The 69,312-nt window shown below is 43.4% G+C and overlaps 3 protein-coding genes across 3 annotated transcripts; 2 read left to right on the forward strand and 1 right to left on the reverse strand.

The window, feature by feature from the left end:
* The first annotated feature begins 31,426 nt into the window (after nt 1-31,426).
* On the forward strand, nt 31,427-35,135 carry LOC119335471 (UBP1-associated proteins 1C-like). Its single transcript, XM_037607595.1, has 3 exons — nt 31,427-31,597; nt 31,980-32,287; nt 33,995-35,135. The coding sequence occupies exons 1-3, from the start codon at nt 31,522-31,524 to the stop codon at nt 34,829-34,831; spliced, it is 1,221 nt and encodes a 406-aa protein (XP_037463492.1). The 5' UTR covers nt 31,427-31,521; the 3' UTR covers nt 34,832-35,135.
* Nucleotides 35,136-35,380: 245 nt separating this feature from the next.
* On the reverse strand, nt 35,381-38,262 carry LOC119335472 (chorismate mutase 2, cytosolic-like). The gene is made up of 5 exons (XM_037607596.1): nt 37,710-38,262; nt 36,344-36,430; nt 36,099-36,245; nt 35,907-35,999; nt 35,381-35,748 (listed from the first exon to the last, which is right to left on the reverse strand). Exons 1-5 carry the CDS (start codon nt 38,025-38,027, stop codon nt 35,497-35,499), a joined length of 897 nt encoding a protein of 298 aa, XP_037463493.1. The 5' UTR covers nt 38,028-38,262; the 3' UTR covers nt 35,381-35,496.
* A 1,370-nt stretch (nt 38,263-39,632) lies between these two features.
* On the forward strand, nt 39,633-46,431 carry LOC119335473. Its single transcript, XM_037607597.1, has 13 exons — nt 39,633-39,837; nt 41,048-41,140; nt 41,583-42,263; nt 42,343-42,504; nt 42,593-42,691; nt 42,791-42,940; nt 43,030-43,080; nt 43,182-43,286; nt 43,366-43,616; nt 43,735-43,914; nt 44,623-44,695; nt 44,783-45,121; nt 46,052-46,431. Exons 3-9 carry the CDS (start codon nt 42,159-42,161, stop codon nt 43,450-43,452), a joined length of 759 nt encoding a protein of 252 aa, XP_037463494.1. The 5' UTR covers nt 39,633-39,837; nt 41,048-41,140; nt 41,583-42,158; the 3' UTR covers nt 43,453-43,616; nt 43,735-43,914; nt 44,623-44,695; nt 44,783-45,121; nt 46,052-46,431.
* The last annotated feature ends 22,881 nt before the right edge of the window (nt 46,432-69,312 follow it).

Raw genomic sequence — 69,312 nt, forward strand, 5'->3', positions numbered from 1 at the left:
GAATAGGATTACCGTACCACTCTGGTGCGATCTTACTCTAGTTGACCTACGAGGTTTGGTAGTAACTTGATCTGAAGTTTCATGATCAATATCATTAGCTTCCTCACTAATTGGTGTAGGCGTCACAGGAACCGGTTTCTATGATGAACTACTTTCCAATAAGGGAGCATGTATAGTTACCTCATCAAGTTCTACTTTCCTCCCACTCACTTCTTTCGAGAGAAACTCCTTCTCCAGAAAGGATCCAAATTTAGCAACACAAGTCTTGCCTTCGGATCTGTGATAGAAGGTGTACCCAATAGTCTCCTTTGGGTATCCTATGAAGACACATTCCAATAAGGGAGCATGTATAGTTATCAGGTTGAAGTTTTTTCACATAAGCATGGCAGCCCCAAACTTTAAGGAATGACAACTTTGGTTTCTTGCCAAACCACAGTTCATAAGGTGTCGTTTCAACGGATTTTGATGGTGCCCTATTTAACGTGAATGCAGCCGTCTCTAAAGCATAACCCCAAAAAGATAGCGGTAAATCAGCAAGAGACATCATTGATCGCACCATATCTAGTAAAGTACGATTACGACATTCGGACACACCATTACGTTGTGGTGTTCCGGGTGGCGTGAGTTGCGAAACTATTCCGCATTGTTTCAAATGTAGACCAAACTCATAACTCAAATATTCTCCTCCACAATCAGATCGTAGAAACTTTATTTTCTTGTTATGATGATTTTCCACTTCATGCTGAAATTCTTTGAACTTTTCAAATGTTTCAGGCTTATGTTTCCTTAAGTAGATAAACCCATATCTGCTCAAATCATCTGTGAAGGTGAGAAAATAACGATACCCGCCGCGAGACTCAATATTCATCAGACCACATACATCAGTATGTATGATTTCCAATAAATCTGTTGCTCGCTCCATAGTTCCGGAGAATGACGTTTTAGTCATCTTGCCCATGAGACATGGTTCGCAAGTACCAAGTGATTCATAATCAAGTGATTCCAAAAGTCCATCAGTATGGAGTTTCGTCATGCGCTTTACACCAATATGACCTAAACGGTAGTGCCACAAATAAGTTGCACTATCATTATCAACTCTGCATCTTTTGGCTTCAACATTATGAATATGTGTATCACTACTATCGAGATTCAATAAAAATAGACCACTCTTCAAGGGTGCATGACCATAAAAGATATTACTCATATAAATAGAACAACCATTATTCTCTGATTTAAATGAATAACCGTCTCGCATCAAACAAGATCCAGATATAATGTTCATGCTTAACGCTGGCACCAAATACCAATCATTCAGGTCTAAAACTAATCCCGAAGGTAGATGTAGAGGTAGCGTGCCGACGCGATCACATCGACTTTGGAACCATTTCCCACGTGCATCATCACCTCGTCCTTAGCCAATCTTCGCTTAATCCGTAGTCCCTGTTTCGAGTTGCAAATATTAGCAACAGAACCAGTATCAAATACCCAGGTGCTACTGCGAGCATTAGTAAGGTACACATCAATAACATGTATATCACATATACCTTTGTTCACCTTGCCATCCTTCTTATCCGCCAAATACTTGGGGCAGTTCCGCTTCCAGTGACCAGTCCCTTTGCAGTAGAAGCACTCAGTCTCAGGCTTAGGTCCAGACTTGGATTTCTTCTCCTGAGCAACAACTTGCTTGCCGTTCTTCTTGAAGTTCCCCTTCTTCTTTCCTTTACCTTTTTTCTTGAAACCGATGGTCTTTTTGACCATCAACACTTGATGCTCCTTCTTGATTTCTACCTCTGCAGCTTTTAGCATTGCGAAGAGCCCGGGAATAGTCTTGTTCATCCCTTGCATATTATAGTTCATCATGAAGCTCTTGTAGCTTGGTGGCAGTGATTGAAGAATTTTGTCAGTGACACTATCATCAGGAAGATTAACTCCCAGTTGAATCAAGTGATTGCAATACCAAGACATTTTGAGTATATGTTCATTGACAGAACTATTCTCCACCATCTTGCAGCTATAGAACTTATTGGAGACTTCATATCTCTCAATCCGGGCATTTGCTTTAAATATTAACTTCAACTCCTGGAACATCTCATATGCTCCCTGACATTCAAAACATTGTTGAAGTCCCAGTTCTAAGCCGTAAAGCATGGCACACTGAACTATCAAGTAGTCATCAACACACGACTGCCAGGCATTCACAATGTATGCAGTTGCCGGCGCGGGTGGTACACCTAGCGGTGCTTCCAGGACATAATTCTTCTGTGCAGAAATGAGGATAATCCTCAAGTTACGGACCCAATCCGTGTAATTGCTACCATCATCTTTCAACTTAGCTTTCTCAAGGAACGCATTAAAATTCAATGGAACAACAGCACGGGCCATCTATCTACAATAACATAGACAAGCAAAAATACTATCAGGTACTAAGTTCATGATAAATTAAAGTTCAGTTAATCATATTACTTAAGAACCCCCACTTACATAGACATCCCTCTAATCATCTAAGTGATCACGTGATCCAAATCAATTAAACCATGTCCGATCATCATGTGAGATGGAGTAGTTTTCAATGGCGAACATCACTATGTTGATCATATCTACTATATGATTCATGCTCGACCTTTCGGTCTCAGTGTTCCGAGGCCATATCTGCATATGCTAGGCTCGTCAAGTTTAACCTAAGTATTCTGCATGTGTAAAGCTGTCTTACACCCATTGTATTTGAACGTAGAGCTTATCACACCCGATCATCATGTGGTGTCTCAGCATGAAGAACTTTCGCAACAGTGCATACTCAGGGAGAACACTTATACCTTGAAAGTTAGTGAGAGATCATCTTATAATGCTATCGTCAATCAAGCAAAATAAGATGCATAAAGGATAAACATCACATGCAATCAATATAAGTGATATGATATGGCCATCATCATCTTGTGCTTGTGATCTCCATCTTCGAAGCACCGTCATGACCACCATCGTCACCGGCGCGAAACCTTGATCTCCATCATAGCATCGTTGTCATCTCACCAACTATTGCTTCTACGACTATCGCTACCGCTTAGTGATAAAGTAAAGCAATTATAGGGCGATTGCATTGCATACAATAAAGCGACAACCATATGGCTCCTGCCAGTTGCCGATAACTTTGTTACAAAACATGATCATCTCATACAATAAAATTTTGCATCATGTCTTGACCATATCACATCACAACATGCCCAGCAAAAACAAGTTAGACGTCCTCTACTTTGTTGTTGCAAGTTTTACGTGGCTGCTACGGGCCGAGCAAGAACCGTTCTTACCTACGCATCAAAACCACAACGATAGTTCGTCAAGTTAGTTCTATTTTAACCTTCTCAAGGACCGGGCGTAGTCACACTCGTTTCAACTAAAGTTGGAGAAACTGACACTCGCCAGCAACCTATGTGCAAAGCACGTCGGTAGGACCAGTCTTGCATAAGCGTACGCATAATGTCGGTCTGGGCTGCTTCATCCAACAATACCGCCGAACCAAAGTATGACATGCTGGTAAGCAGTATGACTTGTATCTCCCACAACTCACTTGTGTTCTAGTCGTGCATATAACATCTACGCATAAAACCAGGATTTGATACCACTGTTGGGGAATGTAGTAATTTCAAAAAAATTCCTACGCACACGCAAGATCATGGTGATGCATAGCAACGAGAGGGGAGAGTGTTGTCCACGTACCCTCGTAGACCGAAAGCGGAAGCGTTAGCACAACGCGGTTGATGTAGTCGTACGTCTTCACGATCCGACCGATCAAGTACCGAACGTACGGCACCTCCGAGTTCAGCACACGTTCAGCTTGATGACGTCCAAAGAACTCCGATACAGCAGAGCTTTGCGGGAGAGTTCTGTCAGCACGACAGTGTGATGACGGTGTTGATGATGCTACCGATGCAGGGCTTCGCCTAAGCACCGCTACGATATTACCGAGGTGGAATATGGTGGAGGGGGGAACCGCACACGGCTAAGAGATCAATGATCAATTGTGTGTCTAGAGGTGCCCCCTACCCCCGTATATAAAGGAGGGAGAGGAGGAGGGGGCAACCAAGGAGGAGGAGGCGCACCCAAGGGGGGCAAACCTACTCCAAGTAGGATTCCCCCCTCTTTCCTAGTCCAAGTAGGAGAGGGGAAGGAAGGGAAGGAGAAGAAGAAGGAAAGGGGGGCCCGGCCCCCCAGTCCAATTTGGTTTGGGCTAGGGGGGCCGCGTGCCCCTCGCTGACCACCTCTCCTCTTCCTCCACATGGGCTCATGAGGCCCAATAACCCCCCGGGAGGTTCCGGTAACCTCCCGGTTCTCCGATATTTATCCGATAACCCCCGAAACTCATCCGGAGTCCGAATATAACCTTACAGTATATCAATCTTAACATCTCGACTATTTCGAGACTCCTCGTCATGTCCGTGACCACATCCGGGACTCCAAACTACCTTCGGTGCATCAAAACACAAAAACTCATAATACCGATCGTCACTGAACTTTAAGCGTGCGGACCCTACGGGTTCGAGAACTATGTAGACATGACCGAGACACATCTCCGGTCAATAACCAATAGCGGAAGCTGGATGCTCATATTGGCTCCTACATATTCTACGAAGATCTTTATCGGTCAAACTGCACAACAACATAGGTTGTTCCCTTTGTCATCGGTATGTTACTTGCCCGAGTTTCGATCGTTGGTATCTCAATACCTAGTCCAATCTCGTTACCGGCAAGTCTCTTTACTCGTTATGTAATGCATCGTCCCGCAACTAACTCAGTAATCACATTGCTTGCAAGGCTTATAGTGATGTGCATTATCGAGAGGGCCCAGAGATACCTCTTTGACAATCGGAGTGATAGATCTAAATCTCAAAATACGCCAACTCAACATGTACCTTTGGAGACACCTGTAGAGCTCCTTTATAATCACCCAGATATGTTGTGACGTTTGGTAGCACACAAAGTGTTCCTCTGGTAAACGGGAGTTGCATAATCTCATAGTCATAGGAACATGTATAAGTCATGAAGAAAGCAATAGAAACATACTAATGATCAAGTGCTAAGCTAACGGAATGGGTCAAGTCAATCACATCATTCTCCTAATGATGTGATCCCACTAATCAAATGACAACTCATGTCTATGGCTAGGAAACACAACCATCTTTGATCAACGAGCTAGTCAAGTAGAGGCATACTAGTGACACTATGTTTGTCTATGTATTCACACATGTATTATGTTTCCGGTTAATACAATTCTAGCATGAATAATAAAAATTTATCATGATATGAGGAAATAAATACTTGCCCGAGATTCGATCGTCGATATCTCAATACCTAGTTCAATCTCGTTACCGGCAAGTCTCTTTACTCGTTATGTAATGCATCATCCCGCAACTAACTCAGTAATCACATTGCTTGCAAGGCTCATAGTGATGTGCATTATCGAGAGGGCCTAGAGATACCTCTCTGACAATCGGAGTGACAAATCCTAATCTCGAAATACGCCAACTCAACATGTACCTTTGGAGACACCTGTAGAGCTCCTTTATACTCACCCAGTTACATTGTGATGTTTGGTAGCACACAAAGTGTTCCTCCGGTAAACTGGAGTTGCATAATCGCATAGTCATAGGAACATGTTAAGTCATGAAGAAAGCAATAGAAACATACTAACGATCAAGTGCTAAGCTAACGGAATGGGTCAAGTCAATCACATCATTCTCCTAATGATGTGATCCCGTTAATCAAATGACAACTCATCTTTGATCAACGAGCTAGTCAAGTAGAGGCATACTAGTGACACTATGTTTGTCTATGTATTCACACATGTATTATGTTTCCGGTTAATACAATTCTAGCATGAATAATAAACATTTATCATGATATCAGGAAATAAATAATAACTTTATTATCTCCTCTAGGGCATATTTCCTTCACCTCCTCCGGTCACAACTCCTCCAGCGGTGGTCGCGATTAGCCACCACGCCGCCGCGCCCGCTTCGAGGGAGGTAGCGGGTCGTCCCGCCGCCGCGCCCTGGTGAAGTGCGAGGCGGAGTCTTATTGAGCTCAGGAGGACGATGCAGATCCCTCCTCGCGAGCTGTCGCAAGGCGTGCGCCGTTTTTATTTTTTTCTCCTTTTCCTGCATTGAGAGAGAGAGAGAGAGAAGTATGGAGCCCCATGGGGGCGTGCAACAGAATATGATCCCTAATTATCGTGCTACATTTATCGTCCATGTGCTGGGTTATGGTGCCATGGTTATGTGCCTACGCGTAGGAACAACTTAGATGGATGTTTGCAGTAGTTTCCGCCGTGCGAGGTGCCTGCTTGAGGCCTCGCCGGGCGCCTTAAGAGCTACAAAAATCAGTTGGGAGAATCATTTCCGAACCTTAGTCGTGAGGGTTGCCTGCTATGGCCCGGTTCTCTGTGTCACGATGCCCGAGGAGCATGGACTGGGAGGGGTGCTCCCGCCGTGAAGTTGAACGAGGGAGCCTTGCGAAAATCAGGCGAGAAAGGGCTCACGAGGTTGCCCGGCGCAGTCCCCTCGCGAGGTTTGCGAGAGAGAGAGAGCGAGCCATACAAAAGCCAAAAACAGAGAACAGGGGCAGGAGACGGCAAACAACACTAGAAGAAACTCCAATAAAGGTTCAAACAAGGGAGAACAAGCCAACTACGGAAAGCAAATGAAAAGCCGCGTCCGGCACCTAGTCTAGTCTTCGACGTCTTCTCACCAGCGCGGAGCTAAGTGCTGCCACTGGGCGTGGGCGGGAGCCCTCGAGGCCCGAGGGCGGCACTCTGGAGACTCCAGGGCGTGTACATCCCCAACTCATTATTACGTGAGAGTGTCATGGGCGGCGAGCTTCATAGGCACTAGGCCTTCTTCACAGGCACCGGGCCTTTCTTTGGGCGGCGAGCTTCACAGGCACTGGGCCTTCTTCACAGGCACTGGGCCTTTTTTCTTCAAGGGTAGAACTTCCGGAGGTGCTGAATGTTCCAAGCGTTTGGGATGGGCACCCCTTCCTGAGTCTCCAGGCGCATGCGCCAGGCCTGTAAACATGGACAACCTTGAACGGGCCCTCCCACATGGGCGAGAGCTTATGCATCCCTTCTCTAGGGAGCACCCGCTGAGGGAGTCCTGGATTAGGGGGTATCCAGACAGCCGGACTATATACTTCGTCCGGACTATTGGAGCGTGAAGATACAAGACTCAAGACTCCATCCCGTGTCCGGGTGGGACTCTCCTTTGCGTGGAAGACAAGCTTGGCGATCCGGATATTGTATTTCCTTCCTTGTAACCGACTCCATGTAAACCCTAGCCCTCTCCAGTGTCTATATAAACCGGAGAGGTTGGTCCTTAGAAGGCCGATCACAATTACAATCATAATCATCATAGGCTAGCTTCTAGGGTTTAGCCTCTACGATCTCGTGGTAGATCTACTCTTGTACTACTCATATCTTCAATATTAATCAAGCAGGAAGTAGGGTTTTACCTCCATCGAGAGGGCCCGAACCTGGGTAAACATTGTGTCCCTTGCTTCCTGTTACTATCAGCCTAAGACGCACAGATTGGGACTCCCTACCCGAGATCCGCCAGTTTTGACACCGACATTGGTGCTTTCATTGAGAGTTCCTCTGTGTCGCTGCTGCAAGGCTTGATGGCGCCTTCGATCATCGACGACGCGGTCCAGGGTGAGACTTTTCTACCCGGACATATCTTCGTGTTCGGTGGCTTCGCACTACGGGCCAATTCGCTTGGCCATCTAGAGCAGAACGACAGCTATGCCCCTGGCCACCAGGTCAGGTTCGGAAACCTAAACTACACTGCCGATATCCGCGGAGACTTGATCTTCGACGGAATCGGGTCTGTGCCAGGAGCGCCGGACAGTCACGATGAGCACGGCCCTGACCTGCTGTCGGACAGTGCTCGGGATATCACCCCTGCAGTAGCCCCGGACCTAAATCTGGAGCAGACTGCATGGCCCAAGCACGGGTGGATGGACCCCGCCCCGCAGGCCGCACACTCATCGGTGGTAGAGCCAAACCCAGGCCTCACCTCTAGGGACGCCTGTGATTCCGGACCCTCGGACTCGTATCCGGTTGTGGGTTCCAGTCCGCGTGCTCCTGAGCCCGCCGAGTCTGGATGGGCTCCGGTAATGGAGTTTAACACTGCGGATATCCTCCAGCACTCGCCCTTTGGCGACATGCTAAATTCATTAAAGTCTCTCTCTTTGTCAGGAGGCTCTCGGACGAACTATGTCCGGCTCGAGTGGGAAGCTAGCGATGAAGGAATTCATTGCCCACCCACCACCCACTTCATAGCCATGGTCGATGATTTGACCGACGTGCTTGACTTTGACTCCGAAGACATCGACGGCATGGACGACGATGCAGGAGAAGAACAGGAACCACCACTCAAAGGGCGGTGGACAACCACCTCCTCATATGATATATATATATATGGTGGACACTCAGAAAGAAACCAACGGCGATGAGGCAACGGAGGATAACCCCTCAGGGAGAAAAACAAAGCATGGGAATCGACAACACCGCTCCAAGCCCCGCCACAGCAATACCGGCACCAGAGACGAAAACAATCCGGATGGTGCCGAAGATGAATACAACCCCGATCAACCCGCCTTCGAGCAGGCCGAGTAGGAAGATGGGCATGACAGCCCAGATGAACAGGCAACGGACGGGTACCCGGAGGAGGACAACTACATGCCCCCCTCCGAAGACAAGATTAGCCTCGCCAACAACGAGTTCGGCATGCCTGAGAACCCCGTGGAGCAGGAGCGCTTCAAGCGCCGACTTATTGCCATGGCGAGGAGCCTAAAAAGGAAGCAACAGCAGCTTAAAGCTGACCAAGATTTGCTCGTGGACAGATGGACTAAGGTCCTGGCCACCGAGAAATACAAACTCGACCGCCCCGACAAAGGGCACGCACGGCATAATTCGCAACCCCAGCCTAACCAGGAGAACCCAAGGCACATACCCCGACGTCAACTGACCACAACGGTCCAAGACAATACGAAGGATACACAAAGAGGCATCCTCAAGCCTCGGCTCAATTTTCATAAACGTCAAGTCAGGGAAGTTGGTGCCAAATCTAGCAACCCCCAGTCCGGTAAGCAGACAAAAAACATCTCAAGCCTATCCGGCGCGAGCAACATACTCGATCAACCATGTGAAATTCATGGTACTCCTAAAAGGATGGCCAAGCACACCAATGGAGAATACCGGATCTTCAAAACAAAGTGGTCGGTCGTGTGTCAGAAACAAGGAGGGGAGGAGTCCAACAATGGCGAGGTCAAAAGATCCTCCAGATCATAAGAGTACGGCTGATCTCCCCCGATCACATCAACCGTCCGGACAATATTAACCACAACAATTTAATTGCAGTACCTCTAGACCTAGTAGTCTGGGGGCTCCATCTCACATAGAGCCTCCGCGGATATGAAGCCACAAATAACATCTCCTAAAAGATGCAGGTGCAAAAGCCAAGTTTTGTTGGCCCACCATTGTAACGGTTGTCCTCGGATCACCAAAAAATGCCCCGCCAAAGAATAATTCTTTGGCACCTTCCCCTTATACGGTAATTTACCATATGTTAACGGGATGAACCACGTTGACTAGATTCCACGTGGTAAACCATCAGGCCAACCCCGTGTGATATAATCACACCTATGGGCAAGGCCGAACCCCGCCCTTAGAGCGGAAATCATATCGCTGCCGGAGCAATGAGTCATGCCTGCCTATCAAAATTTTGATATGACAGCCAACTATCCGGACACCAACTGAGAAGTCTGTGCTACTTCGCGGTATAACGGCCGGGTTAACCAGGTTCTGATCAGGAACCCTCGGACCAACCACAAGAGGACGTTTAGCTGCCCTCAAGTATTTGCCTTTACAAACTAACTGTGACGCAGAACATGTTTGGCAACGTGGAATCGGCCCGGGCACACAAGGACAGGAACACGTAAGTGAACCCGCCCAAAGAAGGCAGTCCGGATTCACTTCAGATCCACTCACAGCCCCCTCCAGTCCGGCCATGACAGGTTCCGCCAAAAACACCTCTTTTCATAATCTTAAATCGTACTCATATGCATAGACATATCATCCTACTACAATGCGTAGACTTAAATAACACATACCTGCCGTCGTTTCTCAACGGCGCCCTTTTTGTCAAAAACGGCACCCACGCCTTGTGTTATGCCCGATTATGCCAGGGGCTTCACAGTATGGCAATAAAGTTCGACCACCTTTTCGGTCGCTCGGCACCCCGAACTTATAACACTATATGCATCAGCTCCAAATCATGTCTTGGTTCATTGGTTGGGTTTGCCCGACTCCCATGTTTTGGTACCTTACATTCCGCCCCATCGGCTAAGGTAGCGCTGGGAGAACTACTGCGATTGTGTCCCGGTTCTGCCGGACGAGCACCTCAGTAGAGAAAGCCGAAAACCAACTGTCATGATACAGTGAGAGCTGGTCAGCTATTCGAGAGGTCGTAAAATCCTTAAAGATTTATTCCACATAACGCCATTATAAATGCAGAGTGCGACGAATCGGTCTTCCGATCAGGCGCCAATAGAGCCCCTAGTGCAGTCTTCTGAACACTAGGGGCTGCACCGACCATACTCGAATTCCTATGGCTAAGTGAGAGTGGTAAATCCCTATAGTACGATTGCCTGGTTCGTGGCGAGGAACACCTCCTTAAAAGGACCCAACCATGGGATAAAGCGTGTTCAAGTATGTCCAGTACACCCCCGTATTTCTTTCGTGGGGGCAGAAGCCGACGACTGGCCAACTCTCAGGATTTACATACACTAAACAGCCGCACAGGAAGAACAAATGTTCAAACAAAAATAAATAATACAAGTGCCATCATCCCATATTACAAAGAACGACATGAATGCCCTCAGGGAAATATAATGTATTTGGTACACTTATCCGCCACAAGGCGGGCTCCCTTCAGTACACCTTCATAGTACAACTCGGGCTTGCGGTGCTCCTTACCCTCCGGCGGCCCCTCAGTCATCAGCTTCTCTGCATCAAGCTTCCCCCAATGCAATTTTGCACGGGCAAAAGCCATGCGCGCACCCTCTATACAGACTGATCGCTTAATAGCATCAAGCCGAGGACAGGCCCCCACAATCCGCTTCACGAGTCCAAAGTAACTGCTTGGAATTGGTTCCGCGGGCCATAGCCGGACAACTAAGTCCTTCATGGCTAGTTTGGTCGCCTGGTGCAGTTCGACCGGCTGCCTTAGCTGATCGATAAAGGGCACCGGATAGTTCGGCGCCAAATACTGCGACCAGAAATCCCTCTCCACAGACCTCTTCTCCTTGGTCCGGTAGAATTGGGCGGCATCTGATATACTGCGAGGCAGATCCGCAAATGCCCCTGGAAAACAAGAATTCAACTCGTCACTTAGAGTTCTCCCCATTATCATGTAAAAATGGCCATGAATACAAAAGGCCTTACCAGCCGCAAACTTCCGGGCCTCCTGAATGTCCCGCATAGCAACTCGGGCTTCTTCCCGAGCATCTTCCGCGGCTTGGAGATCTTGGGCGAGTTCGGATTCTTTCCCTACTAGACTCTGCTCCAAGCCCTCACTTTTCTTCACAGCCTCCTAGAGCTCTCGCTCAGCCGCGATGATCCCAGCCTCGTGTTTCTCACGAAGCGCCTGTTCGGCGGCAGCCTTCTCGTTGGCATCAGCCACAGCCTTCTTCAGTGCCTCATATTCGGCGCTCGCTCCTAGAGCATACAATACAAATACTTTTCACTAGGCACAATTCATCATTCATGCTGAATTCAAGACAATGTTTCAACATACCTTGCTTGTCCTCCAATTGCTCCTTTACACGGCCAAGTTCTTCTTCGGCCCGCTCCAGGCTCTGCTTCAGTCCGGACACTTCCGCACTATGAGCGGCCGTCTTCTCTGCAGACGCCTGTTTTCACATAAAGGGGTATACGTCATTAACAAAGGCTCCTGCAAAAGAAGAGGATTTGATCCCCCGTCCGGCTCTTTCTCTCTTTCGCCGGACAGTGCATCAGGGGCTACTACTCATATTATGACGATTCCTCAAAGGTTTTTTAGAAAGCATACCTCAAAGGCCTTTATAAGGCCAAGGCAGGACTCATTCAGCCCGCTCTCTGCGGATTGAATCTTTTCAATCACCGCACCCATGAGGCTCTGATGTTCATCGACGATAGACGCGCTCTTTAACGCTGTCGATAGACCGCCGGGCATCCCTGCTTGGACAGAGGTTGCTGGCGGAGTAGGCAAGCCTCCCACCGTCGAAGGTGGCTGCTCGCCCGATCCTGGAGCCTTAGAGGTCTCCAGGTCCTTGTCCAGCTGTGGTCCGAACCCAAGATCGCCCCCACCGTCGACACACCGGGAGGCCGCTGCCCCCGTGTGTCCGGCCCCAGAGACATGCCTCCCCTGGTCCGGGCCTCGTTGAGATGACACCTCAGTGTCGCGCCTGGACTTCGGGGAAGGGGCCTTTGGAGGCGTCTTGCTCGCCAAAGCATCTGAGCTCAGCGAATCCTCCGATGAGGACTGTTCGGCGCGAGACCTTGCCGGGCTGTATGAAATATGGCGACAGTTAAAACTACTGTACCCAAACGACCCTGGACGCATATGCGTGTCCGGATGTCAGATACTTACGACTTTCCCGGGGGCTGGGCCCTGGGATCCCACTCCGGGCTGTTATCGGTAGCCATGGTGGATGCCTCTGGGTGGAACCTCTCCCCCTCTTGGGCGATTCGGCCTCCAGGAACGAGGAAGTCGACCTCTTCTTCCCATTTCCAGAGTGAGACTCGTCCTCCTCTACTTCCTCCTCTTCGTCTTCGGAAGAGGGATCGTCGCCGGAGTCTTCGGATTTCGCGTCCGAAGCTTCGCGGTGACGGAGGCCACTCCGGGTATTTTTGACCTTCTTGGAGGCCTCTTTCTTTGGCGCCTCGTAAGGCGCGGGGACCAGCATCTTCGTCAGAAGGGGTCCAGCCGGTTCCTTCGGCAGTGGGGCCGGACAATGTGTCCGCTCCACCTTTTTTATCCATCCCTGGGGTCATAGTAAAGCATGATAACAATGTCTCCCTCAGGACATGCCAACTGAAGCATGGATGGACAGAGCGTAGCTATAACTAACCGGGCTTGCAGAATGGGATAATTGATACCCACAGTCCTCGGTGGAGCCCGACCATGATTTGCCGGACTTAAAGAACACCTCCCAGATGTCCTTGTGGGAGGAATCATAGAGCCCCCGAAGGGTTTGGTGCTTGGTTGGGTCGTACTCCCATAGATTGCAGGTTCGACACTGGCAAGGGAGAACCAGGCGAACTAACATTACCTGGACTACGTAGACGAGCTTGACGTCCTTGTCAACCACACTCTGGACGTGCGTCTGGATCAGTGACAACTCATCGGACGAGCACCAGTTCAGGCCCTTCTTGGGCCAGGACATGAGCCGCAGGGGGGCTCCGGATCTGAACTCGGGAGCCGCGGCCAACTTTTTGCCACGCGGTTTGGTAATATAGAACCACCGCTTCTGCCACTCCTTGACGGAGTCGTTGAAGGCACCCGTCGGCCAAACGACCTTGGGCATCTTGCTCACCATGGCACCGCCGCACTCAGCATGCTCGCCACTCACCACCTTGGGCTTCACATTGAAAATCTTCAGCCACAAGCCAAAGTGAGGTGAAATCTGGAGAAACCTCACACACGACGATGAACGTTGAGATATTGAGGAAAGAATTGGGGGAAAGATCATGGAAATCATACCCATAGTAGTACATGACTCCGCGAACAAATGGGTGAAGGGGAAACCCGAGCCCACGGACAAAATGGGGAAGAAACACGACCCTCTCGTGAGGCTCCGGAGTAGGGACGACCTGTCCCGCCGGTGGGAGACGGTGGCCGATCTTCTTGGCCAGGTACCCGGCCTCCCGGAGCCTCTTGATATCCCTCTCCTAGAAGGTGGAGGCCATCCATCTGCCTCCTGCTTCGGATCCGGACATCTTTGGAAAACCTTTGTTCGATGGAAAGGGAGAACGCTTGGGCGTTAGGGCTCGAACAGAGGATAATGGGCTAGCGGAAGGAGAAGACGTGGGTAAAGAGGAAGAGACCTTATCTCTTTATAGAGACGGTAGAAGCTTTTTGCGCCTCCCCACTTGCCTGGTGGAACCTGATCGCTCCTCACTCGCCGCGATTAGCGGTGCGGTTGGATTACCCATACCCGTATTGATGAGAGTCCCGCAATAAGGGGACACGATCTCTGCTATGGCAAAACGTGCAGAGGAAACCGCCTCGCGATATGCGCTATGGCTAGTTGTGGGAGAACGGTTCGAATAATGACCCGACCGTAATAACATGCCACGTTGTCAGCAGGTTACATTGTATCATTCTCTCTGCGGTGGTATGTGGAGATCATTTTGCAGATCCGTACAAGGTCTAAGTGTTCTATAATTACTTTGGAGTATTTGGAGATGGAACCCGCCTTGCAATGCCGAAGACAAGACTGCGCGCCGGACTCGTCGTCATTGAAGCCTGGTTCAGGGGCTACTGAGGGAGTCCTGGATTAGGGGGTATCCGGACAGCCGGACTATATACTTCGTCCGGACTATTGGAGCGTGAAGATATAAGACTCAAGACTCCGTCCCGTGTCCGGGTGGGACTCTCCTTTGCGTGGAAGACAAGCTTGGCGATCCGGATATTGTATTTCCTTCCTTGTAACCGACTCCATGTAAACCCTAGCCCTCTCCGGTGTCTATATAAACCGGAGAGGTTGGTCCTTAGAAGGCCGATCACAATTACAATCATAATCATCATAGGCTAGCTTCTAGGGTTTAGCCTCTACGATCTCATGGTAGATCTACTCTTGTACTACTCATATCTTCAATATTAATCAAGTAGGAAGTAGGGTTTTACCTCCATGGAGAGGGCCCGAACCTGGGTAAACATTGTGTCCCTTGCTTCCTATTACCATCAGCCTAAGACGCGCAGATCGGGACCCCCTACCCGAGATCCGCCGGTTTTGACACCGACACCCGCCTGAGTACGAGGTCACCTACCTCGAGAGTCCTGGGGCGGATGTTGCGGCAATGATACCGCCGCAGCGCCTGCTGGTATCTTGTTGCTTGTAGCACAGCTTCTCGACGATGCTCCTCCCCCAGCACGAGGTCCATCCCCCACATGGCGTCCTGTTGCGCTTCATCAAACGCTAGGACCCGCGCAGAGCGATGCCTGACCTCATGAGGGAGGACCGCCTCTGCTCCGTAGACGAGGAAGAACGGGGTCTCGCAAGTCAACTTGGTGGCGGTAGTGCGGATGGACCACAACACAGACTGGAGCTCATCGTACCAGCCCCTGCCGCAGGCCTCCAGCTTCTTTTTGAAGGTCCTGGTTTTGAGGCCCTTCAGGACCTCTGCGTTGGTGCGCTCGGCCTGGCCGTCACTCCGAGGGTGTGCCACCGAAGCGTAGCATATCTGCGTTCCAAGGTTAGCACAATATGTTTTGAAGAGATTGCTGGTGAACTGCGAACCATTGTCGGTGATGATGCGATTAGGGACCCCGAACCAGCTCACGAGGCCCTTGATGAACTTGACTGTAGAGCTAGCTGGGATGGTGTGGACGGCTTCCACCTCCGCCCACTTGGTGAACTTGTCGATGGCGACGTAGAGGTAGTGGTAGCCCCCAGGCGCTCGAGGAAACGGGCCCAAGATATCCAGCCCCCAGACCGCGAATGGCCACGAGAGTGGGATGGTCTGCAGGCCCGGACCAAAAGGGTTAATGGCTATGATTCGAATACGACCAAGCCGCCAAGTAGTTTGTGATGTTTTAATGACTATGATTCAAATACGACCAGGAAACCGGACCAAAAGGGTTCATGGCTATGATTCGAATACGACCAAGCCCCAAGTGGTCATGAAATTATGATGAAGAAGACTCATTATTCTTGAAGATGAAACGACAGAGGCTCTGCTTTATTATAATCATCATAATATATACATCATCAAAATATGTACATCATAAGAGCCGGTGGCTCAAGTGTAGTAAGGCCGAAGATGAGCAATATTCCACGGCCGGCGGGTCTCCTCCTCCGACTTACGTGAGTCCTTGTGCTCTCGAATATCGATAAGGTAGTATGACCCATTGTTAAAGTTCTTGCTGACCACAAAGGGCCCTTCCCAAGGCGGGGATAACTTGTGCACATCAGTTTGATCCTGGATGAGCCGGAGCACCAAATCACCTTCTTGAAAGGTTCTGGACTTAACCTTGCAGTTGTGGTAACGGCGCGGATCTTGTTGGTAAATCACCGAGCGGGCTGCCGCAAGGTCACGCTTCTCATCTAACAGGTCAAGTGCATTCTGGCGTGCTTGTTCATTATCAGCTTCAACGTAAGCCGCCATATGGGGTGAGTCGTGACAAATGTCACTAGGGAGAACCGCCTCTGCTCCGTATACCATGAAGAAAGGCGTGTAACCCGTAGATCTGTTGGGGGTAGTATTGATACTCCATATCATTTAAGGTAACTCCTCGACCCAACAACCCGGCGTCCTTTGCAATGGAACCATAAGCCGGGGCTTGATGCCTCTCAAGATTTCTTGACTGGCTCTTTCAGCTTGACCATTGGATTGGGGGTGAGCTACTGACGACACGTCAAGTCGGATATGCTCACGTAGACAAAACTCTTTCATAGCACCCTTGGACAGATTAGTGCCATTATCAGTTATGATGCTATGGGGAAAGCCAAAGCGAAAAATCACCTTTTTAATGAATTGAACCACCGTTACCGCGTCACACTTATTGACCGGCCCTGCTTCGACCCACTTTGTGAATTTGTCAACCGCCACCAAATGGTGGGTCTTTTTATCCTTGGACCTTTTAAAAGGCCCAACCATATCAAGCCCGCACATTGCAAACGGCCAAGTAATTGGAATCATCCTCAATTCTAGAGCCGACACGTGAGCTCGCCGTGAAAATTTCTGACAACCATCACATTTACTGACCAAATCCTCCGCATCAGCATGAGCCGTTAGCCAATAAAATCCATGACGAAACGCCTTGGCTACAAGGGACTTTGAACCGGCATGATGACCACAATCTCCTTCATCAATCTCACGAAGAATCTCACGACCCTCCTCATGAGAAACGCAACGCTGAAACACCCCAATGAAACTGCGATGGTGCAACTCGCCATTGGCAATTGTCATTGACTTAGACCGCCAGGTTATCTGTCTGGCCAACGTTTCATCCTCAGGTAATTCACCCCGGGTCATATAAGACAAATATGGTACTGTCCAATCTGGGATAGCGTGAAGAGCCGCCACCAATTGTGCCTCCGGGTCAGGAATAGCCAGATCCTCCTTTGCAGGCAACTTGACAGAAGAGTTATGCAGAATATCCAAGAAAGTGTTAGGTGGCACCGGCTTACGCTGAGACCCCAATCGGCTTAAGGCATCAGCCGCCTCATTTTCCTGCGATCAATGTGTTCCACTTGATAACCCTTGAAATGCCCAACAATAGCATCAACTTTGCAGCGATAAGCCGCCATGAGTGGATCCTTAGAATCCCATGTACCCGAGACTTGCTGAGCCACCAAGGCTAAATCGCTGAAACATCTCACCCGGCTTAAGTTCATCTCCTTAGCCATCCAAAGACCATGGAGCAAGGCTTCATACTCGGCTGCATTGTTAGTACATGGAAACATGAACCTTAGAACATAACAAAACTTGTCACCTCGAGGGGAAGCTAAGACAACTCCAGCCCCCGAGCCCTCCAATTGCCTGGACCCATCAAAGTAAATAGTCCAATATGTGTTATCTGGCTTCTCTTCAGGCATCTGCAGTTCTTTCCAATCGTTGATGAAGTCCACAAGTGCTTGAGACTTGATGGCGATGCGAGGCATATATGTCAAACCATGAGGTCCAAGCTCAATGGCCCACTTGGCTACCCGCCCAGTGGCTTCTCTATTTTGAATAATATCCCATAAGGGAGCAGAACTGACCATAGTGATGGGATGACCCAGAAAATATTGCTTAAGCTTCCGGCTGGCCATGAATACCCCATAAACAAACTTCTGCCAGTGTGGATACCCTTGCTTGGACTCAATAAGCACCTCACTGATATACTAAATCGGCCGTTGAACCGGATATTCCTTGCCAGTCTCCTTCCGTTCCACCACAATGGCTACACTGACGGCCCGGGCGTTAGCAGCCACATATAATAACAACAACTCCTTATCAATAGGAGCAGCAAGTACTGGCGGCTCAGGGAGCTGTCTCTTCAAAGCCTCAAACGTGTCATTAGTGGCATCACTCCAGACAAAGTCATATGTTTTCTTCATCATCTGGTACAGCGGTATGGCCTTCTAACCCAACCGGCTTATGAACCGGCTTAGGCAGCAATACGACCCGCCAGGCGCTGAACATCATTAATACACGCCGGCTTTGCCAGGGAGGTAATGGCCTTGATCTTCTCCGGGTTAGCCTCAATGCCTTTGTTAGAAACCATAAAACCCAAAAGCTTGCCTGCTGGCACACCAAAAACGTACTTGGTCGGGTTAAGCATCATCTTGTAGACCCGGAGATTGTCGAAGGTCTCCTTCAAATCATCTATCAAAGTTTCCTTCTCTCTAGATTTCACCACAATATCATCCACATAAGCATGAACATTGCGCCCAATCTGACTGAGACAGTTCTGCAGAAGGCTCCAAAGGGAGTAATGAAAGTTGTCTTCTCCTGGTCCTTAACTGCCATCTTGATCTGATGATAACCAGAATAAGCATCTAAAAAACTCAAATGCTCACAACCCACCGTAGCATTAATGATTTGATCAATACGAGGGAGAGCAAAAGGATCAGTCGGACAAGCCTTATTTAAGTCCGTGTAGTCCACACACATACGCCAAGTGCCATTCTTCTTAAGCACCAACATCGGGTTAGCCAACCACACAGGATGAAAGACTTCAACAATGAACCCAGCCGCCAAGATCCGGGCCACTTCTTCACCGATGGCCTTACGCCTCTCCTCATGGAAGCGACAAAGGAATTGCTTGACCGGCTTAAACTTTGGATCAATATTAAGAGTGTGCTCAGCGTGTTCCCTCGGTACACCCGGCATGTCAGAAGGTTTCCATACAAAGATGTCCCGGTTCTCATGGATGAACTCGATGAGCGTGCTTTCCTATTTGGGATCCAGGTTAGCACTGATACTGAACTGCTTGGATGAGTCGCCAGGAACAAAATCAACTAGCTTAGTGTCATCGGCCAACTTAAACTTCAGCACCGGCTCATGCTCTATAGTAGGCTTTTTCAGAGATGTCATATCGACCGGGTCAACATTATCTTTATAGAACTTCAACTCCTCTGTCGCACAGATAGACTCAGCGTAAGCAGCATCACCCTCTTCACACTCCAAAGCTATTTCACGACTCCCATGCACTGTGATGGTCCCCTTGTAACCCGACATCTTGAGATACAAATAAACATAATAAGGTCGTGCCATGAACTTAGCATAAGCCAGCCGTCCAAACAGAGCATGATACGGGCTTCTGATCTTGACCACTTGAAAGGTAAACTTCTCGGCCCTGGAATCATACTCATCTCCAAAGGCCAGTTCTAGCTCAATCTTGCCTACGGGGTACACCAACTTACCAGACACCACTCCATGGAAAACAGTATTGGACGTCTTAAGATTTTTATCAGTTAATCCCATACGACGGAAAGTATCATAGTAAAGGATATTAATGCTGCTACCTCCATCCATGAGTACCTTAGTGAATTTGTACCCACCAACCTGAGGCGCCACCAGCAAAGCCAAGTGACCCGGATTATCAACCCGGGGCGGGTGATCCTCTCGGCTCCACATAATGGGTTGCTCAGACCATCGCAAGTATTGGGGAACTGCCGGCTCAACAATGTTTACATCCCTCTTGTGGAGCTTCTGGTCCCGCTTGCATAGACTCATGGTGAAAACGTGGTACTGCCCGCTATTCAACTACTTCGGTTGACTTTGATATCCAGACTATTGCTGTTGCTGACTCCCTTGGCCAGATTGTTGATTGCAACCACTCTGATTACCTTGATTATAACCACCCTGATTGCCTTGATTATAACCACCCTCATTACTTTGATGGTGTTGGTGGCCCTGGAAGCCAAAATTAGAACCGCCACCTCCGTAGCCCGGGCCATGAGAACCGCCGCCACCAGAACCTGAGCCGCCGCCCGGCCCATGGTTGCTGTGAAACGAATTAGAATTTTTGAAAGCCCTCATAATTGAACAATCTTTCCAAAGGTGAGTAGTTGGCTTCTCCTGTGTGCCATGCTTTGGACAGAGCTCATTCAACAACTGCTCGAGATTAGGACCTGGTCCACCGGTCCGAGGAGGCGGCCTCCCCTTACGATGCAGATATTGCTTTGTGCATTGGTGTTAGCCACAAAATCGGAGTTACCATCAGCCTTGTGCTTACCGTTGCCTCCCTGATTCATCGGGTTATGCTGCGGACCCTTGGCGTTACCATTCTTCTTTCAATTTCCCGGTTTGTCATCATCAGACTCGGGGTCCTTGGTACTATCAGAGTCGGCATATTTGATTAGAGCCACCATCAGCTGCCCCATATCATTGCAATCACGCTTGAGCCACCCCAGCTTCTGCTTAAGAGGCAAAAAAGGGCAATTTTTCTCCAACAAGACTGCAGAGCCAGCATTCATGTTATCGAATGAGTGTATGGTAGCTTTGACCCGGCGCACCCAATGGGCCGTTGATTCACCCTCCTCTTGGGCGCAAGCGGCTAAGTCCACAATCGACATGGTCTGTTTGCATGTGTATTTAAAGTTCTGAATAAACCGGGCTTTTAGCTTAGCCCGTGACCCGATGGAATTAGCTGGGAGCCCTTTTAACCAAGTACGAGTCATTCCATCCAGTATCATGGTGAAGTATTTAGCACAAGCGGCATCACTGACCTCTAATAATTCCATGGCCATCTCATAACTTTCAATTCACGCCTCAGGGGGGTAAGTCGGCTGTGTAATTAGGCACCTTACGAGGTCCTTTGAAATCCTTGGGCAAACGCTCATTACGTAGAGCCGACACCAAATAGGGTACACCTGTAGTTCTAGAAGTCACACCTGCCTCTACCGAAGTTGTTGGATAAACGGAAGGGGCTGGTGAGCCGCCCCCTGAGCCGCATGCTCAACCTCTTGACGCACTCTGTCCTGATCGACCAAGTTATGAGCTTCATCACGCGTCGGGTCATGCCCACGTGGTTGGTTATGGCGCTGGTCATTGCTTGAAACGACTGGTGAGTCCATGTGCCTGCTATAACTCCGGCTTGTTCGAGGGGTCGAGTGAATCCTATCTCGACCATAAGAATAAGCCTCCTGCTGCACCAATGTTGTCTGAAGAAGTTCTCTAGCCCTTCATGTTTCAACCGCTGCTGGAGAGTCTCCATCCACCGAGAGAGCCGCCAATCCTGCCGCCACAACAATCATGTTCTCTAAAGGATTGGAATAATGGCCCGGTGGCGTTGGTATATGTTGAGGCAGAGCGCTATTCAGACGAGGAGGTTCCATCATGCGTGGTTGAACCGGCGTTCCAACTCCGGGTGCTGCAGCCCGGTTTATCTCCGGCGGGTTACTGGTCCCCGCTCCAGGCGTGCAAAATAGGTTTCTCGCCTTGTAAACCAGAGGTAGACTAGACTTGTGCCTCCTCCTCATGATTTCATTGGAAGTGTTTTGATCCATCGTAAGCCGGAAAGCCTCGGACTAAATCCGTTGAGCCTGAGCATCCAGGGCATCCCGTTCCGCGGCCATCCTGACGTCCTCTGCCGCCAGGTTCTCCTTGGCTTGCGCTACCTCATCACGCAGCTTTGCAATTTCTGCGCTATGCTGAGCTTGATTTGTCGGGTTAACTTCTGTTGTTAACAAGGTTGTGAGTCTATCCAGCAACTCCATCAATACCTGAGCTGGTGGGCACACATGGCCTCCTGCCCCGACTGCCGTCACCGCTGCTGACCCGGAAGTCATCACTGCTGCGGTTGAAGAATTTTTCCCAGGCTGGGTACCAGCCATGAAGATTGCAACCCGGTTCGGCGGCTCATAGTGGTCCAGAATACTATCGCCATCGGAACAGCCCCCAAGCCCGCCGTGTTGCAATTGGTACAAGGAAGTAGTCTCGCCTTTGGATGACTCACCGTCAGAATAGATGGCCGTCTCACCGCCAGACATTGACCCTTCATCAAATTCCGCTCCATGGATGAATCCCACGAAGGCATGCTTCACGAGGGGCTGAGCGCGGGCGGGTCTCGCACGCTGAGCCGTCTCGATGACGTCGGTGTAGATGTCCGGCTCAGGGCCCGGCTCGCCGATCTTGCCAATGAAGACATGAATTCCGTCGAAAGGGACCCGGGACCCGTAGTCAATTGAGCTAGCCTCGGGGCCCCAGCCCGCATTATCGATGTAGAGCTTGCCGCGGTGACTCTTGGTCATCCGGCCGACAGCGTATCCCTTGAGCCCTTCGAAGCTGCCCTTTAAGAACTCGAAACCACTGTGCGCTGGCCCCATGGTGGGCGCCAACTATCGTGGAATAGTCACGCCAGATTTCCTAGCGAAAGGACTTAGTCGTGGAGCCATCGCAACTAGGTTAGCTTAAAGGGGTTAAACGGGACAAAGGACACAGGAGTTTATACTGGCTCGGCCCCTTGCGGTGAAGGTAAAGGCCTACTCCAGTTTTGAGGTGGTATTGCTTATGCCTCGATTACCAGGGAGCGAATCCGCTAAACCTAGCTTTTGATCTGTTGTTTCTTTCCCTGAACCACCGCCGGGTCGTCCCTTCATATACACAGGTTGACGCCCAGCGGTTCACGGAGTTTCGGCCGGCTCATAGACAACGTGTCCGGCTCGGTGACTATCTATACATGCCTTACAATACAAGTCTTACATGTATGGCGGTTTACCGCGATGGGCCTAGAGTCGCCTTGGGCCTTGGGCCCTTGTCTATGAACCGTCCTCTTCAATGTCCTCGTGGGCTTCATATCATGAGTCGCCATAGGTATAACCCGGCCCCACTGGACGGGTCATACCTAATAGTTATATCCCCAACAGAACTAGTTTTCAATACAAATTTGATGAACTAGATTAGATTTTTGTGAACTAAAATTTGAATCCAAGTGAACTAATTTTGAAATTTGATGAACTGAATTTGAATTTAGTGAACTAAAATTTTAATTTGATGAACTGAATTTGAATTTTGTGAACTAAAATGTGTATGTTGGTGAACTAATTTTGAATTTAAGAGAACTAGTTTGGTTCTTCATGAAGTAGATTTTAAAAGTTGTGAACTAAAATTCGAAATGATGTGAACTACTTCCGAATACAAATTTGATGAACTGAATTCGAAGCTCATGAACTAAATTTTGAATTCAACTAAACTAAATTTGAAATTGTGATGATTTAGTGAACTAAAATTGAAATTTGATGAGTTGAATTTGAATTTTTGTGAACTAAAATTTGAGTGTTGGTGAACTAGTTTTGAATTTAAGTGAACTAATTTGGTTTTTCATGAACTATATTTAAAAAAAATGTGAACTAAAATTTGAAATAAAGTGAACTACTTTTCAGTACAAATTTGATGAACTTAATTTGAATTTCGTGAACTAAAGTTTGAATCCAAGTGAACTAAAATTGAAATTTGATTAAATGAATTTGAATTTTGTGAACAAAATTTTGAATATTGGTGAACTAGTTTTGAATTCAATTGAACTGATTTTGTTTTCCATGAACTATGTTTTACAAAATTGTGAACTAAAATTTGAAATGACGTGAACTACTTTTGAATACAAAATTGATGAACTGAATTTGAATTTCGTAAACTGAATTTTGAATCTAAGTGAACTAGAATTGAATTTCGATGAAGTGAATTTGAATTTTGTGAACTAAAATTTGAATGTTGTTGAACTAGTTTTGAATTCAAGTAAACTAATATGATTTTTCGCGAACTACTTTTGAATACAAATTTGATGAAGTGAATTTGAATTTCATGAACTAAATTTTGAATGCAAGTGAATTAAATTTGAAATTTGAATGTTATTGAACTAGTTTTGAATTCAAGATAACTATTTTGTTTTTTCATGAAGTAGATTTCAGAAATTTTGAACTAAAACTCAAAATGATGTGAACTAGTTTTGAATACAAATTTGATGAACTGAATTTGAAATTAGGTGAATTAAATTTTAATTTTATTATTCATCATGTTGATTTTGAAAAACTGTGAAATAAATTTGAAATGACATAAACTAGTTTTGAATACAAATTTGCTGAATTGATTTTGATTTTCATGAACTATTTTCTGAATCCAAGTTAACTAAATTTGAAAATTGATGAACTGAATTTGATTTTTTTGAACTAAATTTTGAATCCATGATGAACTTAATATGAATTTTGTGAACTAAAATTTGAAAGTTGGTGAACTAGTTTTGAATTCAAGTGAACTAGTTTGTTTTTTCTTGAAATAGATTTTAAAATTTGTGAACTAAAATTCAAAATGATGTGAACTAGTTTTGAATAGAAATTTGATGAAATGAATTTGATTTTTGTGAACTAAATTTTGAATCAAAGTGAACTAAATTTGTAATCGAATTTGAATTTAGTGAACTAAAATTCAAATTTGATGAAATGAATTCAAATTCTATGCACTAAAATTTGAATGTTGGTCAAGTATTTTTGAATTCAAGTGAACTAATTTGTTTTTTCATCGTCTAGATTTTAAAAATTATGAACTAAAATTCGAATGATGTAAACTAGTTTTGAATACAAATTTGATGAATTAAAATTGAATTTCATGAACTACATTTTGAATCCAAGTTAACTAAATTTGAAAATTGATGAACTAAATTTTAATTTTGTGCACTAAAATTTGAATGTTGCTTAACTAGTTTTGAATTAAAATAAGCTAATTTGGATTTTCATGAACTAGATTTTTAAAAAGGTGAACTAAAATTCGAAATGACGTGAACTACTTTTGAATACTATTCTGATGAACTGAAGTTGAATTTCATGAACTCAATTTTGAAACCAAGTGAACTAAATTTGAAATTTGATGGACTGAGTTTGAAATTTGATGAATTGAATTTGGTTTTAGTGAACTAAAAATGAAATTTGATGAACTAAATTGAAGAAGCCATCTAGCTAATAACTATGGACCCGAAGGTCTGTGGTAAACTACCCACAACTCATCGGAGAGGCCTTGGAGATGATGTAGAGGCCCTCTGTGGTCGATTCCCCCTACGGCGGAGCGCCGGCGAAGGCTCCAAGATGGGATCTCGCGGATACAGAAGGTTGCGGTAGTGGAATTAGGTTTTCGTGGTGCCCTCCGATGTTTTCAGGGTACAGGAGTATATATAGGCGAAGGAGGTAGGTCGGTTGACGCTCGAGGGGCCCACAAGGGTGGGGGCGCACCCACCCCCAGGGGGCGCGCCGGGCACCCTCGTGGCCGCCTCGTTTGTTGCTTGACGTCCACTCCAAGTCTCCTGGTTGGCATTTGTTCCAAAAAGATCGCTCCCGAAGGTTTCATCCCGTTTGGACTCCGTTTGATATTCCTTTTCTTCGAAACACTGAAATAGGCAAAAAAACAGCAATTCAGGTTGGGCCTCCGGTTAGTAGGTTAGTCCGAAAAATGATATAAAAGTGTAAAGTAAAGCCCATTAACATCCAAAATGGGTAATATAATAGCATGGAACAATAAAAAATTATAGATACGTTCGAGACGTATCATCTATGGTTAGGAAACATAACCATCTTTGATTAACGAGCTAGTCAAGTAGAGACATAGTAGGGACTATATGTTTTGTCTATGTATTCACACATGTACTAAGTTTCCGGTTAATACAATTCTAGCATGAATAATAAACATTTATCATGAATTAAGGAAATAAATAATAACTTTATTATTGCCTGTAGGGCATATTTCCTTCAAAAAGGACTAAGGACATGTTTCTTGTTTATGGAGGTGATGAAGAGCTCGTCGTAAAGGGTTACGTTGATGCTAGCTTCGACACAGATCCGGATGACTCTAAGTCTCAATCTGGATACGTATTTATATATAAATGATGGAGCGGTCAGTTGGTGAAGTTCCAAGTAGAGCATCATGGCGGGATCTACATGTGAAGCAGAGTATATAGCTGCTTCGGAAGCAGCGCAAGAAGGAGTCTGGATGAAGGAGTTCATATCCGATCTGGGTGTAATACCTAGTGCATTAGATCCAATGACTACTTTTTGGGACAACATTTGAGCTATTGCCATTGCCAAGGAGCCCAGATTTCACAAGAGAACCAAGCACATCAAGCACCACTTCAACTCCATTCGTAATTATGTTGATGGTGGAGACATAGAACTTTGCAAAGTACATACGGATATGAATGTGGCAGACTTGTTGACTAAACCTCTTCCACGGGAAAAACATGATCAACACCAAGACTAAATGGGTGTTAGATTCATAACTATGTAAACTAGATTATTGACTCTAGTGCAAGTGGGAGAGTGTTGTAAATATGCCCTAGGGGCAATAATAAATTGGTTATTATCATATTTTCTTATTCATGATAAAGTTTTATTATTCATGCTAGAATTGTATTGACCCGAAACTTAAATACATGTGTGAATACATAAAGAAATACTATGTCCCTAGTGAGCATCTACTAGACTATCTCGTTGACCAAGGATGGTTAAGGTTTCCTAACCATAGACATTAGTTGTCTTTGATAACGGGATCACATGATTAGGATAATGATGTGGTGGACAAGACCCAACCGTAGGCTAGCATTTGATCATATCACCTCAGTTTATTGCTATAGCTTTCTTCATGTCAAGTATCTATTCCTAAGACCATGAGATCATGCAACTCCTGGATACTGAAGGAATACCTTGTGTGATATCAAACGTCACTTCGTAACTGGGTCATCATACAAATGCTCTATAGGTGTCTCCGAAGGTGTCTGTTGGGTTGGCATGGATCAAGACTGGGATTTGTCACTCCATGTGACGGAGAGATGTCTCTAGGCCCTTTCGGTAATAAAAATTCGTAAAGAGCTTGCAAGCAATGTGCCTAATGAGTTAGTAACGAGATCTTGTATTATAGAATGAGTAAAGAGACTTGCCAGAAATGAGATTGAACTAGGTGTGGAGATACCGACGGTGGAATCTCGGGCAAGTAACATATCGCCTAACAGAGGACACTTCTATCTCCGGAACCTATCATGATTAGTAGGAACAAGAAACAAAATTCAAGAAAAATGTTCCTATGAACTATTAGGATGTGGCGGTAAATCACTCACAATAGAGCAAATATCAATGTCTTACAAGTTCTTACCATGCAGCAGGTGGTGACAGGCAACCAGCGGTGTCAAATAACTCCGAAGATTGAGTAAAGCAATTGCCAGGGGAACGCACATATACATGGTGTATAAATATGTGGAGCTTGGCAGGCTTAAATATAAGGTAACAAAAGATTAGCAATAATCAATTCAGAGATGCAATGTTGAATAAACGCTCAACGATGGTACTGTGTTGGTCCTAGGCTAGACCGGAGTAGAGACGCAAGCCTAGACCATTAATGGGGTCAGATCGTAGCACAACTAACAACAACAAAGGATATGAAGTAGCTCTGGACAGCAACATATAAGCGAAGATCACAATGGAAGTAAAGATAATGATGAGAAACAAGCTCCATGCAAGATATACCAAACACTCTTTCTCCAACTTTCCTCTAGAGAAGTTTGCGCCAATTTTCTAATAATTTTTCTCAAGAATGCTAATGACTCAAGATTCCAAGGCAAAAAGAATCACTCAATTCCTAGTTTGTATGAGGAGGCAAAAAATTCTAAAACCATCGTGTAAAACTGTAGGAAACTGTGTTCGAGAACTTTGGATGGCAAAAAGACCTATTTATAAGCCGATTTTGAGGTGTCAAATATTGAACATGCTAGTGCAACTATTCAGATGCATCTCATCACTATCTTTAATTTGAGTACTCGCGGAGCCAAAATAGACTTCGAGTGAGAAAGTTATGCCTATTTTACTGAACACTTTGCAAAACAGATTCCAATCCAAATTCAAATACGAGATTGAGTCTAGATAGATCCAAAATTTCTCTTTTTTCTTCTCTCTTTGTTTTCTCTCTCACTTTTTCTTTCTTTGTTTTCTCTCACTTTTTTAACTCTTTTTTTCTCTGTCTTTTTTTTTTCTCTTTCCAAAACAAACTAGACAAGATGTAGATTGGATCAAGTGAAGATGCGAACGACCTCAACTATGATTATGACAATGAACGATGGGTACTATATGGTGGAAATTGATGGATGGGGTGGTGGAAAACGGAAGAAATACTGATGTAGTAGTCGGGTGACTAATGTGAACAAAACTCAAAACTCTAAAGGAACTGCACACTAAGACCAGCAACTCGACACGATGATGCAACCGATAATTCAACTATGGAAGCAATAAAAAGAAAATTGCAAAGGCTCGGACTGGTTTGGATAAAGGATGAACATATCTAACTTTTTTTGATGGTTTTTCTTGGGCAATAGGTAAGAAAATAAATCTTATCTAGGGATAACTGGAAATTCTCATCGAGCAACCTGAAAACTAATACCACTTGATAGAGGCAAAGGTGTCCCGTCTTTCGCTGAGATGATAACTATCGATTTGGTGGAGTCAACTTTAACGATCCGACTACAAACGTGCACAACATTACGCCTTAACAATCGCTAAACTAATCTCCTTAGGTTACTGACAATGCTGGAAGCACGATCAACCTGACCACGAAGGTCTATTCCTGCATGCAATCGAAGAAACAAGCAAGAATATGGTAAAGCAATCTGAATATTACGAATATATATGAATTATTGATAAAGGTGGGGATCCGCAAGCGGTCTTGGCCTGATCATTAGACACAAACAAAGTACACGAAGTTGCAATGGCTAACTTTTAATTAAACAAATCCCAAGGAAAAAGCTACTAGATTGATCTACTTATATAGGAGCAAGGGGTGGCGGCCAAGGAGGTGGGACGACGTTCCAAGGTAGCCTAAAACTAACCCTATGTCGTACAAGACTCATGGTTCCAAATGGAGGTGATGCAACACCTTTGGACTTGTAGTTTGACTCGGATTCTTCTGCAACATCAGACTGTTTCATCAATATGTCAACGCTCCGGACGAATTTAAAGGTGAATCCAATTGGGTGGAAAGTGGACGGCACAAACTTCTCAATAAAAAAAAAGAATCACCCAATTCGGAGTCTGGATGAAAGAGTTCTTGGCGTTTTGAGTCAGGTATGTCTATGCAGTCTGAATCTGAGTCCATAATGTGAGAGACTTGGACTCTATCTTCTCTTGGGCTAAAAGTGACATGAGAGAACTTCTTGAACATCCCTAAGCATCTCTTTTCCCCTTATCTTCATATGTGGATTGTACAAGTGTCCGGTAGTTCTGTAATTAGGCATGAAACAAAAAGAGGTGAAGTACTTTTGTTCTGCATAGTATAAATTACTCATTGCATAATTTTTATCAGAAATCACCTTAAATAAATATGCATATCCAATTTTGTGATCATTTCCAAGGTAGCCATGTCCTCATCGGTCGGACAGCCTCCAGACTTGCCGGAGCCGAAGGAGGGGGAGGAGCAGTCACAGAAGAGTAGGAGGTGGCTCCGATGGAGGTGGAGGAGCCGGAGCAGTAGTTGTCGGGCTTCAACATGGAGCGGGCGGAGGCGGAGTTCGTCATCGCCCAGTCCGACGAGATGGCGGAGCAACAAGCCATTCTGGAGTCCATCCAGGATAAGACCTATGTGGAGGCCAACCAGGCGTTCCTCCAGCGGGAGCAGGAGGTGTCCGACACGCTCTTCGTCGAACTCGATGCGGAGGAGGCCGGAGCGGAGCAGCCGGAGGCACCAGACCTGTGGCTGTCGCCAATCCTTCCGGAGCCAGGCATGGAGATCATCGACATCTCCAATGATGAGTAGCTAGGTGATCGATGTAGCACGTAGGTTATTTCGTTTGCATGTCTTTGTATGAATTTAAGAATCTAGCATTAGATGTCCGCATGTAATAAGTGAAATTTGAGGCGTGCCCGGTCACTGCCCGCGGACACGTCCGAACGCGTCCGCAGGCATTTGAGGGGACGGATTTGTCAAGTCCGGGTGTAGGTGCTCTAACAACAGCGTCAAGTATGCAGACTAATTTAGTTCATATATATTCAGAGGCTGGCATTTAGGACCCAACTTGTTTGAAAGTTCGGTCCCCGTTCGTGTACATTTGGATCTCCAACGACCAGGCCAGGGATGCAAAATTTGATTCATTTGGACCCAACCCGTTAGGCTGGTCACAGTGGGGAGGAACTTAGGAGTAACATCACACACTCCAATACAACTTTGCTTATGTGGCACGTATTTAATGAAGAGAGAGGTGCTTGTGGTAACTAGCTAAGTTACCGGACCATCACACACTCCAAGAAACAATGAGTCTATAACCTAATAAATACATCATTGCATGACACTACATAGATGTTTCTACCCACTATGGAGGTAGTAACATAGTCTAGGGAAGTGTGAAGTTACTAGTTTATGTTCTTGCCCATTGTGACCAGCCTTAGAAAGTCCCCTCTCACTCGTATACGCACGGCCTCCAACAATTACGCCAAGACACAACATATGATTCATATACTGAGAGGTTGGCACCTGAGACCAAGCGTGTTCAAAAATACATCCGCACTCGTGTACATACAGATCTCCAATGATGACATTAAATACATAGAATTTGGTTCATATATACTAGAGACTCCCATCAAAAACCCAACGTGTTTGAGAATACGATCACACGACTCGTGTACAACAATGGCGCCAAGTATGCAACATTTTTTTTCATGTATTGAGAGTCTGGCTTATTTGAGTTGTTAGCTCAAAATGTTGACCTATTTTATTTACAAAATTCAAGTTCAAAAGTCGTAATGATCCGTCCTTTGTAAATACAACTCCTCGAGTTGATACATGGAATTCTTTTCAGAAGAGATACCTGGATTTTTTTTTTTGAGATGTATCTAGATTTAATTTAGAGGACATGTTTATCTAGCAAACATTCGCTAGTTTCAAATTTTCCAATGAACGCCTCATTTGCCATGCCGAAACAACTAAAATTGCTATGCGTTTTTTGGGGAAATTCATGAAATTTTCCATGTATAGGAAAGGTTGCCAGTGATTATTTATTTATTTTTGCCATCCACGTGATCAGGATCCAATGACTGTGCGGGGTGTTCGCTGGGACTGCCTTCTCAGCGAACGTTCGGCCATTAGCATTTCCGAATTTAGATGGATCATTTGGATTTTGGAAGTCCTAATTAAAACCCACGCATCGGACGTTTTGGGATTGGGAAACCAGTCTCGGAGGAGGAACCAAACGCACGGGGACCAACGCGACAAGGCCAAGAAGTGGAAGCCGGCGTGCGGAGGAGAGAGAAACCCTTGCCCCAGCCATGGAACTCGCCCGCCGAGCCGCTCATCGGGCCGACGCCGGCGACATCTACGGCATTCCCACCCCTTCCCCTGATGGTAACGGAAATTCGGAACTAGCTCTTGTTCTTCAGTTGTGCGGTTGGAGCTTGGAATCAGTACAAGTTGTCCTTGTTCTCAGAAAATAGGGGATTTTTACCTGTTTTGTTAGGCACCAGTATCGCCTGCATTTATTCTCTCTCTTTAAGAGACGCAAGAACTGCTCCCTGTCTTTAGGATCTGAATACTTGTGATTTTTTTCCCTATGTCTTGCACACCTATTAGATCAAGATTTAAGAACATGACAGAAAAAAGGCACCTGTTTTGGTCCATTCGAGGAATTGATAATGCGTGGCAGGCTAGGGATTTAGTGGTCGTGCAACATTTAGTTGAAATTTCCAGCACGTTGAAGAAATTAACAACGGTTGCGTTGGGGATGCAGCGCAGACGACGATACAAGAGCTCCGCCGGGAACTCTTGCACGAGGAAATCCGCCAGCGAATCATTGTGGCCGAACTAGCCAAGCAGCAGGAGCTGGAGCCTGAATTCCGGCGCCAACTCTTGTACAGTAATGCTGGTGCCAGGTTCCGGCAGATCACAATTCCCCGCCATGGCACATCCCCTTTGCCGCATAATGAGCCACTGGACGTGCCCGTGTCACTTGCGAGACAGCCCGTTAAAGATCGGATTGAGGAATGGTATCGACCTCCATGGTGCAGGCCAGCGAGCGAGGATGAACCAGTCGTCAGGGTGAGCGGCTGCTTATCCTTTATATGTTCAATTTTGTACACCTTTACATTTGATTCATCTTATGTTTTGAATAGCTGGGATGCTGCCATCTTCAAGATTTTTTTTTTATTCCCATCTACTCTCTAAATCACTAAAAGTTTGTTCTGTTCCTAAGTCATACTAGTATTTATTACACATTAAGTAAAAGCTAAGGCTCTAGTTCATCCCAGATATTAGGTGTGTTTTTGGAGCCACCTATGTCTCAGCTAAGATTTTGTCGTTTTTCTCTTTACTGAATCCAGTTTACTATGGCATTATGCATCCTTAACATGCATAAATTCAGCTTGTAGAAACTACTGAATTTGTGAATACCTGTTATGTGACTAACTGCCGCATGGGCTCATTAATTTGTTCTATGCATCTTTCATGTGATAAAATTCAAAAGATTGATCGTACATCTCTATTATGAGGCATTTGCCCTTTGATTTGTGCAATATTGACCTCTGTGAGAAACTAGCCTCTGTAATTGTTTGACGGTCAGTATACTGATTTTGTACTGTCAAAAATTGTGAGTTCCCAGCGTTTCTACTTATGACTTTCAATAGAAGTGATAACTATGCTTTCATCTGAAAATGAGTAAATTCTACTAATGACCGATGACAGGTTGGACCAGGTTTTATGAAAACATCACATCACACCATATTGTACAATCAAAATCATTATTTGAATATGGTTTCACCTGCACTTTGTAGGATTTTCTGCTGTGAAATGCGGTGTAGTGTGATCATACTTACAAATCTGTTTAAACCCGTCATTTCTCGCAAATACATGGTACACAGTGCAATTTCCAAGTAAAAGTGACCCTTGTTCTTACTGAGCTACAACGGTTTGTAGATCCTAGGCCTTTAATGGTTGTTATATGCTTGACACTTCCTATCCCATTTGATTCCCTAGAAGCTCCTTTTGGACGACAGTCTTGAAAACTCATTTTGTAACCACTCTTTTCCACTACATTATATTTATAGCTCCAAGAAAACAGTGCACTGTGAAAGTACTTTTCAAGACAAATTCACACATTTTATTTTCAAGTATGTAATCTGAATATCTTGAGAGATATTAGTAGTTAAAGTTTTAATAGTTTACTTCACCTGTATCATTTTCAATTATCTAATCTAAATACTTTTCTGACTAATCTTTGTCTTGTGACAGTGCTCTACAATTAGTGCGATTGAAATTTTTAGGATGTGCTCTGCTCTGAAAACAAGCAACATAATTTACGTATGATGTCACTTTGACATTTTTATATGATAAGTGAACTGGGACTCCTCAATGTATAGATTGTGAATAAATTACACTGTGGGGCTTGTACATACTCTTCTCTAAATACGATGATTACAAACAATTAATGCTTAAACGCTCAACTGTAAAACAAAGCTACATATATCTGCTAGTTGCATATGGTGCCAAACTGCCAATTTCTTGACTCCATAAGTTGAATGATGGAGAAGAGAACAAGATAAAGTGCATTCTAAGTAGAATACTGCCTTTTTAGTTACATCAGGGGAATTTCACTCTAATCTATGCAGATCTTTCGTGGTGCAGAAATTTGTATACGTTTGTCTGGTAAAGGTGGTAATATCTTCATATTCAATCGATATGATCTGTATGTTGTAGACGAGAATATGATCAGTCATGCCATTTTATGCTAATAAGAACTCTATTAAGCAGGCAAAGCGGCACAAACAGGCACTTTCTGGGGTGAAGAGGAAACGGAGTGCAGAAGCTCCATCATGGATTTGCAGCGTCTGCGACGCGAATTGCTACAATGAAACAGATTTACAGAATCACTTAAGAGGCAGAAGGCACCAAAGGAACATAGAAGCTCTGCAGGGAGAAGGCAAGGGAGCTGAAGCGAGGCTGCATGAAAGGGAAGTGCCCCAGCCTGCGGACAAGAACCTGAAACCAGTGTCAACATGGTTGTGCAGCATCTGCGATGCGAACTGCACATCTCAATCTGACCTTGAAAATCACCTCCGAGGCAGAAGGCACCAAAAGAACATAGAAGCTTTTCAGGGAGAAGGCAAGGGAAGTGAACCAAGGCTGCATGAAAAGAAAATGCCCCAGCTTGCGGAAAATAACCAGAAACCAGTGTCAAGATGGATGTGCAGCATCTGCAGTGCTAAATGCAAATCTCAATCTGACCTCTCGAGTCACCTCCGAAGCAGAAGGCACCAAGAGAACATAGAAGCTTTTCAGGGAGAAGGCAAGGGAAGTGAAGCAAGGCTGCATGAAAAGAAAATGCCCCAGCTTGCGGACAATAACCAGACACCAGTGTCAAGATGGATGTGCAGCATCTGCAGTGCTAACTGCAAATCTCAATCTGACCTCTCGAGTCACCTCCGAAGCAGAAGGCACCAAGAGAACATAGAAGCTCTGCAGGGAGATGGCAAGGGAACTGAAGCGTCAAGATGGATGTGCGATATCTTCAATGCTAAGTGCACGTCTCAATCTGATTTCGAGAGTCACCTCCGAGGCAGAAGGCACCAATCAAACTTGCAAGCCTGAGTTCTCAGTGCATGCAATTGAGATGCCAAAACATAAGTAAGCATATAAAGGAATCGCAGAACTTAAGTAGGACGTCTTCTATTTTGGGGCTAACTTATACGCAAGTTGTTGGCCTGGGCTGGGTAGACTCAATTCTCCCCCCGTCCCATATTATTTGTCGCTTAAACGGATGTATCTAGCACTGAGATATGTCGAGATACATCTGTTTCAGTGACAACTAATATGGGACGGTGGGAGTATAACTTAGCAACTGTTAGCCTGAGCTTGGTAGACTCAATTCTACTCCCTCCGTTCCAAAATAGATGACCCAATTTTATACTAACTTTGTACTAAAGTTAGTACAAAGTTGGGTCATCTATTTTGAAATGGAGGGAGTAGAACTTAGCAACTGTTAGCTGTTCATGCTGAGAGAAGCTCGTATGGCTTCCCATTTGGTACTTTGCACATGAGAGATGCAAAGCATATTTTGGCCATTGTTCTAGTAGCTTTAACTGTCATCAATCCACTCTGTTGGAACATTTTGAACAGATCGCGAGCTTCACAAATATGCATGTTTCTTATTGTGTTTGTCTCCCTTCACATGATAATTATGTACCGACAATACAAAGTGTGTACAATTGTGAACAAATTAGGTTAGCTTTGCTGAGATAGAGTCTCGGCTCGGCTCAATCGAGACGATGGAGAAGATACTCGATCTCCACTTGTTTTGTCAAGGGGATCACCCATCGGTCATACAATTCGTAAACCACCGAAGGGGCGACTTTGAAACTGGATTGGCTGCTGGTGTCATCACCAGTTTCAGTTGGTCCGTTCAAGGTCACATCTTGGCCGAACACCATGGCCTTCTTCTCCACCCTCCTCTTCACCACATCCTCTTGGGCTTCAGATGTCAGCAGTTTCATCAGAGCATCCTTGTCCTTCATGAGAATCGAGAGATTTTACTTTGCTTATTACATGGACCATGCATTCTGGTGACCATTTATGATCATCTTAAAAAGATCAGTTATACTACATGATCATGTCAACACTGGTTTAACTGTTGGCGATGAAATGAAATGATAGATGAAGCATGTACCTTCGAACGGATCAAAGCTGTGTATCTTTGCTGGTCTCCTCTGAACTTCACTTCTGCCACGTACCTCCCGTAGTTGATCCTCCTCGAGAGCGCCTGCCAGAAGGATGAATTATTCATCACAAAAATGGACTGTATCATCATGCGCATTTGGGGTCTACATAGAAAAGCATGCAATGTGGCGTTCCATATCACCTGCAGACACGCCAGATCCGATGCGGCGGTCACAGCGTAGTTGCCATCGTCGCTGCCATTGTTGGCCAGCTGAGGGAGCAGCTCGCTGAAATACATGCCCCATATGGCGTCGTTCACGTTCACGGATGCCGCTCCGGGATGCAGATCCTGGATTGAATTTCGGTACCACGAGGTTTCGGTAAGAGGGCGATGGAGTTTGTTCGTTGTTGGGCAGTGGAGGATGCATGCGTGGAATGGAAGCTTACGGTGGTGAAGTTGTATGGAGGCGCCAGCGTGAAGGGCACTCTGGATTGGAAGAAAGGGACCTCCTGCTGGCTTTGGTACCTTCCTGCCTGCACAAAGCGTTCCACAGCTCGTCAGGTTTGTTACTTGTGAGGTTGCTTAAGTACTGCAGTCGTAGCACTAGCACAACGGTAACGTGCCTTCATTTAGAAAATAAGACCCGGAGTGTGGTATTATAGCTTTGCTGTGAATCGAATCCAATGCAATATACTTACGCTTTTGTCTTCTTTGCTTTTTTTTTTGGAAAAACTTCCAATCTATTCATCTTCAATCATGGCAGTACAACGAATATCCGAAATAAAAATTACATCTAGATTCGTAGACCACCTAGCGACGACTACAAGCACCGAAGTGAGCCGAAGGCGCGCCGCCGTCATCGCCGGAGCCGGACACAACTTGTTGTAGTAGACAGTCGGGAAGTCGTCGTGCTAAGGCCCCATAGGACCAGCACCCAGAACAGCAACCGCCGCTGATGAAAAATAACGTAGATCGGAAGGATCCAAACCGAAGACACACGAACGTAGACGAACAACGACGAGATCCGAGCAAATCCACCGAAGATAGACCTGCCGGAGACACACCTCCACACGCCCACCAACGATGCTAGACCCACCGCCGGAACGGGGCCTAGGCGGGGAGATTTTTATTCCATCTTCAAGGAGCCGTCGCCGTCTCGCCTTCCTGAATAGGACACAAACCCTAACAAGATTGAAAAAAACGACTAAAAACGGAGCCCTCTCGCCGGCCCTTGCCAGGATCCACCGCACCTCCATGGCCCTAGGGCCACCGGAGACGAGGCGGACCTGCGCCGACGCCGGCGAGAGGCAGGAACCCTAATCTTCTTTGCTTGAAGTAACCAACTACTTCCTCCGATTACTAAAGTTGTATTAAAGCTGCGATAAGTAATATTGATTGGAAGGAGTAGCTGGTTTTGCAATATATATACTCGGTCTGGTTTAGAGTTTCCGTCAATCAAGCATTTTTAAGTTTGACCACCATTATTATACAAGAAATTACAAGCATGAATAATGTTAAATTGATATTACCAGTTTTTTTTACATAAAATATGATTATATTTTGAACCAGAGGGCGTATTAGTTATCACTTTCAGTCAACACCTTCCCGGGAGCATGTAACGTTTGACCATAGTTTTCAGACGCTCAAGTCAAAACATCTTAGACCACTACCAATTGATAAATGAGCGTTGAAAATAGAAGAACTGAAAGATACCAGCTACCCAGGTAGCAGAGTCAAAGAAAGAGAACAAGAGAGGAAGGAGAATGCATCATGCATGCATGCCATCGAGAACGAATGATCGGACTACTGCACCTTGGCCTGGATCTGCTCGGATTCCCGGACGAAGAGCTCGACGAAGGAACCGTTGCGGCGGCCATGGCGGCCGGCGGGACCGAAGCACGCGCGGTCGTCGTAGGCCGGCAGGTTCATCGGGTGCTTGGCCCGCTCGATGAGGCTGAAGATGACGGTGTCCTCCTCCCTGGTGAGGAAGCCCCTCACCGTGTCAAGCCCGAGCCCCGCGCACGGGGGCGCGACCACGAGCAGCAGCGCGATCACGTTGCAGGAGAGGAGGTACGCGTACAGGGAGGGTGCAGCCATTGGTGTTGAGAGAAGCCCGTGAAGAAGACTCATGGATGTAGGGTATTTATCGTTGCCGAGAAGGACGCGGAAGGATGGTCAAAGAAGTGACCGGGTGGAGAGCAAATCGATAGGTGGACGGGGGTGGATCGCCGGCAGATGATTAATTGGACAGTGTACAGTGCATGTGTGACTCGATAATGTATTCTCAGTGTCCATGGTCTGCGTTGGATGAAGGGACAATTGTTCAAGTTGCTAAGCTAAAGAAGGTTCAGAGAGATGAGAAGTCAGAAGGCGCAGGGTCAAACACGATGTGAACAAATGTGGAGTGCTCTCATGCGCGCATCTCGCACAAGCGGTGGCACTTACTGTTGATCGTCGTCACTAGAAAGGCAAATGCTAAAGCTTCCAAGATAGTGATAAATTTGGCAAATGCGTGATCCGATGATGGTGGGCAGGCGTCACCCTCTACCTCCACATTATACTAGTAGCCAAAGGGTTAGCCTACCTAACTAGATAAACATAAACATTTTCAAAAGAAAGCAGCGCCATCTTCTTGGTGTTTAACGTGTTCATATATCCACCGAGATTTTTTTTAGAGAATAGTTAGGAGTTCGACTTTATAAGTAAAGCTCACCTGATAGAGATCCAACAATGTTAGTACAACGTAAATACGAAACTAAGTTACTGTAACAGAACTGCTCCATGCATGATACAAGTGCACGATTTATGGACAACACAACAATCCAGCGGCTGGCAACTTGCTTAATCATATGTATGTCCGGCCAGATTTAACCATCATGCGTGCATCGTCTGTAGTTTGTCGTGTGCATAGCACTTCTTTTTCTGTAACATTTACAAGGCACGCAGGCCAAGGATAACAGGCAAAGAAAATATCTTCAGTTCACGGGTGAGTAGTTGCAAGACATAAGGCAATAGGAGATGTGCGGATCTTGGAGATGATCTTAGAAAAAACATCAGTGTCCACGGCCTTAGCGAGAGTCTTCTACATCCAATTTGAACAAGAAATCAGTGGATCGTTTATAGGACGAATGCTCATTTTTTTTAAAGAAAAGGAAGTTGAAACTTTCGGCTTCTCCATCAAAAGATGCACACAATCATATTTGTTTAATTATTCAACAAAGCTTTGGCAAAAATATACATCGCACAACCTAAAGCCACTACTCCACACCTACAAACTCAATAACAGGGGATGCCATCGCAACGCCCCACCGTCTAAAATTGGGGTCATCGAAAAATGTTCGTGAATTTTAAAATCACAAAAATTTGGAAAATGTCCACGGATTTTTATAAAAATGCAGTTTGTAAAAAAAAGTTCGTGAATTCATAATGTACTCAGATTTGAAAATTTTATTTGCAGATTAAAAAATGTTCAAAAAATTGAAAAATATTACTGACATTAATAAAAATGTTCAATTTTTTTAAAAATATTTATTAATTAAAAAAATAAAAGAATAAAATGTTAGAAAACCCGTAGAAGAAAAAAAAGACAAAAAGGAAAACAAAAAACTGAAATTAGAAAAACAGCAGGAAAACGACATTTCCTATTTGGTGCTGCAGGCGCCGGTTTTAGTTGTTTCCGCAAACCGGCGCCTGCAGCGGTGCTAGCTAGGCCGACCCGTTTAAAACTCTTGCGATTCCTATTCGATCCCCCTCCCGTGCCTCGCTCGTCTTATCCCCTCCCATGTTTCCTCTTATCCCCCTCTCCCGACGACTTCTCTGTTCTTCCTCCCTCTCCCCGACGACTGAGTTCGATCCCCAGGGGAATCAGGCGAATCCGCAGCGGTGACGAACCCTAATCCGACGACTGGCGCATCGACGGCTCGCATCGGCGGCATTTTCGGTTCTTCCTCTGTCCCGTGATGGCTTTGTCTGATTCGTTCTCCTTCTAACCCTAATTCCCCTTAGGTCTTCAATTATGATCTGTGTTTTCGTGGTGCTCGTTCTTGTGTCGCTCTTGTTTATGCGTGGATCTAGTTGTGTGCAGTGACTGATGGTGTCTCTGGTATCTAGGGTTTGGGCTAAAAAATTTTGCCCCCTTTATAGGTATTCTGTTGCAGCTGTATAAATGCATCTGGTGCCATCTTGTTTGTGCGGTGATAGTTTTTCTCCCGTGTGTTGATGTGTGTGAACTCATCTCCTGTGATGGATGGCATCTCCCGTGTGTTGATGCGTGTGAATTCATCCCCCTGCCATCTGTGTAATGAATCTGCTCTTTGCTTATTGTCTTGATGCATCTGCATTAATGTCCCGTGTTTTATGAAGCTATGCTCACGTGGTTGTGTCTGTTTTTGTGCCCAACGTAAGCCATGGGGATGGGGCTGGGTACTTTACAGTGGCATGCATAACCATAGCTGAAATTTTCTAGGGTTTTGTGATATTTAAGAAGTTGTTGGCTCTGAGTAGGATTTTGTGAGATCGGACAGGGATCACACATGTATTGGAGTAGAAATCAAGAGTAGGTTGTGGGGTGTAATGTGGGAATTTTGAGGGTATAGTGCAATTCTTTGAAGTACTATAAGTGTGTTTACATCATATTTTTAGTTATTTAACTTCAACCTGAATCAGTATATAAAAGTATGTTGATAGACCTTTAGTATTTCATGGTTTCTTGACAAATTCCCCTTAGTGCGTTACTATTGATAGTTCGTGTTTATGTCCGCAGTAGTTGTTGGTTAGTAGATGCTCATTTTTTGTTTGGGTTTGTCTAAGGCACATCTAGATGTGCCCTAGTTATTGCACATCTTAGTTATTCAATCAAACCAAAAAGAAAAAAGAAAAAGATAACAGAAAATGCCCGCTCAAATCTTCACATAAAATCAGCGGCATAGAACTTAGAATGTGCTATACTTATGGCACATGTAGATGTGCTTTAGCAAAAATGTTTCTGTTTTTCAACTAGAACTTGAAGTTGCAGAAAATTTTCTCTTAGTATTTATATGGTTTCTTGTCCAATCCCTTTAGTATGTTATGGTTTTATATATTATCTAAATATGATAGATTCATAAGTAGTGCTCATTTGTTAATAGTTTTTGGTAAATCTGTATTTGCAGCACAAGAAGGAGATGGGGTTGGCCAAGTTGAAGAACCAGAAGGGGAGGAACCAACTGAATATCCCCCACGAGGTCTCCGAAATGACTTAGGTGGTATGTTCGTTTTCTCTTTTCAGTTTGTAGCTTTTAAATTTAGTATAGTACGAAAGTAGATCAAATTGCTGGAAAAACAAATTTTGTGTCAGCTTTTGGTCTTACCAGATGTTTGTATATTCATTTGTAAGTTGTCCTGTTTGAATATTTAGTTTGTGTCTTTTTTTAATTTATATGTAGATCACATATGTTTTCCTTCTCTGTAGTAACATGTTTTCTTCTCATATATTTCTTGAAGTACATGTTCATCTAATCATTTTTATCTAAATGCTTGTTTTTATGTGTGTTTTCTTATATTTAAATATAGCTGCTTGTTTTGCTGGCCCTCTAGCATTTCTTGTGATACTCTATTGGGTTGTTCTTTTTTTTCATATTCCATTTATATTTATTTATTCTCTAGTTTTTGCACCGTCTTATAAGTTGTTGTTCTTTTTTTTCGAAGCCCGAGTGTTCCCTAGGAAGTTATGCAAGCCTACATATATTACCAGACTGTCTTTCAAGCGTTTCAACAAAACTATCAAGAAGTTTAGTGACATTCAATTAGGCCATGTGAGAAAGTACAAAATGGAAGCCCTGCTTCATATGCCATACAAACTTAATATCCCAGTGAATCTGCTTGAATGGATAGATCGGCATATGTTTGGAAGTATAGAGCCATGTTTCAAGCATAAGAACAAAGTTATCAAGATTACTAAAGATATGGTCGACAATTTTTTTGATTTCCCTGGTGGCACAGTGCCTTTTGTATTCAATAGTGACGATCCCCAAGTGAAGGCAGAGGTTACAGAGTTAAGGAGCAAGTATCTTGATCATCGGAACAAAATGCCAATCAACAAAATAAAGGAGGTGATGCTTAGTGACGAGTCAGAAGATGGTTTGTCAGGAGCTTCACATTTTATTTCCTATCATCTATTTTGTGCCCTACGTCATACTGCTTTGGTAACACCAAGTTCTTGTACTCTCTAAGAGATGTTTCTGCTATCCCTTCACTTGACTTTGGAAATTGGCATTGGATTTCATGCGTGAGGAGTCAGAGAGTCACTTTGAAATGATCATGAACAGACCAAGTGTTGAGGAAATGAACAAGGCTTCATATATTGGGGGATGTCTTCCTATTTGGGGAGTAAGTTCAATATTGAGTTCCACTATTTTCTATCTCTCCACTTTTTATTTGACTGTCCTTTTTATTTTTTAAATGGTAGATCATTTATCTGGATTTTGTTGATTTTGATGTTATTGAGAATCATCAGTCAACTGTGGATTATTCTCTTCCTCAGATATCTCACATTAAGAATGAAGATTTCAAGTATCTCACAATGCTTGATAGGAATTACGAGTCTAGGAAAAATTTCGGGGTTTTACCAGTAAGCATCATATACTGTATATCGTTTGTTGACTTATCTTTTTAGTTCCAGTATTTATTTTCATCATTTTTTCAACTACAATTTATAGCTGCGAGACATATCACGCACCCCCCCCTATGCCAATGTGGCGCCTGTTAACAATGCTCCTGATGTTGTTGCTGTGTTTCATTTAGTTCCTAATGTGGAGGTATTTGTTATGAGTAGAATCGTTTATTTCTATCTGGTTTCTTCTTTGTTGTCTTTTTATCTTATATAGCTAAACATTTATTCGTAATGTCAAATGTAGGTCAACAATGCCAATAGTGTTCCTGAAGCTCTCAATGAGGACACGTCAATTGATTCAAAAAGTCCACGTATCATTTCAGAAGGTCCCTGTTGCACTGCAAAAGTTGAACAAAACGTAAAAGTGAAACAAGAGCCACATTTGAAATCAGAGGTATTTTTTTCGTACTGTGCCTTTCTTAGTTCCTATCTATGTGTTTTCTTGAAAGAAGTGTCATGTTTACTAAGAATTGTATAATCCAGGTTCCCTCCCAAGATGTCGTTAAGCAGGAGCCAATCGGACCGAAATTTGAGGTATTTGTTTTGTATTGCTCATTATGTGTGTGTGTGCGCTATCTTTGTTTATCTCATGCTTTCATTTTTGGCTTGAATTCTGTGTTTTTCCTTATGTCCAGAACATTTCTGTCCTGAATTCTGTGTACCAAACACCAATTTTTCCTGTTCATGGTACATCTCTGAATACCAACTCTGTTGAGCAAGCAACTACTTCACAACCTAAGGTCTGCTTGAAGTGTTTCAATTTTTTCCCAATCCTAATTTTGATTGAACTTACAACAACATTTCAACTTCCTTTCTCAGCAGGAAGAAAAATTTCTATCAACTGAAGCGGCTGATATCATTTTTTCTAGTGGAGTTAATGCAAAAAAGAAGTTTTATAATGATTAGTTCTGCTTCTTCAAATGAAAGAGTTAAGCGCTTCCAAGGGACTCCAACCATTATTCAGGATGATTCTCCTATCACTCATGTTATTGTGACCGAAGACATACCAGCCTCTGACTGTGATACAAGTGTAGGAATTCTAATGAACATGGACTTTGCTGTCCAACAAGGTTATAGTTCTTGCCTATTATGTATTTTTCCTTTCTATCTTTTTCATTTTTTTTGTAATATGAGTCTGGGCACAGTGCATCATTTAATGTTCAAACCTTTTCTATCTGTGATATGCAGGCTATTCTACAATGAACAATGCAGAAGCTGGACCAAGTACAGGAACTAATACAATTAAAAAGAAGAATAGAAAAAAACAGCTAAACTTCAATCTCCAGATCCACCCAAGAAGCTCAAAATATCTCGAGAAGTGGATACCTTCTTTTCTAAATATCTGAGGAAGCCTATTTTCCAAGACTAGTAAATTCTCTTATTCATTTAGTTATTTTATCGTTTTATATTCAATAATTTATGAGAACTTTTTTTAGTCTAGACCTCTACCTACAAAATAATTGTAGACATTTTCTAATCTGTGAGCAATTTTCTGCACTAATTTAGATATTTTTCCATCATATTGTATTATGTAATCCCAACAATTTTCTGGATCAACCAAAGGTAGTTGAGATGAAAAACTTGTAGTTCATATAATTTTAGACTAAAAAGAAATCATATGGACACCAACCTAATTCAGTTTACAGCTCAATGTTTATAGCCTATAAAAGGAGGTTTAACTTTTTTTGGCCACCGTAGTGTTGCACATATATTTTATAAATTATTAAACTATCTTTTTAACAACCATTTTCTCCATATAACAATAGTTATGCTTCTTTATTCGGTCCAACACTCTTTTTGTCGACATAGAGAGTTTTCATGTAAGCTATGAGAATTACTTAACTTCATTTAAAGCGAGGGGTGAGATTGGAGATGAAGTGATGAAGTCTTTTATTCAAGTTCTTAACTACGAATCAAACATGTCATTTGAAGTAAAGCCTTATATCAAGAAGTACTGTTTCACTTCATACTTCACTATGAGTTTTTGTTCTAAACTGCCTATTTGCTACTCTTTTGATCATTTTTTATTTTTACTTCAATTCATTGATTTTTACTAATTTATGTTTTGTTGGTCAGATAATAAATTGTTGGTTACCCCTGAGAATTTGACAGGATTAATTCAGAAGAAAGCCTCTGGAAACAAGACTTGGTAAATCTTTTTCGAGTGATACTATGTTAAGCAAGATCTTTTCAATTTGTTTTGTTTTATACTCATTATGATTTTTTTGTTGCACAGTTATTCTTCCCTACTATAAAATCAAACCACTGGGTTATACTTTCCATCAACTCTCTCTTTGAGAGATCTCACTTTTTTGATCCCTGTGGCACTATCCTGGGAACTACCTAAGAAGAACTTGTTTACAACTTGGTAAGTAATTATTGAGACATAATATCCTTTGATTTCAACGGAAACAAAAAAATTTCTGCTCTACCACTTCCGAATGTCTTTAACTGTGTGTGTGTGTGTGTGTGTGTGTGTGTGTAACATGCTTTACAAGCTGAGTAAAAAGCCATTCAAGAATGTATTCTCTTTCAAGCTTCAACCTATAGGACCTTAACCAACAAACTGTCTCATGTAAGTCTGTTTTACTTCTTTGTATATTTATTCAATTTTTTCAACTGCAACTTTATTCAACATACTTTCCATACTTATTACTTTTTTCCCTCCTACTTGCTGTTATCATACTTGATACTCCTCCTCAATTTTTTCCCGTGTTTTGTATTCTTTATGTAGGCATGATTTAGGCCACTATCTGCCTTTTTATACATGGAAAATTTTGAAGGCAAAACTATGAAGAGTTTTAGTGTGGTATTTCTTGAAAATCTTTGCCTTATTAATTTTTTTGTATGTGCAATACTGAATCCAAAACAAACGAGTGATGTAGGCCATTCGATGTGTTGGTAGTTGGAGACATCTATTGGCCCTTTTTATCTGGCAGATGAACACCATGAAGTCCGTTAAACTACATGTGCTTTCTGTTTTAGCTTACTAGAAATGACATGACTTGATTTTTTTCGATCATGGTTATCTATTACTAGCAATCAGTAGCTAGTTGCATGCTAATCTAATTAGTTCTTTAGTTGTGTTGCTAATTGATAATGTATCTTTGAATTGGCACAGTTGTTTGGTACTTTTGCATGTGCCAAGACTAAATGCTAGTCCCGGTCGTATGCCCATTTTTTTAGAAGCTAGGACTTGTCTATGTACATTGCATGCTTGGGTGGAATTGATATTATTAATTTTTCTGAAGTGCGAGTTTGTTTACTATCCATTACCCAAAATATTTTAGGTCTTGTTATGTGTTGTGCCATGTCCTCCCAGTAGTACTTTTTGCAGCATGCTCATATGATTAGTCAAGCGTTTTTCTAGTGTTTACTATCTCTACAGCCTCATGTAACCAGTTAGGGCTCTAGTTCTGTAGTATATTTTTGTAGTACTTTAATTTTTTTCTCAATTATTGTTCTTCTCTCTCTCATAATCTGTCTATATTGTCTTTATATCTAGGACAACATTCAGAAGTACAGAATGATCTCTGTGTTCAAGTTATTTAAAACCACCTTGAACAAGCTGAAAGAAGAAGATCTGTCAAGACCAAATTGACTTTTCCGCAAGATGCATCTGCAAACATTTTGAATGTGTAATTGATCAGAGAAAAGCATCCATTTTCACATCTGAAACAGTTTCATCTATAATCGTATGGTAGTAGATGCATAGTACTAGTTGTTTAAACATATGTTACCGCGAGCAAGTGCTATAGTCATGGATATCTACTTTTCTTCGTGAACTATATAGTACTTCTGTTGCAATCAATGTGCATACGAAGCGTATCTTTTTTTGGTAAAAGTGGAACTACTTTTTCTCTATTTTTCTTGATTTTTTCCTCCCTTCTATGTGTTTTAAAGCATTTTCCATTTCAAATATGAAAAGTTAGTCAATGTTTGATTTATGCCAGTTTAGCTTTACCATGTTTCAGACTTATACTTTTTAACTATTGAGTTAATTACTAACACCTATGATGTAGAATGTGCCCATCGATGTCAATAGCATGGGAGTGATGGTCGTTCTTGGCTTGTGACCAGTGACTGGCACTTTTACACATGGCCTTACCCATGTGATGAAAATGCGTGATGATTCACGAAGTGCGAATGTACAGATTATTCGTGCATCTTTGTGGTGTAGAGATTTAATAATGCTGCGGCTGGCGTTGCCAGTGATTGCCTTCGTGATTTACTCTTGGGTCGATGTTAAAGAAACAAAGATAAACATACAAAATATGAGAGAGATAGGGTAAGAAGCAACTGCCACTTGTCAATCTGGTTTTTGTGATGGTTTGTGCTTTCTTCATCTATAATTGTGAAGTGTTGGGAGAGGACGGTTGCTTTTGTTAAAAAATACGATGTTCATGGAAAACCAATTTAATTCACTTGAAGTGATGGAAGTGGATTGGCTAATGTCTTAATTAAAATTAATGGGCTTTGAACAAATTCGAAATTTAATGGACCAAAATTATGATGGGCCGACAGTCCTGGATAGAGTTGAATTTTAGTGGGCCAAAACTCTGATTAGGCCGACTACTACATGGGGCATAATGTCAGATCCATGTCCATGTCAGATGATGACATGGAATGCATGATTAACGCCGTTATCTCATAGTAAATTGTGATGGTCAAGAACCGTCATGGATCTATGACGGTTCTGAAGATCCGTCATGGAGTGCATGGTGGTCAAATTATGACGTGATATACATGACGGATCTTAAATTCGTCAAGAACGACCTACCATGATGGATTTGCACATAGATGTGACAGTTCGAATCCGTCATGGATTAACACATTTCTTGTAGTGTTCACCAAATTCAAATTCAGTTCATTAGTATTAAAAAATACTTCCCGTCCTTTTTGAACTTTAGTTCATATTATTTCAAGTTTAGTTCATGAAAGCAAATTAGTTCACCAAAAATTCAAATTTTATCTCACAAAATTTAAATCCAGATCATCAAATTTCAAAATTACTTCAAAAAAAAAATTCACTTATTTGATTTTTAAATTTAGTTCACTAGAATTCAAAACTAAATTATTTCAATTGAATTTAGAGTTATTTCACCAACATTCAAATTTTAGTTTACAAAATTCAAACTCTCTTTGAATCTCAATACAAAGTTCTCCTCGATCTTCTTGGAGATCTATTTGATGTAACTCTTTTTGCGGTGTGTTTGTCGAGATCCGATGAATTGTGGGTTTATGATCAAGTTTATTTATGAGAAATATTTGAATCTCCTCTGAATTCTTTTATGTGTGATTAAGTTATCTTTGCAAGTCTCTTCGAATTATCAGTTTGGTTTGGCCTACTAGATTGATCTTTCTTGCAATGGGAGAAGTGCTTACCTTTGGGTTCAATCTTGCGGTGTCCATTCCCAGTGACAGCAGGGGCAGCAAGGCACGTATTGTATTGTTGCCATCGAGGATAAAAAGATGGGGTTTATATCATATTGCATGAGTTTATCCCTCTACATCATGTCATCTTTCTTAATGCGTTACTCTGTTCTTGTTGAACTTAATACTCTAGATGCAGGAAGGAGTCAGTCGATGTGTGGAGTAATAGTAGTAGATGCAGAATTGTTTCGATCTACTTGTTGCGGATGTGATGCATGTATACATGATCATGCCTAGATAATATCATAACTATGCACTTTTCTATCAATTGCTAGACAGTAATTTGTTCACCCACCGCAATACTTATGCTATCTTGAGAGAAGCCACTAGTAAAACCTATGGCCCCCGGGTCTATCTTTGATCATATAAGTTTTCATCTATCTTTTATTTGCATCTTTTACTTTCCAATCTATATCATAAAAATACCAAAAATATTTATCTTATCATATTATCTCTATCAGATCTCACTTTCGCAAGTTACCGTGAAGGGATTGACAACCCCTTTATTGCGTTGGTTGCGAGGTTCTTATTTGTTTGTGTAGGTGCGTGGGACTTTTGAGGAGCCTCCTACTGGATTGATACCTTGGTTCTCAAAAACTGAGGGAAATACTTACGCTACTTTGCTGCATCACCCTTTCCTCTTCAAGGAAAACCAACGCAGTGCTCAAGAGATAGCAAGAAGGATTTATGGCGCCATTGCCGGGGAGGTCTTCGCTCAAGTCAAGACATACCAAGTACCCATCACAAACTCATCGCCCTTGCATTACATTATTTGCCATTTGCATCTCGCTTTCCTCTCCCCCACTTCACCCTTACCGTTTTATTCGCCCCTCTTCCATTCGATCTTATGCCTCCATGTGCCTTCTTTTTGCTTGCATCTTCGCTTACTAAAAGTTTATGGATCCTCATCCACTTGCTAATCTTTTCAAGAGATCCAATTATGATGAACCAATTGCTAGTGAGTTGAGTGCACTAGATTGTCTTTATGAGGTTTTGCTTGAAATTCGTGAATCTAAAAATTGTGATGAAGAAATTTATGAAGAGATTCACGATAGCTCCTTGAATAAAAAGCATGATTGCAATGATTTTACTACAAATTCTATTGATGTCAATTGTGCTAATAATATGCAAAACCCAAAGCTTGGGGATGTTAGTTTTGCTATGTCTACTACTTGTTGCAATGATCATGATTGGGATGATTCTTCTTATGATCTTGAAAATTTATTTAAGCTCCATGATGAATATGAGACTGATAATAATGTTTGCAATAATATTGAAAGTGGGTTTGGAAGAGTGTCAACTTTAGATCCCACATATTTGGAGAATGTTCAATCTTATGAAGTTTTTGATACAAGTGGGTTTGGAGAGGTCATGACTTTAGTTAATGTTAGTCCCACTATTTTTGAAGAGTGTCAACTTCACATGCATGTGGATCGTGTTGAAAATATTTTATGTGATAGCTATTTTGTTGAATTTTCTTATGATCCAGACATGTAATTATTATGAGAGAGGAAAAATATGGTTGTAGAAATTTTCATGATAATAAATTACCTCTCGTTATGTTGAGATTGCTATTGTTTCTTTCCGCTTCCTTGCATATGCTAGTTTTTGCTTACTATGAGAATTTGTTTGCCTATAAGATGCCTATACATAGTAAGTATGTTAGACTTAGATGTGTTTGTCACGTATTTTATGATGCCCTCTTTGTGTTTCAATTACTATCTTTCATGTGAGCATCATCAATGCCTAGCTAGGGGCGTTAAATGATAGCGCTTGTTGGGAGGCAACCCAATTTTAATTTTATTCTTAGATTTTTGCTTCTGTTTAGTAATAAATAATTCATCTAGCTTCTGTTTAGATGTGGTTTTATGTTTTAGTTAGTGTTTGTGCCAAGTAGAACCTATAGGATCATCTTGGGTGATAGTTAATTTGATTCTGCTGAAAAACAGAAACTTTTGCGCACAATAGAATAATTTTAGTAAATCACAGAAACGTGCTTTTGCGTTGATTCTTTTTTATGTTGATCAATAGACAAATTTCCCAGGACTTGCTATTTTGGTAGGATTTTTAGAGTTCCAGAAGTATTTGAAAGTTACAGACTTCTACAGACTGTTCTGTTTTTGACAGATTCTGTTTTTTGTGTGTTGTTTGCTTATTTTGATGCATCTATGGCTAGTATCGGGGGGTATGAACCATAGAGAAGTTGGAATACAGTAGGTTTAAAACCAATATAAATAAATAATGAGTTCATTACAGTACCTTATGTGGTGGTTTTTCTTTCTTGCACTAAGGAGCTTATGAGATTTCTTGTTGAGTTTTGTGTTGTGAAGTTTTCAAGTTTTGGGTAAAGATTTGATGGACTATGGAATAAGGAGTGGCAAGAGCCTAAGCTTGGGGATGCCCATGGAACCCCAAGATATTCAAGGATAACCAAAATCCTAAGCTTGGGCATGCCTCGGAAGGCATCCCCTATTTCGTCTTCGTCTATCGGTAACTTTACTTGGAGCTATATTTTTATTCACCACATGATATGTGTTTTGCTTGAAGCGTCATGTATGATATGAGTCTTTGATTTTTAGTTTATCATAACCATCCTTGCTGTACACACCTTTTGAGAGAAACCCACATGATTTGGAATTTATTAGAATACTCTATGTGCTTCACTTATATCTTTTGAGCTAGATAATTTTGCTCTGGTGCTTCACTTATATCTTTTAGAGCACGGCGGTGGCTTGATTTTGTAGAAATTGTTGATCTCTCATGCTTCACTTATATTATTTTGAGAGTCTTTTTAGAACAACATGGTATTTGTTGTGGTTACAAAATTGGTCCTAGAATGATGGGCATCCAAGTTGGGTATAATAAAAACTATTATAGGAAGTGAATTGGATGCTATGATCAATTTGATGCTTGATAATTGTTTTGAGATATAGAGGTGGTGATATTAGAGTCATGCTAGTTGGGTAATTGTGAATTTAAAGAATACTTGTGTTGAAGTTGGCAAGTCCCGTAGCATGCACGTATGGTAAAAGTTGTGTAACAAATTTGTTGCATGGGATGCTCTTTTGATTGCCTTCCCTTGTGTGGAGGTCGGGGGCGCGCGATGGTTAACTCCTACCAACCTCCCCCCTAGGAGCATGCGTAGTAGTACTTTGCTTCGAGGGCTAATAAAACTTTTGCAATAAATATATGAGTTCTTTATGACTAATGTGAGTCCATGGATTATACGCACTTTTACCCTTCCGTCATTGCTAGCCTCTTCGGTACCGTGCATTGCCCTTTCTCACCTTGAGAGTTGGTGCAAACTTCGCCGGTGCATCCAAACCCCGTGATATGATACGCTCTGTCACACATAAAACTCCTTATATCTTCCTCAAAACAGCCACCATACCTACCTATTATGGCATTTCCATAGCCATTCCGATATATATTGCCATGCAACTTTCCACCGTTCTGTTTATCATGACACACATCATCATTGTCATATTGCCTTGCATGATCATGTAGTTAACATCATATTATGGCAAAGCCACCTTCATAATTTTTCATACATGTCACTCTTGATTCGTTGCCCATCCCGGTACACCGCCGGAGGCATTCATATAGAGTCATATCTTGTTCTAGTTTTGAGTTGTAATTCATGAGTTGTAAATAAATAGAAGTGTGATGATCATCATTATTAGAGCATTGTCCCTTATAAAAAAGGAAAAAAAGAAAGACCAAAGAAAAAAAAGGCCAAAGAAAAAAAGGAAAGGCCAAAAAAAGAAGAAAATAAAAAAAGAAAATAAAAGGGGGAGAATGTTACTATATTTTTCCACACTTGTGCTTCAAAGTAGCACCATGTTCTTCATATAGAGAGTCTCATTTGTTGTCACTTTCATATACTAGTGGGAATTTTTCTTTATAGAACGTGGCTTGTATATTCCAACGATGTGCTTCCTCAAATTGCCCTAGGTCTTCGTGAGCAAGCAAGTTGGATGCACACCCACTAGTTTCTTTTGTTGAGCTTTCATACATTTATAGCTCTAGTTCATCCGTTGCATGGTAATCCCTACTCCTCATGTTGACATCAATTGATGGGCATCTCCATAGCCCATTGATTAGCCTCTTCAATGTGAGACTTTATCCTTTTTGTCTTCTCCACACAACCTCCATCATATTCTATTCCACCCATAGTGCTATATCCATGGCTCACACTCATGTATTGCGTGAGAGTTGAAAAAAGCTGAAGCGCGTTAAAAAGTATGAACCAATTGCTTGGCTGAAACCGGGGTTGTTCTTGATGGGAGTATTTTGTGTAACAAAAATGAAACATAGCCTAACTATATGATTTTGTAGGGATGAACCTTCTAAAGCCATGTTATTTTGAGAAGACATGATTGCTTAGTTAGTGTGCTTGAAGTATTACTATTTCTTATGTCAACATGAACTTTTATTTTGAATCATTTGGATCTGAGCATTCATGCCACAATAAAGAAAATTACATTAAGAATTATGCTAGGTAGCATTCCACATCAAAAATTCTATTTTTATCATTTACCTACTCGAGGACGAGCATGAAGTAAGCTTGGGGATGCTTGATATGTCTCCAACGTATCTACAATTTTTGATTGTTCCATGCTATTATATTAACTGTTTTGGATGTTTATGGGCTTTACTTTACACTTTTAAATCATTTTTGGGACTAACCTACTAACCGGAGGCCCAACACGAATTGCTGTTTTTTTGCCTATTTCAGTGTTTCGAAGAAAAGGAATATCAAACGGAGTCCAAACGGGATGAAACCTTCGGGAGCGATCTTTTTGGAACAAATGCCAACCAGAAGCTTGGATTGGACATCAAGCAACAAACGAGGCGGCCACAAGGGTGCCCGATGCGCCCCCTAGGGGTGGGCGCGCCCCCCACCCTCGTGGGCCCCTCGAGCGTCAGCCGACCTACCTCCTTCGCCTATATATACTCTCGTACCCTGAAAACATCAGAGGGCACCACGAAAACCTAATTCCACCGCCGCAACCTTCTGTATCCGTGAGATCCCATCTTGGAGCCTTCGTAGGCGCTCCGCCTGAGGAGGAATCGACCATGGAGGGCCTCTACATCATCTCCAAGGCCTCTCCGATGAGTTGTGAGTAGTTTATCACAGACCTTCGGGTCCATAGTTATTAGCTAGATGGCTTCTTCTCTCTCTTTGAATCTCAATACAAAGTTCTCCTCAATCTTCTTGGAGATCTATTCGATGTAACTCTTTTTGCGGTGTGTTTGTCGAGATCCAATGAATTGTGGGTTTATGATCAAGTTTATCTATGAGAAATATTTGAATCTCCTCTGAATTCTTTTATGTGTGATTAAGTTATCTTTGCAAGTCTCTTCGAATTATCAGTTTGGTTTGGCCTACTAGATTGATCTTTCTTGCAATGGGAGAAGTGCTTAGCTTTGGGTTCAATCTTGCGGTGTCCTTTCCCAGTGACAGTAGGGGCAGCAAGGCATGTATTGTATTGTATTGTTGCCATCAAGGATAAAAATATGGGGTTTATATCATATTGCATGAGTTTATCGCTCTACATCATGTCATCTTTCTTAATGCGTTACTCTGTTCTTCTTGAACTTAATACTCTAGATGCAGGCAGGAGTTGGTTGATGTGTGGAGTAATAGTAGTAGATGCAGAATTGTTTCAATCTACTTGTTGCGGACGTGATGCCTATATACATGATCATGCCTAGATAATCTCATAACTATGCACATTTCTATCAATTGCTCGACAGTAATTTGTTCACCCACCGTAATACTTATGCTATCTTGAGAGAAGCCACTAGTGAAACCTATGGCCCCCGGGTCTATCTTTGATCATATAAGTTTTCATCTATCTTTTATTTGCATCTTTTACTTTCCAATCTATATCATAAAAATACCAAAAATATTTATCTTATCATAATATCTCTATCAGATCTCACTTTCGCAAGTTACCGTGAAGGGATTGACAACCCCTTTATTGCGTTGGTTGCGAGGTTCTTGTTTGTTTGTGTAGGTGCGTGGGACTTTTGAGGAGCCTCCTACTGAATTGATACCTTGGTTCTCAAAAACTGAGGGGAAATACTTACGCTACTTTGCTGCATCACCCTTTCCTCTTCAAGGAAAACCAACGCAGTGCTCAAGAGGTAGCAATAGACATGTGTTGTCATTTGATGAAAGAGATCACATCATTAGGAGAATGATGTGATGGACATGACCCACCCATTAGCTTAGCATTACGATCGTTACATTTTCATTGCTACTGCTTTCTTCATGACTTATACATGTTCCTCAGACTATGAGATTATGCAACTCCCGAATACCGGAGGAACACCTTGTGCAATGTAACTGGGTGATTATAAAGTTGCTCTGCAGGTGTCTCCGAAGGTGTTTGTTGAGTTGGCATAGATCGAGATTAGGATTTGTCACTCCGTGTTTCGGAGAGGTATCTGGGCCCTCTCGGTAATACTCATCACTATAAGCCTTGCAAGCATTGTGACTAATGAGTTAGTTGCGGGATGAAGTATTACAGAACGAGTAAAGAGACTTGACGGTAATGAGATTGAAATAAGTATTGAGATACCGATGGTCGAATCTCGGGCAAGTAACATACCGATGACAAAGGGAACAACGTATGTTGTTATGCGGTTTGACCGATAAAGATCTTCAAAGAATATGTAGGAACCAATATGAGCATCCAGGTTCCGCTATTGGTTATTGACCGGAGACGTGTCTCGGCCATGTCTACATAGTTCTCGAACCCGTAGGGTCCGCATGCTTAACGTTCGATGACGATTTGTATTATGAGTTATGTGATTTGATGATCGAAGTTTGTTTGGAGTACCGGATGAGATCACGGACGTGACGAGGAGTCTCGAAATGGTCGAGACGTAAAGATCGATATATTGGAAGGCTATATTCGGACATCGGAAAGGTTCCGAGTGATTCGGGTATTTTTCGGAGTACCGGAGAGTTACGAGAATTCGCCGGGGGAAGTAATGGGCCTTAATGGGCCATACGGGAAAGGAGAGAAGGGCCTCAAGGGGTGGCCGCCGCCCCCCATGGCAAGTTCGAATTGGACTAGGGAGGGGGCGGCGCCCCCTCTCTTTCCTTCTCCCTCTCCTACTCCTTCCCTCTCTCCCCTCTTGGAAAAGGAAGGGGACTCCAACTAGGATTGGGAATCCTAGTTGGACTCCCCTATAGGCGCGCACCTCCTAGGCCGGCATCCTCCTCCTCCCTCCTTTATATACGTGGCCAGGGGGCACCCCAAAGACACACAAGTTCACAATTGTTTAGTCGTGTGCGGTGCCCCCCTCCACAGTTACACACCTCGGTCATATCGTTGTAGTGCTTAGGCGAAGCCCTGTGCCGGTAACTTCATCATCACCGTCACCATGCCGTCGTGCTGACGAAACTCTCCCTCAGCCTCAACTGGATCAAGAGTACGAGGGACGTCTCCGAGCTGAACGTGTGCTGAATGCGGAGGTGCCGTACGTTCGGTGCTTGGATTGGTTGGATCGCGAAGACGTTCGACTACATCAACCGCGTTAACTAAATGCTTCCGCTTTTGGTCTACGAGGGTACGTGGACAACACTCCCCCCTCTTGTTGCTATGCATCTCCTAGATAGATCTTGTGTGATCGTAGGAAAATTTTGAACCCGCGTTCCCCAATAGTGGTATCAGAGCCAGGTCTATGCGTAGATGTTATATGCATGAGTAGAACACAAAGAGTTGTGGGCAATAATAGTCATACTGCTTACCAGCATGTCATACTTTGATTCGGCGGTATTGTTGGATGAAGCGGCTCAGACCGACATTACGCACACGCTTACACGAGACTGGTTCTATCAACGTGCTTCGCACACAGGTGGCTAGTGAGTGTCTGTTCCTCCAACTTTAGTTGAATCAAGTGTGGCTACGCCCAATCCTTGTTGAAGGTTAAAACAGCACACTTGATGAAAAATCATTGTGGTTTTGATGCGTAGGTAAGAACGGTTCTTGCTAAGCCCATAGCAGCCATAGAAAACTTGCAATAACAAAGTAGAGGGCAGACTAAGGCATAGCCTAGTGGTGGGGAGGGGCTGATGCCTTTCCACCCACCCAGGTTCAAGGCATGGTACTTGCAATTTGGGTTTGTTGCACCAATTATACTGTAGGGGGTTCCCTTACAGTCTTTTTGTCAAAAAAATACCCAACAAAGTAGAGGACGTCTAACTTGTTTTTGCAGGGCATGTTGTGATGTGATATGGTCAAGATGTGATGAGATATAATTTGTTGTATGAGATGATCATGTTTTGTTAAAGTTATCGGCAACTCGCAAGAGCCTTATGGTTGTCTCTTTATTGCACAAGATGCAAGCGCCATATAATTGCTTTACTTTATCGCTATGCGATAGCAATAGTTGCAAAAGCAATAGTTGGCGAGACGACCATGTGATGACACATTGATAGAGATCAAGATGATGGAGATCATGGTGTCATGCCGGTGATGATGGAGATCATGATAGTACTTTGGAGATGGAGATCATAAGCACAAGATGATGATGGCCATATCATGTCACATATTTTGATTACATGTGATGTTTATCTTTTATGCTTCTTATTTTGCTTAGTTCGGCGATAGCATTACAAGATGATCCCTTACTAAATTTCAAGGTACAAGTGTTCTCCCTGAGTATGCACGGTTGATACAGTTCGTCGTGCCGAGACACCACGTGATGATCGGGTGTGATAAGCTCTACGTTCACATAAAACGGGTGCAAGCAAGTTTTGCACACGCAGAATACTTGGGTTAAACTTGACGAGCCTAGCATATGCAGATATGGCCTCAGAACACTGAGACCGAAAGGTCGAGCGTGAATCATATAGTAGATATGATCAACATAGTGATGTTCACCATTGAAAACTACTCCAGCTCACGTGATGATCGGACATGGTTTAGTTGATTTGGATCATGTGATCATTTAGATGACTAGAGGAATGTCTATGTAAGTGGGAGTTCTTAAGTAATATGATTAATTGAACTTTAATTTATTATGAACTTAGTCCTGATAGTATTTTGCAAATTATGTTGTAGATCTATAGCTCGCGTTATAGCCTCCCTATGTTTTTTATATGGTCCTAGAGAAAACTAAGTTGAAAGATGATAGTAGTAATGATGCGGACTGGGTCCGTGATCTGAGGTATCCTCATTGCTGCATAGAAGAATTATGTCCTTGATGCACCGCTAGGTGACAGACCTATTGCAGGAGCAGATGCAGATGTTATGAACGTTTGGCTAGCTCAATATGATGACTACTTGATAGTTTAGTGCACCATGCTTTACGGCTTAGAACCAGGACTTCAAAAACGTTTTTGAAACATCACTGAGCATATTAGATGTTCCAAGAGCTGGAATTGGTATTTCAGAATCATGCTCGTGTCAAGAGGTATGAGACCTCTGACAAGTGCTTTGCCTAAAAGATGGAGGAGAATAGCTCAAGCAGTGAGCATGTGCTCAGATTGTGTGAGTAGTACAATCAATTGAATCGAGTGGGAGTTAATCTTCCAGATAAAATAGTGATTGATAGAGTTCTCTAGTCACCATCACCAAGTTACTGGAACTTCGTGATGAACTATAGTATGCAAGGGATGACAAAAATGATTCCCGAGCTCTTCGTGCTGCTAAAATCGACGAAGGTAGAAATCAAGAAAGAGCATCAAGTGTTGATGATTGACAAGACCACTAGTTTCAAGAAAAGGGCAAAGGGAAAGAAAGGGAACTTCAAGTAGACTGGCAAGCAAGTTGTCACTCCCGTGAAGAAGCCCAAAGCTAGACCTAAGCCTGAAACTGAGTGCTTCTATTGCAAATGAAATGGTCACTGGAAGTGAAACTGCCCCAAATATTTCGTGGATAAGAAGGATGACAAAGTGAACAAAGGTATATGTGATATACATGTTATTGATGTGTACCTCACTAGTGCTCGTAGTAACCCCAGGGTATTTGATACTTGTTTGGTTGCTAAGATTAGTAACTCGAAACAGGAGTTGCAGAATAGATAGAGACTAGTTGAGGGTGAAGTGATGATGTATGTTGGAAGTGGTTCCAAGATTGGTATGATCATCATCGCACACCCCCTATACTTTCGGGATTAGTGTTGAACCTAAATAAATGTTATTTTGCATTTGCGTTGAGCATGAATATGATTTGATCATGTTTATTGCAATATGGTTATTCATTTAAAGTCAGAGAATAATTGTTGTTCTGTTTACATGAATAAAACCTTCAATGGTTATACACCCAATGAAAATAGTTTGTTGGATCTCGATCATAGTGATACACATATTCATAATATTGATGCCAAAAGATGCAAAGTTGATAATGATAGTGCAACTTATTTGTGGCACTGCCGTTTGGGTCATATCGGTGTAAAGTGCATGAAGAAACTCCATAAACATGGACTTTTGGAATCACTTGATTATGAATCATTTGATGCTTGCAAACCGTGCCTTATGGGCAACATGACTAAAACTATGTTCTACGGAACAATGGAACGAGCTAGTGACTTATTGGAAATAATACATACCGATGTATGCGGTCCAATGAGTGTTGATGCTCGTGGCGGGTATCGTTATTATCTGACCTTCACAGATGATTTGAGCAGATATGGGTATATCTACTTAATGAAACACAAGTCTGAAACATTTGAAAAGTTCAAAGAATTTCAGAGTGAAGCGGAGAATCATCGTAACAAGAAAATAAAGTTTCTACGATCTGATCGTGGAGGAGAATATTTGAGTTACGAGTTTGGCCTTCATTTAAAACAATGTGGAATAGTTTCACAGCTCACGCCACCTGGAACACCACAACATTATGGTGTGTCTGAACGTCGTAACTGCACTTTATTGGATATGGTGCGATCTATGATGTCTCTTACCGGATTACCACTATCGTTTTGGGGTTATGCATTAGAGAGAGTTGCATTCACTTTAAATAGGGCACCATCAAAATCTGTTGAGACGACGCCTTATGAACTGTGGTTTGGCAAGAAACCAAAGTTGTCGTTTCTTAAGGTTTGGGCTGCGATGCTTATGTGAAAAAGCTTCAACCTGATAAGCTCGAACCCAAATAGGAGAAATGCGTCTTCATAGGATACCCAAAGGAAACTGTTGGGTGCACCTTCTATCACAGATCCAAAAGCAAGATCGTTGCTAAGAATGGATCCTTTCTAGAGAAGGAGTTTCTCTCGAAAGAAGTGAGTGGGAGGAAAGTAGAACTTGATGAGGTAATTGTACCTTCTCCCGAATTGGAAAGTAAGTTATCACAGAAATCAGTTCTAGTGATTCCTACACCAATTAGTGAGGAAGATAATGATGATGATCATGAAGCTTCAGATCAAGTTACTACCGAACTTCGTAGATCTTCCAGATTAAGATCCGCACCAGAGTGGTATGGTAATCCTATTCTAGAAGTCATGTTACTAGACCATGATGAACCTAGGAACGATGAGGAAGTGATGATGAACCCAGATTCCGCGAAATGGCTTGAGGCCATGAAATCTGAGATGGGATCAATGTATGAGAACAAAGTGTGGACTTTGGTGGACTTGCCCGATGGTCGGCAAGACATATTAAATAAATGGATCTTCAAGAGGAAGACGGACACTGATAGTAGTGTTACTATCTACAAAGTTCGACTTGTCGCAAAAAGTTTTTCGACAAGTTCAAGGTGTTGACTACAATGAGATTTTCTCAACTATAGCGATGCTTAAATCTATCTGAATCATGTTAGCAATTGCCATATTTTATGAAATTTAGAAAATGGATGTCAAAACTTCACTCCTGAATGGATTTCTGAAAGAAGAGTTGTATATGATGCAACCGGAAGGTTTTGCCGATCCAAAGGGTGCTAACAAAGTGTGCAAGCTCCAGTAATCCATTATGGACTAGTGCAAGCCTCTCGGAGTTGGAATAAACGTTTTGATAGTGTGATCAAAGCATATGGTTTTATACAGGCTTTTGGAGAAGCCTGTATTTACAAGAAAGTGAGTGGGAGCTTAGTAGCATTTCTAATATTATATGTGGATGACATATTGTTGATTGGAAATAATATAGAATTTCTAGATAGCATAAAGGGATATTTGAATAAGAGGTTTTTCAATGAAAGACCACGGTGAAGCTGCTTACATATTGGGCATCAAGATCTATAGAGATAGATCAAGATGCTTAATTGGACTTTCACAAAACACATATCTTGGTAAAGTTTTGAAGAAGTTCAAAATGGACCAGTCAAAGAAAGGGTTCTTGCCTGTATTACAAGGTGTAAAGTTGAGTAAGACTCAAAGCCCGACCACGACAAAAAATAGAAAGAGAATGAAAGTCATTCCCTATGCCATAGTCATAGGTTCTATAAAGCATGCTGTGCTGTGTACCAGACCTATTGTGTACCCTGCCCTAAGTTTGGCAAGGCTGTACAATTTTGATCTAGGAGTAGATCACTGGACAGTGGTCAAGATTATCCTTAGTGGGGACTAAGGAAATATTTCTCAATTATGGAGGTGATAAAAGAGCTCGTTGTAAAGAGTTACATTGATGCAAGATTTTACACTGATCCAGATGACTCTAAGTCTCAATCTGGATATATATTGAAAGTGGGAGCAATTAGCTAGAGTAGCTCTGTGCAGAGCATTGTAGACATTGAATATTTGCAAAATACATACAGCTCTTAATGTGACAGACCCGTTGACTGAACTTCTCTCACAAGCAAAACATGATCACACCTTAGTACTCTTTGGGTATTAATCACATAGCGATGTGAACTAGATTATTGACTCTAGTAAACCCTTTGGGTGTTGGTCCCATGACGATGTGAACTATAGGTGTTAATCACATACATATGTGAATATTGGTGTTAAATCACATGGTGATGTGAACTAGATTATTGACTCTAGTGCAAGTGGGAGACTGAAGGAAATATGCCCTAAGGGCAATAATACAGTTATTATTTATTTCCTTAATTCATGATAAATGTTTATTATTCTTGCTAGAATTGTATTAACCGGAAACTTAGTACATGCGTGAATACATAGACAAAACATATAGTCCCTAGTATGCCTCTACTTGACTAGCTCGTTAATCAAAGAAGGTTATGTTTCCTAACCATAGACATGTGTTGTCATTTGATGAACGAGATCACATCATTAGGAGAATGATGTGATGGACATGACCCACCCTTTAGCTTAGCATTATGATCGTTACAGATTCATTGCTACTGCTTTCTTCATGACTTATACATGTTCCTCAGACTATGAGATTACGCAACTCCCGAATACCGGGGGAACACCTTGTGTGCTATCAAACATAACAACGAACTAGGTGATTATAAATATGCTCTACAAGTGTCTCTGAAGGTGTTTGTTGGGTTGGCATAGATCGAGATTAGGATTTGTCACTTCGTGTTTCAGAGAGGTATCTCTGGGCCCTCTCGGTAATACTCATCACTATAAGCTTTGAAAGCATTGTGACTAATGAGTTAGTTGCATGATGAAGTATTACGGAACGAGTAAAGAGACTTGTCGGTAACAAGATTGAACTAGGTATTGAGATACCGACGATCGAATCTTGGGCAAGTAACATACCGATGATAAAGGGAACAACGTATGTTGTTATGCGGTTTGACCGATAAAGATCTTCGAAGAATATGTAGGAACCAATATGAGCATCTAGGTTCCGCTATTGGTTATTGACCGAAGATGTGTCTCGGTCATGTCTACATAGTTCTCGAACTCGTAAGGTCCGCACGCTTAACGTTTGATGACGATCTGTATTATGAGTTATGTGATTTGATGACCGAAGTTTGTTTGGAGTCCTAGATGAGATCACGAACGTGACGAGGAGTCTCAAAATGGTTGAGACGTAAAGATCGATATATTGGAAGGCTATATTCGGACATCGGAAAGGTTCCAAGTGATTCGGGTATTTTTTGGAGTACCGAAGAGTTATGAGAATTCGCCGGGGGAAGTAGTGGGCTTTATGGGCCATACGGGGAAGGAGAGAAGGGCCTCAAGGGGTGCCCCCCCCATGGCAAGTCCGAGTTGGACTAGGGAGGGGGCGGCGCCCCCCTCTCTTTCCTTCTCCCTCTCCTACTCCTTCCCTCTCTCCCCTCTTGGAAAAGGAAGGGGACTCTAACTAGGATTGGGAATCCTAGTTGGACTCCCCCCATAGACGCGCCCCTCCTAGGCCGGTGTCCTCCTCCTCCCTCCTTTATATACATGGCCAGGGGCACCCCAAAGACACACAAGTTGACAGTTGTTTAGCCGGGTGTGATGCCCCCCTCCATAGTTACACACCTCGGTCATATCGTCGTAGTGCTTAGGCGAAGCCCTGCGCTGGTAACTTCATCATCACCGTCACCACGCTGTCGTGCTGACGAAACTCTCCCTCGGCCTCAACGTTATCAAGAGTACAAGGGACGTCTCCGAGCTGAACGTGTGCTCAACGCGGAGGTGCCGTACATTCGGTGTTTGGATCGGTTGGATTGCGAAGACGTTCGACTACATCAACCGCGTTAACTAAACGCTTCCACTTTTGGTCCACGAGGGTACGTGGACAACACTGTCCCCTCTCATTGCTATGCGTCTCCTAGATAGATCTTGCATGATCGTAGGTAAATTTTGAAATTACCGCGTTCCCCAACACTTTTTAGGTACTTCAGGATATTCTTGACCGCTGTCCAGTGATCTACTCCTAGATCACTTTGGTACCTCCCTGCCAGACTTATGGCAAGGCACACATCAGGTCTGGTACACAACATGGCATACATTATAGAGCCTATGGCTGAGGCATAAGGAATGACTTTCATCCTTTCTCTGTCGTGGTCGGGCTTTGAGTGTTACTCAACTTCACACCTTGCAATACAGGCAAGAACCCTTTCTTTGACTGGTCCATTTTGAACTTCATCAAAACTTTGTCAAGGTATGTGCTTTGTGAGATTCCTATTAAGCGTCTTGATCTATCTCTATAGATTTTGATGCCCAATATGTAAGCAGCTTCACCGAGGTCTTTCATTGAAAAACTCTTGTTCAAATAACCCTTTACACTTTCCAAAAATTCTATATCATTTCCAATTAATAATATTGTCATCCACATATAGTATTTGAAATGCTACGGAGCTCCCACTCACTTTTTTGTAAATACAAGCTTCTCCGTAAGTTTGTATAAAACCATAAGCTTTGGTCACCTCATCAAAGCGTATATTCCAACTCCGAGATGCTTGCACCAGTCCGTAGATGGATCGCTGGAGCTTGCATACTTTGTTAGCATCCTTAGGATCAACAAAACCTTCTTGTTGCATCATATACAACACTTCCTTAAGGAACCCGTTAAGGAACACTTTTTTGACGTTCGTATGCCAAATTTCATAATCGTAAAATGCGGGAATAGCTAACATAGTTCTAACAGACTTAAGCATCACTACGGGTGAGAAAGTCTCATCATAGTCAACCCCTTGAACTTATCAGAAACCCTTTGCGACAAGTCGAGCTTTATAGATGGTGACATTACCATCAGCGTTTGTCTTTTTCTTAAAGATCCATTTATTCTTAATGGCTTGACGATCATTGGGCAAGTCCACCAAACTCCATAATTTGTTCTCATACATGGATCCTATCTCGGATTTCATGGCTTGAAGCCATTTGTCGGAATATAGGCTCATGATAGCTTCTTCATAGTTTGTAGGTTCGCCGTTTTCTAACAACATGACTTCCAGGACAGGATTACCGTACCACTTTGGTGTGGAATGTACCCTAGTTGACCTACGAAGTTCATTAGTAACTTGATCCAAAGTTTCATGATCATCATCATTAATTAGCTTTCTCTTTGGTTGGTGTAGGTATCACGGGAACTACTTTATGTGATGTTTATGTGATGTGCTACCTTCCAATTTGAGAGAAGGTACAGTTACCTCATTAAGTTCTACTTTCCTCCCACTCACTTCTTTCGAGAGAAACTCCTTCTCTAGAAAGGACTCATTCTTGGCAATAAAGATCTTTCCCCTGGATCTATGGTAGAAGGTATACCCAATGGTCTCTTTAGGGTATCCTATGAAGACACACTTCTCTGCTTTGGGTTCGAGCTTATCAGCCTGGAGCCTTTTGACATAAGTGTCACATCCCCAAACTTTAGACAACTTAGGTTTTTTGCCAAACCATAACTCATACGGTGTCGTCTCAAAGGATTTAGACAGTGTCCTATTTAAAGTGAATGCAGCTATCTCTAATGCATAACCCCAAAACGATAGTGGCAAATCGGTAAGAGACATCATAGAATGCACCATATCCAATAGAGTACGATTACGATGTTCAGACACACCATTACGTTGTGGTGTTCCAGGTGGCGTGGGTTGTGAAGCAATTACACATTTTTTTAAATGCATACCAAACTTGTAACTCAAATATTCACCTCCACGATCAGATCATAGAAACTTTATTTTTCTTGTTGCGATGATTCTCCACTTCACTCTGAAATTCCTTGAACTTTTCAAATGTTTCAGACTTGTGTTTCATTAAGTAAATATTCCCATATCTACTCAAATCATCTGTGAAGGTAAGAAAATAACAATATCCATCGCATGCTTCAACACTTCGGACCGCATACATCAGTATGTGTTATTTCCAATAAGTCATTAGCTCGCTCCATTGTTCCAGAGAATGGACACATGCCTCAAATGATTCATAATCAAGAGATTCCAAAAGTCCATCAACATGGAGTTTCTTCATGCGCTTTACACCAATATGACCTAAGCGACAGTGCCACAAATATGTGGTACTATCATTATTAGCTTTGTATCTTTTGGCATTAATGTTATGAATATGTGTATCACTACAATCGAGATTCAACGAAAATTAACCATTCACAAGGGGTGCATGACCATAAAAGTTGTTACTCATATAAATAGAACAACCATTATTCTCTGACTTAAACGAATAATCGTCTGGCAATAAACAAGATCCAGATATAATGTTCATGCTCCACGCAGGCACCAAATAACAATTATTTAGGTTTAGCACTAACCCAGAAGGTAGATGTAGAGGTAGCGTGCCGACGGCGATCACATCAACCTTGGGACCATTTCCGATACGTATCGTCACCTCGTCCTTAGCCAGTCTTCGTTTATTCTACAGCTCCTATTTCGAGTTACAAATATTAGCAACCGAACCAGTATCAAATACCCAGGTGCTACTACAAGCACTAGTAAGGTACACATCAATAACATGTATATCACATATACCTTTGTTGACGTTGCCAGCCTTCTTATCTGCCAAGTACTTGGGGCAGTTCCGCTTCTAGTGACCATTCCCCTTGGAGTAGAAACACTCAGTCTTAGGTTTGGGTCCAGCCTTGGGTTTCTTCACGGGAGTGGCAACTATCTTGTCGTTCTTCTTGAAGTTCCTTTTCTTTCCCTTGCCTTTCTTGAAACTAGTGGTCTTTTTAACCATCAACATTTGATGCTCCTTCTTGATTTCTATCTCCACGGCCTTAAGCATCACGAAGATCTTGGGAACCATTTTCTCCATCCCTTGCATATTATAGTTCATCACAAAGCCCTTATAGCTTGGTGGCAGTGACTGGAGAACTCTGTCAATGACCGTGTCATCTGGAAGATTAACTCCCAACTGAGTCAAGCGGTTGTGAAACCCAGACATTCTGAGTATATGTTCACTAACAAAACTGTTCTCCTCCATCTTGCAGCTAAAGAACTTGTTGGAGGTGTCATACCTCTCGACCAGGTCATGAGCTTGAAATACCAATTTCAGCTCCTGGAACATCTCATATGCTTTGTGGTGCTCAAAATATCTTCGGAGCCCTGGTTCTAAGCCGTAAAGCATGGCGCACTGAACTATCAAGTAGTCATCAAAACGTGCTTGCCAAATGTTCACAACATCCATAGACGACACTGGAGGGGGTGCCGCACCTAGTGGTGCATCAAGGACATAAGCCTTCTATGCAGCAATGAGGATAATCCTCAAGTTACAGACCTGTTCCGCATTGTTGCTTCCATCATCTTTCAACTTAGCTTTCTCTAGGAATGCATTACAATTCAAGGGAACTACAACGCGAGCCATTGATCTACAACATAAATTTTGCAAAGACAATTAAGACTAAGTTCATGATAATTAGTTTAGTTAATCAAATTACTAATTAACTCCCACTTAAACCAACATCCCTCAAGTTGTCTAAGTGCCACATGATCCAAATCAACTAACCCATTTCCGATCATCACGTGAGATGGGGTAGTCATCATTGGTGAACATCTCCATGTTGATCATATCTATTATATGACTCATGTTCGACCTTTTGGTCTCCTGTGTTCCGAGGGCATGTTTGTACATGATAGGCTCGTCAAGTTTAACCCAAGTATTCTGCATGTGTAAAACTGGCTTACACCTGCTGTATGCAAACGTAGAGTCTATTACACCCGATCATCACGAGGCACTTCGAAACGACGAACTTCAGCAATGGTGCATACTTAGAGAGAACACAATTTCCTGAAATTAAGTGAAGGGACCATCTTATAATGCTACCGTCGTTCTAAGCAAAATAAGATGCATAAAAAGATAAACATCACATGCAATCAATATGTGACATGATATGGCCACTATCATCTCGTGCCTTTGATCTCCAGCTCCAAAGCATCGACATGATCTCCATCGTCACCGGCATAACACCATGATCTACATCATCGTGTCATCACATGGTCATCTTGCCAACTATTGCTTCTACAACTATTGCTAACGCATGTGATAAAGTAAAACAATTACATGCCGAATAATAAATTAAATACAACCCTATGGCTCCTGCCGGTTGCCGTACTCATCAACATGCAAGTCGTGAACCTATTACAAAACATGATCATCTCATACATCAACATATATCACATGACATTTTGGCCATACCACATCACAACATGCCCTGCAAAAACAAGTTACACGTCCTCTACTTTGTTGTTGCAAATTTTAGTGCCTGCTATGGGCAACTAGCAAGAACCGTTCTTACCTACGTAAAGCCACAACAATGATTATCAAGTTGCCTTTTAACATTCTACAAGGATCGCCTTCGTCAAATTAGATTCAACTAATGTAGGAGAGACAGACACCCGCTATAGCCACCTTATGCAAAGCAAGTTGCATATCTATCGGTGGAACCGGTCTCTTGTGCGTGGACAAGTAGGTTGGTCTGGGCTGCTTCATCCCATAGTATAGCCGAATCCATATAAGAAAAGAGACGTAAGCAATTTGAGCATCAAAGCCAACAATTTTTTGTGTTCTACTCGTGCATTTATATCTACGCATAGACCTAGGTCATGATGCCACTATTGGGGAATGAAGCATGAAAATCAAAAAAAATCCTACGAACACCCAAGATCTATCTAGGAGAAGCATAACAACGAGAGGGGAGAGTGTGTGTATGTACCCTCATAGACTGAAAGCGAAAGCGTATATTATAACGCGGTTGATGTAGTCGTACTCTCCACAATCTGATCACGATCCAACAGATCTAGTGCCAAACGGACGACACCTCCGAGTTTAGCACACGTGCGGCTCGATGACATCTCCTCCTCCTTGATCCAACAAGAGAAGGCAGAGGAGTAGATGGGATCACAGCCAGCACGATGGCGTGGTGGTGATGGCGGTGGTGGAGTCGGAATATCGGCAGGGCTTCGCTAAGCGAAAAACCATGAACAAGAACTACACCGGGAGGGAGAGACGGGGCAACAGCAAAGACCAATGTGTTGGGTGGCCTTGTTGCGCCCCCTTGAAATGTCCATTTGGCATCATGTTTTCCTACTGTTATTTATAATGTTTTTATGTAATATAACACTTTCTGGAGTAATTCTAATGCCTTTTTTCTCATAATATGCAAGGTTTACACAAAGAGGGAGATTACCGACAATTGGAATTGTCGACCTTAAAAAGCTATGTCAGAGATACCTATTCTACACATCTCCAAATGAGCTGAAATTTTACAAAGAATTATTTTGGAATACCTAAAAAATACTAAAGAAAAGAAATACCAGAGGGCGCCACCCAGGTGCCTGTTGGGGAACATTGCAGAAAATAAAAAAAATTCTATGCTTCAGCAAGATCAATCTATGGAGTTCATCTAGCAACAAGAGAGGAGTGCATCTACATACCCTTGTAGATCGTGAGCGGAAGCGTTCAAGAGAACGGGGTTGAGGGAGTCGTACTCGTCGTGATCCAAATCCCCGATGATCCTAGTGTTGAACGGACAACACCTCCGCGTTCAACACACGTACGGTTGGGGAAGACGTCTCCTCCTTCTTGATCCAGCAAGGGGAAGGAGAGGTTGATGGAGATCCAGAAGCACGACGGCGTGGTGGTGGAAGCAGCAGCGATCTCGGCAGGGCTTCGCCAAGCTCTACGAGAGGGAGAGGTGTTGCAGAGGGAGAGGGAGGCGCCAGGAGCATGGGTGTGCAGCCCTCCCCCCTCTTTATATAGGGCCCCTAGGGGGGGCACCAGCCCTAGGTGATCCAATCTCCAAGGGGGGGGGGGGGCGGCGGCCAAGGGGGGTGGCTTGCCCCCAAGCCAAGTGGGGCCCCCCCACCCCTAGGGTTTCCAACCCTGTGTAACGCCCCGGATCCGATGCGCCAGATGTCAGCCAGTTATTCGTCGTCGTTGCCATGTCATTTGCTTGCGTGTTGCATTTTATCATGTCATCATGTGCATTGCATTGCATACGTGTTCGTCTCATGCATCCGAGCCTTTTCCCCGTTGTCCGTTTCGCGATCCGGCACTCCTATGCCCTCCGGTGTTCCCCTTTTCATCTCCTGTTGTGAGTGGGTGTTAAACTTTCTCGGAATGGCCCGAGTCTTGCCAAGCAGCCTTGGTATAGCACCGGTAGACCGCCTGTCAAGTTTCGTGCCATTTGGAGGTCGTTTGATACTCCAACGGTTAACCGGGTAACCATAAAGCCCCTCTCTCTTTGCAGCCCAAAACCCCTTCCAAAGTGGCCCAAAACCCATCTAACTCCCCTCCATGCTCTCGGTCGTTCGATCACGATCGTGTGGGCGAAAACCGCTCCTCATTTGGACTCTCCAAGCTCCCAGAAATCTATAAATAGCCCCCTCCCCCGAAATTCGCGGTCTAATCCTACCCTAACCCTAGCCCCGCTCCTCTCGCCCGCCGGACATGTCTGATCTGGGCCGGACATGTCCGCCGCCGCCCCCTTAGCCAATCCCCACGCGCCACGTGTCCCCGCCGCCGTCCCACGCCGCCAGGCCCGTCGGGGCCCGGATCCGACCCGCTGTGGGCCGAATCGGGCCCGCCCGA

Source organism: Triticum dicoccoides, chromosome 7B (assembly GCF_002162155.2).
Source record: "Triticum dicoccoides isolate Atlit2015 ecotype Zavitan chromosome 7B, WEW_v2.0, whole genome shotgun sequence".
NCBI lineage: Eukaryota > Viridiplantae > Streptophyta > Magnoliopsida > Poales > Poaceae > Triticum > Triticum dicoccoides.

What these genes read in the sequence shown, in the direction of transcription:
- LOC119335472 (XM_037607596.1), bottom strand. Translation starts at nt 38,027, where the DNA reads ATGAGTCTTCTTCACGGGCTTCTCTCAACACCAATGGCTGCACCCTCC. An exon ending in CTCCATACAACTTCACCACC is followed by an intron (nt 36,246 to 36,343) that starts GTAAGCTTCCAT and finishes AATTCAATCCAG; the next exon opens with GATCTGCATCCCGGAGCGGC. An exon ending in CGGATCTGGCGTGTCTGCAG is followed by an intron (nt 36,000 to 36,098) that starts GTGATATGGAAC and finishes TCCTTCTGGCAG; the next exon opens with GCGCTCTCGAGGAGGATCAA.
- LOC119335473 (XM_037607597.1), top strand. Translation starts at nt 42,159, where the DNA reads ATGCGTGAGGAGTCAGAGAGTCACTTTGAAATGATCATGAACAGACCA. An exon ending in ATTTAGTTCCTAATGTGGAG is followed by an intron (nt 42,692 to 42,790) that starts GTATTTGTTATG and finishes TGTCAAATGTAG; the next exon opens with GTCAACAATGCCAATAGTGT. An exon ending in AGCCACATTTGAAATCAGAG is followed by an intron (nt 42,941 to 43,029) that starts GTATTTTTTTCG and finishes TGTATAATCCAG; the next exon opens with GTTCCCTCCCAAGATGTCGT.
- LOC119335471 (XM_037607595.1), top strand. Translation starts at nt 31,522, where the DNA reads ATGGAACTCGCCCGCCGAGCCGCTCATCGGGCCGACGCCGGCGACATC. An exon ending in TCCCACCCCTTCCCCTGATG is followed by an intron (nt 31,598 to 31,979) that starts GTAACGGAAATT and finishes TTGGGGATGCAG; the next exon opens with CGCAGACGACGATACAAGAG. An exon ending in AGGATGAACCAGTCGTCAGG is followed by an intron (nt 32,288 to 33,994) that starts GTGAGCGGCTGC and finishes TCTATTAAGCAG; the next exon opens with GCAAAGCGGCACAAACAGGC.